This window comes from Mesocricetus auratus, unplaced genomic scaffold (genome assembly GCF_017639785.1).
Source record: "Mesocricetus auratus isolate SY011 unplaced genomic scaffold, BCM_Maur_2.0 Super-Scaffold_6723, whole genome shotgun sequence".
Lineage (NCBI taxonomy): Eukaryota > Metazoa > Chordata > Mammalia > Rodentia > Cricetidae > Mesocricetus > Mesocricetus auratus.
The window spans coordinates 12,941,054-13,012,048 of record NW_024429183.1 but is presented as its reverse complement, the minus strand read 5'-3'; the positions used below and the strand labels follow the sequence as shown (position 1 = coordinate 13,012,048).

At 47.5% G+C, this 70,995-nt stretch overlaps 1 protein-coding gene across 1 annotated transcript; it reads left to right on the top strand.

Annotated features, from left to right (window-relative positions):
* Positions 1 to 17,459: 17,459 nt before the first annotated feature.
* On the top strand, positions 17,460 to 70,737 carry St3gal2 (ST3 beta-galactoside alpha-2,3-sialyltransferase 2). The gene is made up of 7 exons (XM_040736875.1): positions 17,460 to 17,701; positions 56,150 to 57,507; positions 60,998 to 61,191; positions 65,895 to 66,074; positions 67,897 to 67,942; positions 68,198 to 68,317; positions 68,897 to 70,737. The coding sequence occupies exons 2-7, from the start codon at positions 57,169 to 57,171 to the stop codon at positions 69,068 to 69,070; spliced, it is 1,053 nt and encodes a 350-aa protein (XP_040592809.1). The 5' UTR covers positions 17,460 to 17,701; positions 56,150 to 57,168; the 3' UTR covers positions 69,071 to 70,737.
* The last annotated feature ends 258 nt before the right edge of the window (positions 70,738 to 70,995 follow it).

The window sequence follows — 70,995 nt, the reverse complement described above, 5'->3', positions numbered from 1 at the left end:
AGGCTGGCCTTGAACTCAGAGATCCACCTGCCTCTGCCTCCCAAGTACTGGGATTAAAGATGTGCACCACCACTGCCCAGCTGTTAGAAATATTTTTAAATACTGCTTTATGGGAGGTGGATGCAGAACCAGGAATTGAAGAGCAACCATGCTACATCCTGAATTTGAGAACCACCTCGGAAAGGGGGAAAACAATATGTTATGATTTTGATGGGGTAGCTCAGTGATAGAGCACTCGGTTAGCATGCAAGAGGCCCTGGGGTCCTAAACATCCCTAAAATACGTAAAGGAACAAGACTTGCAGCAAATCTATCTTGGGACAGAACATGCTATAGGGTATAGGTGAGGATAGGCAAGATGAGCTGTATCTGTATTTGAGTTTTTCTTACAAGAATGCACTTTGCAAATTTGGTGTCCTTTACAAAGGAGCCTGTTGCTGGAGTTTCTTGTCCATCCTGGTCCCACAGCTGCTTTAGCCCCAAATAAACATACAGGAGATATATTAATTATAAAACTGTAGGCAGATATCTAAGGCTTCTTATTGGCTAGCTCTGCTTTATTATTAACCCATTTCTATAAATCTATGTATTTCCACGTGGTCTTGACTTACCGGGGAATGACCGAACCTATTGCTCCTCAAGATGCCTCTCTGCCTATCTTTCTCAGAATTCTCCTCATCTCCTACTCCCACCTATCTTCCTGCCTCTATTGGCCAATAGAAGAAACATATGCACAGAAGGGCATCCCCCATCAGGAGCCTGAGAGGTCATGAGGTCAGTCTCATTTGAGATGGGGGACTGTTCTGTAATTTTGTATATTCTTAGTCAGTCACATAGCTGTGTCTGCCTGTTTCCATCTGTAAAATGAGTTAACGGTAGTTCCCAAGGCCTCTGGTGGTTGGGTGGGTTTCATTCCATAATAAACAATAGGGAAACAAACAAACAAAACCCAGCCATTATTATTATTGTTGTCCCACTCTTGTGGCTCTATTAAAGCGGGATTTTTGGTTTGTTCACTACTGCATCTTCAGGCTCTAGGACAGTGCCTCAGATACTGTTAAGTAGTTAGAAACACTTGAATGAAAGAATGAAAAGCATTTCCTGCCCTGCTCCCATTCGAGTCATCCCTTCTCTTCACTGGACCCCAGTCTCCCTCATCCTTCTCCAGCGCCTGTTTCTTCTATGAACACAGGAAACCTCTCTCAAGTGATGAGGTACCTGCCTCTTCTTGCTGCTGTTTCAGCAATGCAGATCCCAGCAGAAATGCCTGCTGCTGCAGTTTTGGCAGTAGCTCCTTAAAACAGAATGTGTCCCCAAAGAGCTTGGAAGCAAAGGGCTTCACTCAGACCCCAGAGCATGCACAGTTTGAGGACAGGGATGCCAGACTTGCTCTAGCACTTTCCAGACAGACAAGCGGAGCTACTCAAGGAAGGTTTCCTTAGGTGGAAGTCCAGCCCTGGCCAGATGTGGTGGCTCATACCTGGCCTATAATCTTAACATTCAGGAGGCAGAAGCAGAGGCAGGAGGATCACCCAAAGTTCAAGGCCAGTATGGTCTATATAAGTAAATCAGTAGATCCTGCTTAAAAACAAATGATTTTTGTGTGGGGAGGGCAGAGATCTGGGTGGTGGTGGCACACACCTTTAATCCCAGCACTTGGGAGCATAGGCAGGTGAATCTCTGTGAGTACAAGGCTAGCCTAGTCTACAGAGCAAGTTCCAGGACAGCAAGAACTGTTGCACAGAGAAACCCTGTCTTGAAAAACCAAAAAATGGAAGGAAGGAGAGAAAAAAGACATAATTTATACTGAAGAGATGCCTCACAGGTCCTGAGTTCAATTCCCAGCAACCATCTGTAATGAGATCTGGTGCCCTCTTCTGGCATGCAGGTATATATGTGCAGGCAGAACACTGTATATGTAATAAAGAAAAAAAGAAAGGAAGAATTCCTTGCTTTGGCACGGTTGTGGTTTAGGGCTGTAATCACAACACTTGAGAGACTGAGGAGGGAGGGTTGAGAATTCCAGTCCAGCCAGGGCTATATTCCAAGATCTTCCTTAAAAGGGGAAGAAGGAAGGACTGAAGAAAAGGCTAGTAGTTAAGAGCACCTCCTGTTCTTCTAAGGACCAAGTTCAGTTCCCAACCCCCACATCTGGCGTTCAGACCTGTAACATCAGCTCCAGGGGATCCAATGCCCTTTTCTGGGCTTTGCAGCTACCTACATGCATGCAGCTACCTGGACTACCAAAAAATATATATTTTTTTATTTTTATTTTTATTTATTTATTTATTTTTGGTTTTTCGAGACAGGGTTTCTCTGTGGCTTTAGAGGCTGTCCTGGAACTCGCTCTGTAGACCAGGCTGGCCTCGAACTCACAGAGATCCGCCTGCCTCTGCCTCCCGAGTGCTGGGATTAAAGGCGTGAGCCACCAACGCCCGGCTCAAAAAATATTTTAAAAAGAAAAAAAGCAGGGCTGGAGAGATGACTCAGAAGTTAAAAGCACTTGTTGCTCTTCCAGAGGATCTGAGTTCATCCCAGACCCATATCCGTTGGTCACAACAATTCCAACTCCAAGGGATAGTCACCCCAATTGGCCTCCTTAGACACCCAGATACTTGCAGCATACGCTTACACAGACATATACATATGTCTTAGTGTTCATAGCAGGGAGCATGGTAGAATGCAGTCAGGCATGGTGTTCCTCAGGCAGCAGGGAGGGAGAGAGAGGGAGAGAGAGGAGAGAGAGAGAGAGAGAGAGAGAGAGAGAGAGAGAGAGAGAGAGAGAGAGAGAGAGCTGCCCTATCACGAGCTATTGAAACCTCATAGCCCACTCCCAGTGACACACCTCCTCCAGCAAAGCCACACCACCTGGATTCTTCACAAACAGTCATCAACTGGGAACTAAACATACAAATATATGAGCCTTTGGGGGTCAATCTCTTTCAAACCACCACAACACATACAAATAAATAAAAATAAAATCCTGTTTAAAAAAGAAAGAAAGCACTTGGGTCTAGGGATTATCTCTGTGGCACAGACCTTGCCTAGCCTGTACAAGTCTTCAGGGTTTTCCCCCTGAAGAGGGGCGTGGAAAAAACAAGAAGTCCTGCCCCACACATTTCCTGTTGGCTGAAAACAAGAGCTTTCCTACAATTGACAAAATCAGGGAAGAATCCCTACAATGACTGGAATCCTTCAAGAGTGTTAAGAAAACGAATTGGGGGCTGAAGAGATGGCTCAGAGGTTAAGAGCACTGGCTACTCTTCCAAAGGTCTTGAGGTCAATTTCCAGCACCCTCATGGTTGCTCACAACCATCTGTAATGAGATCTGGTACCTTCTGGTCTGCAGACATACATGCAGACAGAACACATTAATAAATCTTGAAGCACTTGCTCTTCAGAGGACCTGAGTGTGACTCGAAGCACCCATGACAACTGTCTCAGAACCCCCTGGTAACCCCATGCCCATAGGGATCTTGGGGGCTCATGCTCTTAAGAATAATAAATAAACCGGGCATGATGGCACATGGCCTTTAATCCCAGCACTAGGGAGGCAGATCTCTGAGTTTAAAGACAGTGAGTTTCTATAGAGTGAGTTTCGGGACATCCAGGACTACACAGAGAAACCCTGTCTTGAAAAATGTAAATAAATAAATATAATTAAGAAAAAAGAAAACGAATTAGGGGCAGGCTGTAGAGACAGCTCAGTGGCTAAGAGTACGGGCTGCTCTTGAAAAGTACCTGGGTTTGATTCCCAGGACTCACTTGGTGGCTACAACCATCTGTAACTCTGGTTCCATGGGATCTGACCTTCACAGGCATCAGGAACACATTCAATACACAGATATATATGCGGGCAAACAACTCAGGCATCCAAATGAAAATGAATTAAAAAAATGAGCCATGATGGCTTAGAACCCAAATGCACGTGGTCTTTGACTTTACCCTTACCTGCCCTCCTCCCTAATCTGGAAACCTAAACAAGGCACATCATTAATCACTGTATTATTTTATTAACACAAGGAAGTTCTTGTAGGTTTATGTCACATGACTGTAATCACAGCGCTCGAGGTAGAGACAGAAGGCTCAGGAGTCCAAAGCCAATCTCAATTACACAGTGAATTTGGGGCTAGTTTGGGTTATATGAAATCCTGTCTCTTTTTTGGTCTGTTTTTTCAAGACAGGGTCTCACCATGTAGCCCTGGCCTTCCTGGAACTCCCTCTGTAAACCAGGCTGACCTTGAACTCTGTCTCAGACTCCTGAGTGCTGGGATTAAAAGCATGCACCCCCACTGCCTACTGAGAGCCTGTCTCCAAAAGGTTTGGGGCCAGAGAGAAGGCTCAGCTGGTAAAGTGGGACCTGAATGGGGGGTCTCTGGCAGCCATATAAGTGCATCTGTGGTCCTAGTGCTGGGAGAGCAGAGACAGGAGGTCCTCGGCCAGCCAGGTTAGCTAAATCAGTGAGTTGCTTCCAGATTCAGTGGTATACTGGCTGGGTTTGTGTCAACTTGACACAAACTAGAGTCATCAGAAAGGAAGGAGTCTCAGTTGAGGAAATGCCCCTATGAGATCCAGCTAGCTGTAAGGCATTTTCTCCTTTAGGGATCAGTGGGGGAGAGCCCAGTCCATAGTGGGTGGTGCCACCCCTGAGCTGGTGGTCCTGGGTTCTATAGGAAAAACCAACTGAGCAGACCATAGGAAGCGAGCCAGTAAGCAGCTCTCCTCCATGGCCTCTGTATCTGTTCCTGCCCCTGCAATCCTGCTCTGTTTGAGTTCCTGTTCTGACTTCCTTCAATGATGAACATCAGTGTTGAAGTGTAAGCTGAACTAAACCCTTTCCTACCCAACTTGCTTTTTAGTGTTGGTGTTTCATTGCAGCAATAGAAACCATAACTAAGACAAATGAAAAACCCTATCTTAAAAAAAAAAGCCAAGTGTGGTAGCCCATGCCTGTCATCCCAGCAATAGAGAGGCAGAGGCAGCTGAACCATCAATTCAAGCCCATTTGGTCTACATAGTCAATTCCAGATCAGCCTGGGGATGCACTGAGACCCTGTCTCAAAAAAACAAAAAACCAATAACAAAAACCCCACAATAATAAATTAAATGAGGAGACAGACTGAGAAAGATCCTGTAATTGACTTCTTACCTCTGTAAGCACACTTGTCTGCACACGTGCACATATCACATACACTACACACACAGCAGAAGGATAGGTAGACAGACAGACAGATTGGTTTACCTGAATCTATACACAGTGGAACAAGTCTCCAATAACATAACTGATAGGACAATAAAAAGAAAACTGGGCCTGATGGCACAAACTTGTAATCCTGAAGCTGGTGACTCACTGTGAATTCAAGGCCAGGTTACCTTACACAATGAGTACTAGGGCAACCAGGGCTTTGTAGCAGTAACCGTTCTTAAGTTGGGTATGGTAGTGCCAACCTGTAACCCCAGCACTTGGGAGGTGGAGGCAGGAGGATCAGTAATTCAAGGCCAGCTACGAGTACATGACACCTGAGAGGGGAAAGAACCCAGATTTCAGACAGTATTCTTTTTGAAGGGGGTACTGTCCTAATTTGCTTTTCTGCGGCTGTGATAAAACACTCTGGTCAAAAGCAACTTAGGGAAGAAAAGATTTCTTTGGCTTACACCTCAAGGTCACAATCCCTCTTTGAAGAAAGTCAGGGTAGGAGCTGAAGCAGAAAAACCATGAAGGAATGCTGCTGCTTCCTCTTGACTTGCTGGTTCTGGGCAATAATCAGCCAGATCAGTCAGAGTGGTTTTTTGGTTTTTGGTTTTTTTTCCCCCATAGGTTTTAAAGACAGGGTTTCTCTGTGTAACAGTCTGGCCATCCTGGAACTCACTCTGTAGACCAGGCTGACCTCGAACTCACAGAGATCTGCCTGCCTGTACCTCCCGAGTGCTGGGATTAACATATGTACCACCATGCCCAGCTTCAGCCAGAGTTCTTTTTTTTTTTTTAAAGATTTATTTATTATGTATACAGTGTCCTGTCTGCATGTATCCCTGCAGGCAGAAGAGGGCACCAGATCTCCTTACAGATGGTTGTGAGCCACCATGTGGTTGCTGGGAATTGAACTCAGGTCCTCTGGAAAGGCAGTCAGTGCTCTTAACCACTGAGCCATCTCTCCTGTCCCTGGAGATTTTATTAATAAAAATTTAATATAGGTTTAAGCACAAGTGTTAAGCAAAAGAGAGGCACTTAGAAGAAAATAAGAATATGAGTATAGGCTTCTCAAAGAGGAGTTATAGACAGCAAAATGCACCTAAATGTGAATATATAGGATTTGAGTATCAACTTGACACAGGCTAGAAGACATCAGAAGGAGCTTCAGCTGAGGAATCCAGCTGTAAGACACTTTCTCATTTAGTGATCAATGGGGGAGGACTCAGTTCATCGTGGGTGGTGCCATCCCTGGGTTGCTGGTCTTGGGTTCTATAAAAAGGTAGGTGGTCTGAGCAAGCCATGGGATGCAGGGAAGCAAACCAGTAAGCAGCTCCCCTTCATGATCTCTGCATCAGCTCCTGCCTCCCGGATCCTGCCCTGTTTGAGTTCCTGTCCTAACTTCCTTCAGTGAACAGCCATGTTGAAGTGTAAACCAAATAAACCCTTTCCTCCCCAACTTGCCTTTTGGTCATAGTGTTTCATGCCAGCAACAGAAATCTAAGACAGATTGGTACCAGCATAGTGGGGTATTGCTGTGACAGACCTGGCCATGCTTTAGGGAGGATTGTGAAAGGACTTTGGAACTTTGGGCTAGAAGAGCCCATTGAGTGTTGAGACCTTAGTGGAATGTTCTGTGGAACCTTGGAAGATAAGAATATTGAGAGCAGTGCAGATGATGGAGGCCTGGCTTGTGAAATTTCAGAGGGAAGGTTAAAGACTATACCAGGGCTGTTTTCTATTTTAAGATTCTATGGCTCGACAGGCAGTGGTGGCTCACGCCTTTATTCCCAGCACTCGGGAGGTAGAGGCAAGCGGATCTCTGTGAGTTTGAGACCAGCTTGGTCTACAAGAGCTAGTTCTAGGACAGCCTCCAAAGCCACAGTAAAACACTGTCTTGGGGGCGGGGGGAGAAAGAGAAAGAAAAAGATTCTATGACTCTGGTTAGCTGGGGCTGAAGAACCAGCTGTGATTAACAAGATACCAGAACTACTGACGTGAAATCTTTACATTACTGGGACAATTGATGCTGGTCAGCTGGAACTAAGAAATTATTGGTAAGATGGCTCAGAGGTTAAGAGCACTAGCTGCTCTTCCAGAGATACCTGAGTTCAATTCCCAGCAACCACATGATGACTCACAACTATCTATGAGATCTGGTGCTGTCTTCTGGTGTATGCATACATAATAAATAAATGTTTTGAGGAAGAAGGAGACCATGGAGGTGAAATCTTCTGGGAAGTGTTTGCTAAGAACACAGAGAAGCTGTATTCAGAGGCAGCCAAGGTTGTACTTTGTGCTGGCATTCAGATTTGGTAATGTGTAAGCCTGCCCCAGGTGGTATTGGCTTTGAAGGTATGAAGGGGTCAGGGAGAGCAGCTATGACTTGGCATTGTAAAGCACCAAGAAAGGCCATTGGTGAAAGTGCAGCCTCGGTGGCAGTTGAAGGCCAGGATTGAAGGGATCATGCAAAGAAGTTGAGGCTTGGCACCATAAAGAGAGCCTGTGAGAGGTTATTGGTGAAGGTGCATCCGAGTTGCAGCAAGGAACCCCAGAATTTCAGAGATGCCAGTACCATGGGATGACCACCGAGAACAGCAGCATCAGTGGAACAGAGCCAGCTGGACTCTAGAAAGATAAATTGTGTGTACTGAGAGGGCAGAGCTGGAGAAGTGACCCAAGCCCTTTGGAGGAGCTCAGAACATCGTGACTGAATCCCAGATAATTGGACATTGAGTTATGCTGTTGGAGTTGGTTTTACTTGTCTCACATTGTTCCCTTGTTCTTCCCTCTTGAAGAAAGGTGAGGACAAGCAGGCAAAGAACAAACCCTTCCTTCTTCCACTGTCCGTAAGCAGGCTTCCAGCAGAAGATGTGGCCCAAATTAAAGGTGTGCATTCCAGCCTCAAGGTCTGGATTAAAGGCATGTTGTCTCCTTGCTTCAAGATATGAATCACAAGTGTGCCTTCCATTTCTGGATTATGGTTCATTCCAGAGTAGTAAGTTGACAACCAAGAATAGCCATCACAGGGAGTAATTGACCAATTATTTTATTATTAGTCATATATACCATTTGGTACCTCTCAGTTATGTTTCAAAAGGTATCTAAGAATACCCACCCTTTTTCTCTTTTTCTTTCTTTCTTTTTTGGTTTTTGCGAGACAGGGTTTCTCTGTATTGTTTTGGAGGTTGTCCTGGAACTCACTCTGTAGACCAGGCTGGCCTCGAACTCACAGAGATCTGCCTGCCTCTACCTCCCGAGTGCTGGGATTAAAGGCATGCCCCACCAATACCACTTGTTCTTTTATTTCTTTCTTTTGATAAGTGAGATTAGGTACAGCAGGGTAAGAGCAGAGTAGATGTAGTCAAACTCAGACAGGCCACAGTTTGGACACAGTGCAGGTGTCCAGGGGCTACAGTGGCTCACAGCTGTAGCCCCAACACTTTGTGAGGGGTGAAGCAGAGGCCTTGCCCTACATTCAAGCCCTTCCTGAGTTACAAAGTCAAATCCTGCCTCAAATGTGAATTTCAAAAAGGGAGGTGGCCGAGCCATTAAGTGCTTGCCAAGAAAGCTTGCAAACCTAAGTTCCAGGCATGGTCAAGGTTGCAGCAGAGGGTTGCAGAATCTCTGAGGCTTGCTGCTGAATCAGAGTCCCGGATTGAACTAGAAGCTTTGTCTCAAGAAATAGGATAGAGTGTTAGGGAAATCCTTCACAGGGTAAAGGCAATTACTGTCAACCTGATGACCAGAGTTTGATTCCCAGGCTCTACATGGTAGAAAGAGACAACACATACATCATTCTCTGACTTCCACACAAATGCCATGTACAAGCATGTACATACATAGCACACACACACACAATGCAGATAAGACGGAGAGTGATTGAAAAAGATAAGATTCTCAGCATCCACTTCTACACACACTTGGCACACATATATGCCCATAATAACTAACCAAATAAATAAATGAATTGAAAGCAGGGACTCAAAGAGATGTTAGTATGCTCATGTTTGTAACAGTATTACAACAGCCAAGAGATGGAAGCAGTTCATCATTGATGAATGGATAAAGAAAATGTGGTATATGCCTACAACGGGATATTATTCAGCCTTAAAAAGGAAGGAAATTCTGACATATGCTTCAGCGTGGATGAGCCCTGAGGACATTACACTGAGTACAATAAGCCACTCACAGGAAGAACAACAGCAGAGCACTACGCAATTCTGCTGAAGTGGGGGAATCATACATTCGTTCTCTTCTGATGAAGCCTCCTATTTACACGTGTTGGGAAGTAATCCAATTCATAGAAACAGAGAGTATTGAGGACATAGCTGAGTTGGCAGAGTATGAGCCGAGATCAAGATCAAGATTGTGTGTTCGACCCTCAGTACTGGGCTGGGGAGAAGGTGGAATGGTGGCTGTCAGGCTAGGAAGGAGGCAGAGTGGGAACTAGTGTTTTGTAAGATTATGGTAAGAATTACAGAGATGGATGGCAGTGATAATTATAGAATATAAATAGACTTCATTCCATCACTGAAAAATGGCTACTTTGGTTATGTTGGTAAACTCTGTTGTGTAATTTATCACAATAAAAAAGGAAAGCCAGGTTACATGTGTGTGTAACGGTGGGTGTTAAGTGTCTTCTTCAATCACTTTCTGCTTTAAGATTTTTAATTATGGAGCCGGGCGTTGGTGGCGCACGCCTTTAATCCCAGCACTCGGGAGGCAGAGGCAGGCAGATCTCTGTAAATTCGAGACCAGCCTGGACTACCAAGCGAGTTCTAGGACAGCCTCCAAAGCCACAGAGAAACCCTGTCTCGAAAAACCAAAAAAAAAAAAAAGATTTTTAATTATGTGTATATGTTTGAGGGCAGGTGGGTATTTGCATATGTGAGTGCAGGTATCTGAGGAATCCAGAAGAGGGGGTTGGGTTCTCTGGAGTTAGAGTTACAGGAAGTTTTTGACAGTGGCTTATCCTCTTTTTTTGTTTGTTTTGTTTTTCAAGACAAGGTTTCTCTGTGTAGCTCTGGCTGTCCTGGAACTTGCTCTGTTGAACAGGCTGGCCTCAAACTTAGACATTCGCCTCTGCACCCTAAGTGCTTGGATTAAAGGTGTGTGAATCACACTTGTAATCTAGTACTTGAGAGGTGGAGGCAGGAGTATCAGGAATTTAAGGTCATCCTCAGCTACATAACAAGTTCCAGACCAGTCTAGGTTACATGAGAACCTTTCTCACAATATAAAGTCCACACAAAACTAGTGAGACAGCTCAACAGGTAAAGGAGCTTACCTTGCAAACCTGGAAACCTGCATTCACTCCACACACCCCACATGAAGCTGAAAGCAGAGACCCGGCTACAGAATTGTCCTCTGACCACACCCCCATTCACACACACACACTGCATACTATTTAAAACAAATACCACATTTATTTTTTGAGGCAGGGTCTCCTCATACAGTCCCGGTTGGCCTGGAACTTATTTTGTTGATCAGACTGGACTCAAACTCAGAGATCTGCCAGCCTTTGCCTCCTGAGTGCTGGGATTAAAGACATGCATCATCTCACCCAGCCGTATAGGCACATACTGAAAGAGGGAAAAAAGGTGTCATGCTTAGTTTCAGGTGTCACCTTGATACACCTGAGAAGGAGGAACCTCAGTTAAATAAGTGCCTCCTTTCCTTTGGTTTGGTATCTGGGCAAGTCTATAGGGACATTTTCTTAACTGTTTTTCACTTTTTTTTTCCTGGAGCTGAGGTCTGAACCCAGGGTCTTGTGTAGGAGGAAGTCTGATGCCGCCATTAAACATGTGACTTATTAGAGGCGCATACAGATGAGGTAATAAAAGGGCGGTTTACCACACCGCTAACCACACCCACTTTAGGCAGGACTAAAGACGTATACGGCTGGACGTAAAGACGTATACGTACGTAGGCGGTGAACTACGTCACTAGCCAGGCCCACTTTTGGGCATGGCTAGGGGGGCGTTACGGGGGAAGGTATAAAAGACAGCACACAGGAAGTCTCCCTCTTTTTTTTCCTGGAGTTCGGCTTCCGGTTCGGCAGCTGGAAACTGCTTGGCTCCTCTGGGTTTGGTATCTTGTGAGTAATTTCTACAATAAATACTTAGCTTTACTTTCAGTAATTGTGTGTCGCGTATCGTTACAGCGTCCATTGAAGCCTACAGTCTTGGGTTTGCTAGGCAAGCATTCTATCACTGAGCTGAATCCCCAACTCCCTAATATCTTAACGGTTAATTGATATGAGAGGGTTCACTTCCTATAGGCAGTGCAACTTCTGGGCAGGGGTCCTGGGATCTGTAAGAAAGCAGACTAGGCAAGCCAGTAAGCAGCGTTCCCTGAGGCTTCAGCTTCTACCCCTGCCTCCAGCTCCTGCCCTGGTTTCCCTTCATAATAGACTGTAAGCTGTAAAATGAATTGAGCTATTTCCTCTCAAGGTTGAAAGTTTTCATGGTGTTTATCACAGCAATAGAAAGCTAACTAAAATAGAAAGTTAAAACATTTTAATAAAAAATTTTCCTGGGCGTTTGTGACGCACACCTTTAACCCTAGCACTAGGGAGGCAGAGGCAGGTGGATCTCTGTGAGTTCAAGGCCAGCCTGATCTACAAAGCAAGTGTCAGGTGTCAGGATAGGCTCCAAAGCCACAGAGAAACCCTGTCTTGAAAAACCAATAAATAAACAAATAAATAAATAAATTTAAATAAAAAGAAGCCTAGCAAGCATAGTGGCTCTCATCTTTAATTCTAGCACTGGGGAGGCAGAGGCAGATGGCTCTCTGTGAGTTATAGGCCAGCCTGTCTACAGAGTTCCAGGACACCCAGAGCTAGATATTAAGATCCTACCTCAAAAATAAAATAAAATAATAAAGCTAGGTTAAGACTGCTATAAATAACTTTCGTAAGAAAAAACACCAGTCAGGCATGGTGGCATACGCCTTTAATCCCAGCACTGAGGGGCAGAGGCAGGCAGATTTCTGTGAGTTCGAGACCAGTCTGGTCTTCAGAGTGAGTTCCAGGATAGCCAGGACCACACAGAGAAACCCTCCTGGAAAAACCAAAACCAACCAACCAAAACTCCAAACTGACATCAGACACCTAAGGGAGAATTTTCTTGACACTAGTTGGGAAGTAGTCAGAGTGATGATGGAGCCAAGGAACAGAGAGATGTCCTGTTCAGGGAAAGGCACTGGATTCTTCCTGAACAACCTGCTAACAGAAAACCGAGGGTTGGGAGGGTTACTCAGTGGCAGAGCACAGGCTTAAATGCATAAGGCTCTGAGTCCTGTTGCCAGCATCATCTTTTGTTTTCTTTCTTTTCAAATTGGGAGATGGGTGAGAAAAGCATGAAGACAGTTTACATCTGCCTGTGAGATTTGTTGCCATTGCAAATTACTGCAATGGAGATGGAAACATCTTTGCAAAAGGTCTTGGTCACTCATTTTATGGGTAGAGACTTGGGCTGCCGAGGTATTACCTAGTCCCTTTCCATCCACCCATCCACCCTCTCTCAGAATAGACTGTGATGGCGACACAGATGTAAACAAAGCAGAAAAACATTCCTGAGTCAATTTTAGTCAGGGTTCAATGCTTCTGTTAGTCACTTGGCTGCTTGCCCACAGCAAAGTGAGCACTTACCCTTCACTCCTAGGTGAATGGAGTGGGGTAGGTTGGGATGGGGGAGGCTAGAGACTGACCTCTAGGACTCAAAGTAGGTATTTTCAGATTTTTAAAAAATGAAGTCAGTTAAAGTAGTAAGAATGGATTTTAATCAGTAACAAACTGCTGGAATAAGAATCTAAGATTTTGTTTTGTTTTGCTTTGTTTTGTTTTTTTGAGACAGTGTTTCTCTGTGTGGCTCTGGATGTCCTAGAACTTACTCTATAGACCAGGCTGGCCTCAAATTCACAGAGATCCACCTGTCTCTGCCTCCCAAGTACTGGAGCTAAAAGTGTGCACTACTACTGCCTGAATAAGAATTTAAGAAGAGGGCTGGAGAGATGGCTCAGAGGTTAAGAGCACTGACTGCTCTTCCAGAGTTCAATTCCCAGCAACCACATGGTGGCTCACAACCATCTGTAGTGAGATCTGGTGCCCTCTTCTGGCGGGTAGGCAGAACACTGTATATCTAATAAATAAATAAATAAATCTTAAAAAAAAAGAATTTAGGAAGAGAAGCCAGGCATTGGTGGCGCATGCTTTTAATCCCAGCACTCGGGAGGCAGAATTTAGGAAAAAAATAACTCAGTTTGGATTTGTACAGAGGTGCTTTAAAAGGGAGAGGGAGGGGTAGGAGTCAATGAAGTTGGGCTTCCTGTGTCTGTTGCTGACTACTAATGAAGTTAGAATTTAACCTCCCACAAAGAATGCCTATCCTTCCTGATGATTGCATTGTAAATATGTGGGGTTTTTTGTTTTGTTTTGTTTTTCGAGACAGGGTTTCTCTCTATTGTTTTGGAGGCTGTCCTGGAACCATCTGTAGACCAGGCTGGCCTCGATCTCACAGAGATCCACCTGCCTATACCTCCCAAGTGCTGGGATTAAAGGCGTGCACCACCAATGCCCGGAATATGTGGATTTTTGATCTCTGAGATTCTTCTGAGTTGTAGAAGATTTAAATATCATGTACATCCCAAAGGATAAGAGTCACAATTATAAAATCTTGGGTAAACTCTCCGAGAAAGAGAGATGCATGTAGGTATGTGCACATGTGAATGTAGGTGCCCCTGGAAGCCAGAAGAGGGCCTAGGATTCCTTAGAACTGGAGTTACAGGTAGTTGTGAGCTGGTATATGGGAGCTGGGAACCAAATCTTGTCCTCTCTGTAGGCGTTTCGGGATGGGTCGGGACAGGATGGAACAGGAGTGGGTCAGGTATTCTGGCACTCGGGAGCCAAGGACACTGAGTGTTACACAGCTCAGGTAGAAAGGTATCCTGGAGCTCGGGAGCCAAGGACCACCACAGGTTGCAGTAAGTTTGGCAGCTTACAGCCTTGTCTCAGAGAAAGGCTTTTCCGGTGTATCAGCTCCGCTCCGGCAGGACAGGGTCTTCCAGCTGGGGATGTTTGCCTAGTGTAGCAGTTTTGCTAGGCAGATTTCTCGAGCGAAGTTGCTACAGTTCAGCTCAGAGTGTAACAACTCCGCTCTGCCAAGGAAGGTTTCCCGGGCAAGTGTTACAGCGCTGCTTGCTCTGCTCTGCCCAGGGTCGCCTCTGCTCTGTCGCCGCCGAAAAGAAGATCTTCACCCAAAGGTCATCCAAAGGGGTTTATTGGAAGGCAGCTGGACCAGCCAAGCTGAACAGACACAGGGTTTATATAGGGATTCCTGGGGTTGGGGAAATTTTTCCAGAGTAGGGATTGGTCCGATTTCAGTGCTGAGCTCAGATTGGCTAGAGCTCTGCTCCGGGATTGGTTACTTTTTTACACAGGATTAGGGTCAGATTTGGCTCTGGTTTCAGGGCCAAAGTGTGTTTCTTTCTCTGGTCCTTTTTAGCCTTTTGGCTCCAATTTTAGGGCCAGGGTGCATTTCTTTCACTGACTCTGATTCCAGGGACAAAGTGTGTTCCTTTGGCTCTGTTCAGGGTGTGTTTCTTTGACTGGTCCCTTTTCCCTACACTCTCCAAGAGTAGCAAATGCTCTTAACCAGTGAGGGGACCTTTGTAAAAACAACAAGTGCTCTTAACCACTGAGGCAACTCTCCAGCCCCATGAAGGATGATCTTAATGGTGAAACAAAACAAAACAGACATCTTTAATGCTAGCACTTGGGAGCCAGAGGCAGGCAAATCTCTGTGAGCTCAAGGCCAGCCTGCTCTACAGAGCTAGTTGCAGGACAGCCATGACTGTTGCACAGAGAAATTCTGTCTCAAAAACAAATAACAGGGCTGGAGAGATGACTCAGAGGTTAAGAGTACTGACTGCTCTTCCTGAGGTCCTGAGTTCAATTCCCAGCAACCACATGGTGGCTCGCAACCATATGCAATGAGATCTGGTGCCCTCTTCTGGTCTGCAGGCACACATGCAGACAGAACACTGTATACATAATAATTACATCTTAAACAAAAAGCATAACAAAGGAAACAATCAGAGGTCAAGAGTACTTGCTGCTCTTTCAGAGAACCCAGGTTTGACTCCCAGCACGGAGGCTTACATTTGTCTGTAACCCCAGTTTTAGAGAATCCAATGTCACTTCTGGCACTTAGCTACATAGTTACATAGTTACATAGAAGCAACTGTCTCTCTTGTTTTTTCCCCTCTGTGTAGCAGCCTTAGCTGTCCTGAAACTAGTTTTGTAGAACAGGCTTACCTCCAACTCACAGAGATCCACCTGCCTCTGCCTCCTGAGTGCTGGGCTTAAAGGCGTGCGCCACCACTGCCTGGCCAAAGCACCTGTCTCAGTTTGGGTTTTATTGCTGTGAAGAGACACCATGACCATGGCAACTCTTTTTTTTAAAAAGATTTTATTTATTTATTATGAATACAACATCCTGCCTCCATGTATGTCTGCACACCAGAAGAGGGCACCAGATCTCATTATGGATGGTTGTGAGCCGCCATGTGGTTGCTGGGAATTGAACTCAGGACCTCTGGAAGAGCAGTCAGTGCTCTTAACCTCTGAGCCATCTCTCCAGCCCCCCATGGCAACTCTTATAAAGTTATTTAATTGGGGGTGACTTGCATACTGTTTGAGAGGTTCAATCCATTCTTGTAATGGAAGGAAACACAGTAGCGTGCAGACAGACACGGTGCTGTAAAAGGAGCTGAGAGTTCTACATCTTGATCAGCAGGCAGCAGGGAGAGATTGTCACTGTGGGTATCCATCCCCAGTGACACACTTCCTCTAGCCAGGCAACACCTCCTAATAATGCCATTTCCTATGAATCAAGCATTCAATCTCATGAGTCTATGGGGGCCATTCCTATTCAAACCTCCACAGCATCGTACACATAAATGAATTGTTTCCAAAGTGCATTGCAGGGTGTGGTGGCTCATATCCACAATCCCAACCCACAGGAGGATGAGGCAGGATCCAACATAGATTCCAGGCAGGCCTGGCTTATAAAGTGAATTCGAGGCCACATTGGGTTACATAATAAGAGAAAGAAAGCACAGACAGGAAAATTCTAGGGGCCCAAAGCTAATGAACCAAAAACTTATGGTTAGGACCAGAAGTCTGCTTGATCAGGCTACTTAGGGAGATTCCAACACACACCAGTGTGAGAACTATTGGCCAGTCAGAGACGTTTGAAGGGTAGATGTGCCATCAATTAAGAACTTCATAATGGGGGCTGGAGAGATGGCTCAGAGGTTAAGAGCACTGGCTGGTCTTCCAGAGGTCCTGAGTTCAATTCCCAGCAACCACATGGTGGCTCACAACCATCTGCAATTCAATCTGGTGCCCTCTTCTGGCGTGTAGACAGAACACTGTATATGTAATAAATACATATTAAAAAATACATCTTAAAAAAATAAAAGAGAACAGTAAAAAAAAAGAACATAATGGTTTGAAGCTAGGTTTGAAAGTTAAAGAAAGAACTGGTTTTCTGATGTGGATGAATATTTAAAATGTGTGCACTTTACCCTAGGGAATAGGTAGCTAAGGGCATCTAAGAGACAGAAGTCTGGAGTGAGGCGATGCCCTAGTGGATGAGGGCCCGTAGGTCGCCTACAAGACACCTCGCAGGTGGGGTACACAGTCTAAGTGAGGACAAACCCCATTCCCACATCGCTGCTGGGGCGCCCCTATTTCGAAGAGCCTGTATCTAGCGGCCTCACTGCAGCTGCAGCTTGCAGGGCCAGGGCATGAACCCAGCTGGCTCAGGTCGTGGCTCTTGGCAAGAGCAAGTACAAACAGTCCCCTTCAGCTGGGCTCGGCCGCAGTTGATCACAGCCATATGGGAGAGGCATCCTCAGCTTATTCGCATCCTTTGATGAACCAGGTACCAAAGCCCGACTTGGGCGCCACAGACTGCATCGTCCAGGTTTCAGGTGCCCGGAGACGCGTGTCTGGGAAACACATGAAGATGCCCCTTAATACTGCGCCTTAACCCCCCAAATCCGGGCAGAACTACAAAGACCATGATCCCAGATATGGGAGTGCATTGCTTTCTGGGAGTGATAGTCCCTAATGCGGAGCACTGCTGGCAGGTCCTGCACCGCAGGACTACATATCCCAGCGTGCCTGGACAAGTTAGGGGATAGGAGGGAGGGGAGAGCCCTGGAGGATGTGAATGGGGAGGGGGCACCCGCCCCCTTCCCCCACCCTTCCTTTTGCTGGGCAGGCGTGGGGGGAGGGGCCGGGCTGAAGCTGCAGTCGAGGCGCTCCGGGAGGGCAGGGCCAAGCAAGGGAGGGACTGGCCCAAGGCAGGCGAACTGGAGAGCCTGGAAGCTAACGGGTCCGGGCGCGGGAGGCGGCGGCGGCGGCGGCAGCTTTCTGCACGGGCGGAGGCGGCGGCAGGAGCGGCAGGCATGGCCCGCGCGGCGCCCAGCGCAGACTGAGGTGCGCGGGCGGGATGAGAGAGGGAGGGATGCGGGACTCCCCGGGCCCCGTACTGCCCCAACCCTCCTCCATGCGGGCGGAGGGCTTGGCTCAGAGGCCCAGACCCTTCGGGTCCAGCCCATCAACTTCCCCCGGGTCTGGGCGCCGTGTGGGCGGGGGTCTGGCAGCCTTGGCCTCGATCTGGATCCCCGCCTTCAGCTCCTGCATATCTAGCTACTCCCAGTCTCCCAGGCGCTCCTGTGGCACTCCTTGCTGGCAGCCCCCAGCCCCAGCCCTTGAGTTCCCTGTCCTAGCCCACACTTCCACACCCCAGGTGTTGGTACCTCCAGCCTCCGGGGCTTGAGAACCTGCTCCATCCGGAAACCCCTGCCCCACTTCTGGCCAGAACCTGTCCGCATCACCCGCACTTCTTTCCTCTACCCCTCGGCCTTCCCCCACCTAGCGCTGACCCCTAGCCACGCTCTGTGGCCTAGTTCTTTCTAATAAGACCTGACAGCTTGACCTCCTTCCTACTTTGGAGAAACTGAGGCATGAACCAACCAGAAACTTAGTCAGTGTGCCTGCCCCCTGGACTCTGGCCTGAGCCCTTGTCCCTCCTGTTCCTTCCACCCCTTGTCATGTAGGACACGTTACTTCCTCCAGTCAAGCCCCTGTGGCTGGATCAGACTTCCCAGCCCCTTCCTTCCCTGGGCCGAGCTCACACCAGTACCTCCTTGTTTAGTTCTTCTGTTACTTCTGTCGCCCCCTCCCTTGCATAGCCCTCCTAGAGAGGGGTCTCTGTCCCTTTGCTGCTTGCTCAAGTTAGCCTTCCTGTTTCACTCCCGCCAACTGCATCCTTCTCCCATATTGCCTCCATACACTGAGAATGATTCAGGGCACCCTGGGGCCCCTGGGAAGTAGATCCTAGCCACTAACCCATACTCCTACTTGTGTACAAATGTCTAGAAGCTGGTTGGCCTTCTCTTCCTCGTGCTTGGTGGGCTCCGAAGTCTGGGTTGGAAGGGACCATTTACCTTCATGGAGATGGTGGCATTGGAGAGCTCTGGTCGCTATGTCTCTTAGCTAATCTGGCATCTGCTGCTAACTTTGGAGGGGGGCGCCCCTTCTGGGAGGGATGCCTGATATGAGCTCTGAGTGCTCTGTGGAGGAGGGCACTGTGCCTGTAGGCGGTGAACTCCAGTTTAGTCCTGGTGCATCTGATTTGAAGGGAAGAGGGAGGGAGGACACAGACGTGGTGTAATTCCGTTTTTTGTTTGTTTGGGTTTTGCCATCTTCCTCCGCTGATTTTTTTTTGGGTGACACTTTTCTTCCCCTTTCTCCAGTCTCCCGGTAGAAAGTGGGGAAGGGGGGGATAATTCTGAAGTTTGTGGGGGTCCCGAGTGAGCAGTCTTGATCTGAACCAGATGGTTCTCTGCTTCAACATGGCCCCTCCCATGACCCCTCCCCCTTGGCTGTGAATAGGATGCTTTTAACCTTGTAACTTGAGAATGGAGAAGCGAGGCCAGGGGACCAACTGTCTGTGTGAACGTTTATGTCTACATCGGCACACTCTGCAAGCTTGCCAGGGGCCAGTGGGAGTGTCCGTGCTCCCAGAGACTAGAGTTCTGTGGGATGCTGATAGGCCATAGGCACCTTTAGAGACCAAAAGATAGAACTGGTTTTGAAGCCCATAAGAGTCACTGGAGTAAGGCAGGGTGGCACATACCTGTTATGCCAGCATTCAGGATAGCATGAAGATTGCCATTTAAAGGCACCCTAGGCTATGCAGTGGGATCTTGTCTCAGAAACCTCCAGAAAGGGGTCTGTGAGATGGCTTCCAGGTAAAGGTACTTGCCAAACAAGACTGGCAACTTGGGTTTAATCCCTGGAGCCCAAATAAGTTGGAAGAAGAGAACTGACTCCATAAACTTGTCCTCTGATCTCCACACACAAACCATGGCACTCACATATCATGTGCATACCCCCACATAGAGTTTTAAAAAGAAACAAAACCACTAGAGTTTTGTTTTCCCTATTTGAGTTTTGCTCTTAAACCAGGCCTCGGGGTGAGGGTTATCTTTCTTTGGAAGACTGTTTTGGACTGAGGACTGTCTGTAACAGCAAGGTGTGGAGGGAAATAAGGCATCTTGGTTCCTTCCTTGGCTTGAGTTCTTGGCTTTAAAGATTCCGATTGTCTCACTGTATGTGTCCGTGTGTGTGTATGAGTGTGTGCATGTGGGTGCCCTCAGAGGCCAGAAGAGGGCACCAGATGCCCTGGAACTGGAGTTTCAGGTGGTTGTAAGACACCTGATGTGAGTTCTGGGAACCGCTGCAAAAACAGCAAGTGCTCTTCACCACTGAGCCATTTTTTTTTCTCAGAAGATAGTATAGGGAATATGGCTTGAGGAAAGGGGTGGGAAATGTATTCCTTTGTTATAATGTAGTGTATTTTGTTTGCCTTGTAGTGATTTTGTGTATTTGCATTTTGTTTTGTTTTTTGAAACAAGGTCTTGCATGAGTCTAGACTGTTTTCAGATTTGATGTGTGACTGAAGATGGCCTTGAACTCCTGATTCTCTTGCCACTGCCTTGGAGCTCTGGAATTACCGGTGTGCGCCCTGATGCTGAGCTGTGAACTTGATTTTGTGGAAGTTCTTTAAAAGCATCTTTATTTCTGAAATACTTTGGTAGGTGCTCAATTGAAGCAGAGGTTTTGTCCTTGTTGCTGTTTTGCTTTCATTTTTTTAAGTAATTAATTTGGTGTTCGTGTGTTCCTATGTGTCGTGACCCACGTGTGGAGGTCAGAGTAGAGTTTGCAGGAGTTGGTTCACTCTCCCACCATGTGGGTTCTGGGAATCAAACTCAGGCGGTCAGGCTTGGTGGCATGCACCTTTACCCACTGAGCCATTCTGCCTACCTTTGTTTTCACTTTTGAAGTGGCCTCTTACTGTATAGCCCTGGTTGACCTGGAACCTACTGGTGTAGTCCAGGCTGGCTTGGAGCTTTTAGTGACCGTCCTGTCTCTAACTCCTGACTGCTGGGCTTACAGATTTCTACCACAGTGCCTGGCAAAGCAGGAAGGCTTATGATTAAAAGTTTGTGGCTGGATTCTTTGTACTTTGCAGGTCTTGAAATCATCAGGAGAAATGGTTAAGGTACAGATACCTGTGTCATGTTGCCAGAGTTTTTTGATTCAGTTGGTCTGAATTCGAATCTCTCTCAGCTCCTTGAGTCTAATGTTTTGAAAGACAGGGAAGTGAGCCATTACAGCTGCACGGTAAACTAATCCCTGAAGAAAGACTTTCGTCCACCTTAGTTCCCCATCATGGCTTGTTCTGGCAGCTGTGCTATGTTAGCCTTGTTCTTTCATTCTGATGCTGCCCGGGTTTGGCTGGGTTAGTGAGAGGCCTGACTTGTGGGGAGCCTGAGCTAGCAGTCCTGCTATAACCACGGCCCCATTGTTCTTGGAGAGAAGGCCTCATGACCAAACAGGATGTTTAGGAACCAGGAGTGCCTGGACACAATAAAGCAGCAACTGAGACAGACTCTTGTCTGTTCCATGTAGATTTTCCAGACTGAGAGGACTGGGGTACCTGCCAGGTGAAGTCCTGTTATGGCTGCACACTGGACAGGATACCCAGAATCTGGAGTTTAGATAAACCAGAGGAATCATGTAGTGTTTTGCAAATATTTCCTGTCAGTTTACAGGCCAATGAGAAGTAGATACACGTATATAGGAAAAAATATATCCAGGCAGACATAGTGAGGGACAGAAAGGCAAGGCATGGGTCTCATAGTAGCCCCAGGGCTCCTGACTCCAGCCCATCTGTTAAAACAGTCCTTCTAACAGCTCCAGTAATGGGTTCATTGAGTGCACACTGCTAGCCCAGCACTGCAGTAGATGTCCTCATGCAGTAGGGAATCTTCATGGCACCATTGCAAGGTTGGCATTATTGAGATTATTTCGTATGTAAAATTTAAAGTGAAACATCCGGGGCTGGGGAGATAATCTTGGTTCATAAAGAGCTTGCCTTACAAATACGGGGACCTGAGTTAAATTCCTAGCACCCAAATAAAAAATGTCAGGCATGGTGGTGCACACTTGTAATCCCAGTGCAGGAAACGCAGAGGCAGGAAGATTCCTGGAGCTTGCTGGTCAGCCAGTCCAGTCTAATTGGTGAGGTCCAGGCCAATAAGAGACGTGCCTCAGAGGAAGGGAATGCTCTGCACACAAACAAATATGTGCACACAAGAACAAAACAACAAAAACAACAGAAAGCAGGTGTGGTAGTGCATATTTGTAATCCTAGGACTTGGGAACCTGAAATAGCAGGGTTATGAGTTCAAGGTTAGTCTGGGCTATATAGCAAGACCCTATCTGAAGAAATCAAAACAACAAAAGTTGACAGGAGAAAAGTATAACTTTTTAAAATTAATTAATTATAGTTTGACATGCTGTAAGACTTTCAGATTGAAGACCCCGGCAAACTATCCTTTTTTTTTTTTTTTTTTTTGGTTTTTCGAGACAGGGTTTCTCTGTGGCTTTGGAGGCTGTCCTGGAACTCGCTCAGTAGACCAGGCTGGTCTCCAACTCACAGTGATCCACCTGCCTCTGTCTCCCGAGTGCTGGGATTAAAGGCGTGCGCCGCCAACGCCTGGCTGTGAACTATCCATTTTTAATGCTTGGGTTGAGGAAGCTTAGAGAACTGTGCAGAAATAAGATGGGACAAAAAAAAAAAAAAAAAAAAAAAAGGCTACCCTAATGCCTGCTAGCTGCTTCATAGCTTGTGGTAGAATCACTTCTTTTTGGATGTAGAACAGAATGCTGTCTATTATGGATATGTTGCTGTCAGACAAGGGAGGCAAGGGGGGCGATAAGAGTGGCATTTTAGGTCTTACAGCTTGTTCTGGCAAAGAGGTTCTAATTTGTTGTTCGTTTTTTAGAGGTCTCTACAGTATTCCTTGGGGGTGGGGAACAGCCTCTTTGAAGGGAGAAAAGAGGGTTGAGAGATGTGAAGAGAGTGTTTCTTTGATAAGAAAGGGATCTCCTGGAAGGCTGTGAGGTGACAATCAGAGGGATGACTTGGGACTCACACCCCTTCAGGGTCTCAGGGCGCACATAGCAGGAACCAGATGCTAGCCTCATGAGAGTGTCATGGTCTTGGTCTCCAAGATAAATCTGGGCTGTGCCCAGATTCCCGTCGAAGCCTGGGCCTTTTGCCACCCAGTGGTGAGGGCAGGACTGGTGGCGGCGTGACAGGAAGTCCCTCCCGACTCTGTTTAGAGAATGTGAAAATAGTCACTGTGCATACTATGAGAGACTTAGGCAAGGACTTGAGTTGGCAGGTGGTAAAGGGGTTAATGTGACAGGTTTCTGAGTCAGCCAAGAGCAGACTGATAGGCAACCTGGTATGGCAGTGTCATCAGGGAGCAAGGGGAGGAGGGATGATACCCAAACCAAGATGGGGCCCGAGTAAGATGTAATGAGAGCTGGGGCTTGGCAGTAGGAACGGAAAAGAGAAGACTGAAAGAGGTTGTGGAAGGTCAGTATCACATGGAAAATACTTGATTTGCGGGAGTTTGGCATTTTGATGCCTAAGTGATGAGGCTTGGTTCCTTGAGCTGAAAGGGGCCACCCAAGAGGAGGGTTTTCGGGAGATAATCTGGCCTACTTTGCAGAAGCTGTCGGTGGCTGCCAACAACATACCTAGCATCTCCATCAGTATTTTTACTCCTGTCCCCAAGCTGTCTGAGGCTGGGTGTCTCAAGCCCCAGAGGCCCTCCCTCCATCGTAACTAAGAGCAGCTGGGGCTTTGTGGCCGGCACTGCCACATCTCTTTCCTCCACTCCTTAGCCTAGGATGGGCTTCTCTGTTTCTTATACCGGAACTGTGTGCCTCCCTTTCCATCAGTCCCCCTGGCGACCCCACGTTCCTGCATATCCAAGTCCTTAGCAGTCAGAGGGCCTGGCGCTTTTCTCTGGGGACTTGTGTCTTCTTTCTCTTTGCTCAGAATGCTTGTGAATAAGTCTTTCTTAACTATTAGGGTTGGAATCTCCAAGTAGTGCTTCCCAAGGAGAGAATCTCAACTTTGCCTGCACCTACAGGGTGCAGATTTTTCCTTTAGCTATGCAGGACTCACCAGGGACAGCTGCTTGTGTCCCCGACCAGCCGCTCTCAAGTTCTTCTTGTTGCTTATTTATAAATCATTATTGCAATTACAACATATTGTCAATTGAGCGTTCGTGTAGCCATCACAGATCTCATCTAGGGCTCGGGCACAGCTGGGCTTTGAGCCACCCCAGACTTCTGGCTAAGCCCTGGGGGAATTCCTCCCGTGGAGTGGACAGGAAGGCAAGAGCAGGGTCCACTAAAGGGGCACACAGAAGAATACTCTATTCTCGGAGGTCCCCAGAGCAAAGTGGTGTTTCTGTCCATTAAGATCTCTGTGATGCTTTCCTGACTTTTAACACAGAACGGAGAGAGGTGGTGGCAAAAGGGAGGAGGGGAGGAAATGTAGAAGGGGGAAATGTGATTTGTGCTTATTTTGGTTTGGTTGCTAAAATTGTTTAAAGATTATGTGTCTGCTTGTGTGTCAGTCTGTGGGTGTGAGCACGCAAGTGGCGGTGCCCACAGAGGCGTCAGACCTTCCAGGCACTGGCACCACAGGCAGGTCTAAGCTGCCTAATGTAGATTCTGGGACCTGAAACTTTTATCCTCTGTAGACTGAGTTGTATCTCCAGTCCATGGGTACTAAAATTTTTATTTGTAAAATATCGATATTAGCCAAGCGTTGGTGGCGCACGCCTTTAATCCCAGAACTCGGGAGGTAGAGGCAGGCGGATCTCTGTGAGTTTGAGGCCAGCCTGGTCTACAGAGCGAGTTCTAAGACAGGCTCCAAAATAATGTAGAGAAACCCTGTCTCAAAAAACAAACAAACAAAAATATCAACATTAAACGTAGTTCCAGGATGAGATGTTGAAGAGCGGCTGGACGGCGGTGGCGCACACCTTTAATCCCAGCAGTCCGGAGGCAGAGTGAGTTCCAGAAACAGCCAGGGTTACACAGAGAAATCCTGTCTCAAAAAAGCGAACAAACAAAAAAGTCGTTGGAACACTTAAGAGGGTGCTCAGCCTAGCCTCTTCCTTCAGGTGCACTGGCACGAGAAGGCCTGGAATCCCGAGTTATTCCTGCTGAGCTGTTGGGGAAGGGGCAGTAGGACCCAGAAGACCCTGAATTCTCCTGTAGCCTGGTACATGAGCTGAGCCCGTTGTCATCCTTTTGTTTGTTTGTTTGTTTTCTTGGAGACTGGGGTCTCATCTGGTCCAGGCTAACCTGGAACATGTTATGTAATCCAGACTGGCTTCAAATTCATGGTCCCCCTATGTCTACCTCTTATGCCACCATGTCCAGTGGAATTTTTTTCTTTTTTGTTTCCTTCTCTTCTGATTGGGATCAGAATGAGGCTAGTCCGCAGAGTCACTGAAAGCTACCATTTACTGTGTGGTTAGGGCTGAGGCTGTCTGTGGGCGGAGGCTTCTTGGCTTGTGAAAGGGCAGCACTGTGGGGTTGAAGGGACCTCAACCTGGGGACCCCAAGAAGCAGCCCTCACTGCTCTCTGCCTCTTCTGCCTTGAATCTCTCAAGGGCTGGAGTCCTAGCCCTGTGCAAAGACCGCAGCCTCTCATCCTTAGCAGGTCATCTGCCTTCAGAGGAAGAAAAGCAGCAACAAATGCAAATAGCTAATTGGTCTAGAGGGAACTGCTGGGCAGAAAAATCAACAAGTTTTTTGTTTCTGTGGTTAAAGGGGACATGGAGGGGATGGGGCTGGTAGAGGAGAGGGGAGAAAAGAGGTGGATTGTGGGTATGATCCATGTAAGAGAATTGAAGGAGTAATTCTTCAATTACTCCTTCCCCTGCCACCTGCCCCTGCCACCCCCTCTCCCACGATGACTCCCACTCTAACTCCTCCTGCCCTTCCCCATAGGGTCCCTTTGCTTTCAGAAGGAAACTTATAAAAGTAGAATGCCAAGTCTTTTGTCTCTGACCCCCCTTCCCACCCATGACCAGTTACAGACAAAGTTCTTGTCATTTGAAGTACATGGTGGCTTGGAGCTAAAATGCCAGGAGGAAATTAAAGTTTCTATGAGCCTGTACTGAATCCTTGGGCTGTGCAGAGAATAGATAGAAACCCAAGGAGATGTGGTGGGAAAGACCTGGGAGGGGCTTTTGCATTCAGCTTTCATTCTCTTGGAAGCAAGGAAGGCCCACTGGGCTTTGGCTATCCTAGGGTTTCCTGTGGTTGGCCTTCTCTCTTCTTCTCTGTCCCAGAGGGTTTGGTGGACCTGTACCTGTTTAGCTTCTGGCTGGTTCCTCAACGTCACTTGGGAATACCCTAGGTGCCAAGGGCAGGGGAGATGATTCTAAAGATTTAGTGTGTGTGTGTGTGTGTGTGTGTGTGTGTGTGTGTGTGTATGTGCATGCGTGCATGTGTGTGCATGTGCACATGTGTCATATGTGTGGCTACCTGTAGAAGCCAAAAGAGACTATTAGATCCCTAGGAGCTGAAGTTACAGGTATTTGTGAGCTGCCCAGTGTGGGTGCTGGGAACCAAATTCCAGTCCTCTGTAAGAGCAGCAATGATACTTCATTGCTGAGCTAATTCTCCAGCCCCAGAGATAAATCTAGACTCAGAAAACTGAAGAGGATAAAAAATGGTGGACCCTGTTCTAGGGCAAGGAGTTATTTTCTCATCCCTGCTGTGAAATGGGGAACAGATAAATAGATTCCATCAAGGTTCAGAGTGGTAGGTGTTTGATGAAGCAGTATCATCGGGTCCTGAAAGGCAAGACATTCTTGACCATGAAGTCATAGTGGGAAAACTTCTAGAATGAATGTGAGTTTCAATCTCAAATGGGATACCTCATAGTTTACATAGGGGATACCCAGCTGTCGACATTCTTCCACCAACACTGGTAGTCTTGGCAACTCCTTTTTTCGTGGGGGTGGTTTTTCAAGACAGGGTTTCTCTGTAATTCTGGCTGTCCTAGAACTCACTTTGTAGATCAGACTGGTCTCGAACTCAGAGATCTGCCTGCCTATCCTTTCCTCTTATCTACCCCTGATCTGTGGGTCCCTGCCATTCATTTTATGCAGGACAGGGAGAAGAGCCAGCTGCAATTCCTTTGTTGGCAGTCTCCAAGCATTCTCTAGAGATTTGGGATAGGGATGTTTGGTTCTCGAAAAGAGGAAGCTACTCATTTTCAGGGCAGCCGAACTTAACTTTCGCAGTGCAGGACTGAGTGTGGCAGGGTGCACGTACAATATAAACACACTTGACTATCTGCAGTGCTGTGTGGTCCAAGGCAAGCCACAGTTCCTCTCTGGGATTCACATCCACATGTGGATAAAGAACTCAGAGGGCTGCGGAGGGGTTCACTCTCAAACCATCTGGTCAACCCAACAGAGGAGTACTGCATTCTGAGTAGGAGAGTAGAGTGGGAGCCCAGAATGCACTGTGCGGTCCAGACGTCTGGAAGTTGGTTTGACCTTTCTCCTGATCTTTGTGGATGCATTAAGCAGCAAACAGGCAGTTCTGGTTTCTCTGGGGAACTTAGGTTCCTGCAGCCAGGGGAACTGTTTCGCTGTTGTCAGTTCCTCACTCCCCCCGCCTGCCAATCCTTATTGTAACTCTGCTGGGGTTCAGGTAGAAAGGTTCCTGAGGCCTCGCTTTACACCCTATCTTCTTATTTTTCAAAAGTAATTTATTTTTATGTGCATTGGTGTTTTGCCTGCATGTATATCTGTGAGAAGGTGTCAGATCTTGGAGTCACAGACAGTTGTGAGCTGCCATGTGGGTGCTGGGAATTGAACCCAGGTCCTCTGGAAGAGCAGGCAGTGCTCTAAACCACTGAGCCAACTCTCCATTATGCTATCTTGTTAGGCTGGCCATCCATAAGCCCTGAAAGCTGATTCATATGGTTCTTATTTTTCACCCCAAGTTCTCTGTTCCTCTTTCCCTCCCCCCCACCCCCCCAAGACAGGGTTTTTCTGTGTAGCCTTGACTGTCCTGAAACTCAGATCCACCTGCCTCTGCCTGCAGGGATTAAAGGCATGTGCCACCACCTCTTTAGACTCAGCTCTGCTCGTTCCTTAAGCCCAGGTGGGAGGTGGGATCACAGATGGGTCACACCAGGTAGAATGTCTGCCTGGCTTGAGAACCTGCCTGGCATGGGCACTGGTAGGGTCTCAGTGGAGGAGGAAGACGTGAGAGGGAGGCTACACACACAGAGATGCGAAGCCCGGACACAAAAAGTTAGGGAAGCAAGGCACAAAGTTTCTTGGCTCATTATCCGAGGCTTTGGGACAGACAGGGCCTCCGTGCCCCACCCTGCCCAGGAGGAGGAGGCATGCTCTCTGGCTGAGGCAGGGCTGGGCTGGGCTGCTCACAGAAGATTGTGCCTGCCTGAAAGTGTGGGAGGGCTTGTTTTCTGCAGCTTGGCAGCTTTGTGAGGGTTCAGTGTGATAAGAAGGAAGATGGATTCCTTGGTTGGTTTTTGCACACAGACAGCTGCCTCCTTCTGGGCAGCACAATGGCCCCTGCCAGTCTATTGTGCGGCTCCATTGGCTCTTGTGAAACACCGAGTCTTGGCTTCAGCCCAGCCGGGTTTCCCCTGCCTGGCTGCTAGCTTCCCCTCCCATCTGGGGTCAGATGAGGTCCACATTGTGGAGTGGTCATGTTGAGACCCAGCCAACTCTAAGCTTGACCTAGAAGTCTGAATCCTCCCTAGGAGAGGGGTCAAGGCCTCCAGCCTAAGCAGCAACTTCCACACCTCCCTGTCCCATTTTACCTTGTTTGGGACTTGTTTTGTTTTAACTTGACTTGTTATTGTTGTGGTGGTGTAGATACAATGAGGATGGGCACTGGCACTTGTACCACACCAGCTAGAGGACAGTTTTGTGGATTCAGGTCTCTCCTTCCATCTTTGCATTGCTTCAGGGATGGAATTCAGAGTTGTCAGATTGAGCAGTAAGTTAGCCATCTCACCAGTCCTGTTTTGGTTTTGTTTTGGGGTAGAAGGCCTCATTCCATGGCTTTCCAATGGACAAGATTGGCTTTAAACTTTTGGTGAGTTTCTGTCTTCTGCCTCTCCAGTTCTGGGGTTACAGGTTTTAAGATTCTGGTTTTAAGGTGTCTGCTGCTCAGACCTGATGATATGCAGAAATTTGGGGAGCCCTACCATGCTCAAGAGCATTAGGAGGTGTGGCTGTTTCTGGGGGAGGGTTCACATTTGTGGAGATTCCTTGAGCTTTCCCTGTGGAGATGGAGTCTGAGGGGATCTCTTTAGTAGAGCTGGGGTTCAGAAGGCATCTGTGGTGGAGAATGACAGTTCTTTGGCTCGCACAGACAGCTGTAGATGTGGAGTGAACTTGAAAGATTAGGGAGAGATTTAGATAGTAAAATCAATTGGATTTTAGACTGACTCAGAAAGGGAAGGAATGTCACAGGTGACTCAACATTTCAGGGTGAGATGGATGATAGAGTCCCCTTCCAGAAACTGGTGATACAGAAAAGAAAGGAGGCTGGACGTGAGGGACCTCGATCACCTGTGAGTTTGTTTGATGCAACCGGAGACTAAGGAAGGTACTTTGGGGATACTATAAAATACATGATTTAAGAGGCAATAAATACCATCTATGGTGGTAGATGTATTTAATCCCAGCACTCAGGAAGTGAGGCAGGAGTCTGAGTTCGAGGCTAGCCTGGTCTACATAGTGAATTTCAGGCCAGCGAGTTACACATTGAAACCCTGTCTCAAAAAACAAGAAAAACAAAGCAGGGCGTTGGTGGCACACGCCTTTAATCCCAGCACTCGGGAGGCAGAGGCAGGCGGATCTCTGTGAGTTCAAGGCCAGCCTGGTCTACAAAGTGAGTTCCAGGACAGCCTTCAAAGCTACAGAGAAACCCTGTCTCAAAAAACAAAAACAAAAACAAAACAAAAAAAAAAAACAAGAAAAACAAACAACAACAAAAAAGAGAGACAATATCCAGGAGTTAATGGATGGACGGTCCAGGCATTCAGTGCACTGTGTAGCATTATTTGAAAAGCCAGCGATGATGTTTACTGGTTAAGATGTAGTTTTGGAAAGGACATCACCCTGCATTATAGGCTTTATCTAGAATCATATTCTTTTTCCCCCCTTTTGGTGCTGGAGCTTGAACCCAGGGCCTTATGCATGGTAGACAAACATTCTACCAGGGAGCCGCCTTCCCAGCCAGGCAGAATCGTATTCCATTACCCTTGACAGTAACATCTGGTTGGGGTATGGTGACTAGATGTCAAAAGGCAAGGGTCCTGGGGTGTGGCCCGGTGATAAAGCCCCTACCTGAGATGCTCGGGGCCCTGGGTTCAACTTCTAGAAGACATGGGGAAAGCATGGTAAAAGTCCCCAGGAGGGGGTGGGAACACAGCCAAACACATCTTTCCTTGTTGAGTTTTCCCTGTGGCTGGGGAATTCTGGCCATGGCATTGCTGATCCCAGGCCTCCCTATATAGTCCCAAACACCAGACAGAGCCTCCTTTAAGGAGTGCAGGTTTGAGTAGTGACCCTGGCTAGAAAAGGACTTTGGTCCTAGCCAGAAGCAAGCTGCTACCAGGAATCCCAGAATGTCAGCTCCAGACCACTGCTATTCTCATGGGTCTCTGAGCTGGGCTGACCTATCAAGGCTGTGGTATTTAAGTGCAGGTTCCAGACATTCTTTTTAGGTAACATAGCAAGTGATACAGTGCTAAAATTGTTTAAGAAATGGAAAATGATTGTACATGTGTCTGAGACTGTCTTAGTTGGACTTCTTTTATTATAAAAAAATCTACCTTGCTAGGAGTGGTGACACATGCCTTTAATCCCAACAGAGACAGACTGACTGATCCCTGTAAATTCCATGCCAGCCTGGTCTACAGAGAGAGTTCCAGGACAGCCAGAGATACATAATTACCTAACAGAGAGGCCTTGTCTTAATAAACAACAACAAAAATCCACCTCACTTACCCCCCATGTGATGGCATATAAGTGTAATCCCAGCACTTGGGGAGTGGAGGCAGGAGGGTCAGGAGTTCAAGGTCATCTTTAGCCACATAATCAGTTTGAGACCAACCTGGGGTACCTGAGACTGTCCCAAGGAGAAGAGAAAAGAAAACCCATGTCAAAGTGCACTTTGACTAAAGGGAAGCTATTGTTTCACGTACCTTACGTTTGGCTCCATCCTCCTAGCACCCTTCCTGGGATTACTATAGAGAATCCTAAACTGGGACTAAAGCTCAGTCCTGGCTTAGCCAACTCCTCAGCTGAATGCATTTGGTGCTCTCATTTGCTGGGCCTGGGTTGCATGACATAGAGATAGTAATTTGAAGAGAGATGAGTCTTTAAAGGAAAATTGTGTATTGTTCATTATGAAGACATTGCATATTGAAGAGGTGTCTGATGCTTTTGGGTCCCTGGAGACCTGATGATAGCTCGGTGGCCTAATTTTTATATCAGTAACCACTATAGGTAAACCCATAGTGCTTATTACTACTTATTAATTTACCTTGTTAAGGATTGAATGCTAGCAAGGACACATGTCTAATAATCCCAGAAATCAGAAGGTGAAGGCTAGAAGATCATTCATTGAAGACCAGCCTAGGTTACATAGGCGCTCAGGTCAATCTCAGCTATATAGCAAGATCCTGTCTCACAATAACCAAATGTTAGCAGGGCATGATAATCTGAGCTCTTGGGAGTGGAGGCAGGAGGATCAGGAGTTTAAGGCCACCCAAGATGGGATTTTGTCGAAAACAACAGACAGCAGCAAAGCCCCATGTGGGTGAGGAACTGAGACAGGCTCCAATACAGCCCTGGTGGCTCCAATACAGCCCTGGTGGCTCCAGTACAGCCCTGGTGGCTCCAGTATAGTCCTGGTGGCTCCAGTATGCAGTGGCAGTTTTTAGGGAGGAGTCACTTCCCTGCCCCTAATGCTCATTCACAACTCATTCTTCCCATGGACTACAGGGTAAAAAGCTAGTGTAGACAGGTGACAGACAGCAAATGGCAACCTCCATGGTGTCTGGTGTTACACAGGGATGTATCTGAAATGGGGACACTTGCTGATGGTGGTTTCATCCAGGTCCCAGTAAACAGGATTTGCCCCAGTTCTGCTTGCATTCTATTCTGAAGTTATCTCCCCTGCCATCTCTCTTGCCTCTGTGGTGATTATTGCAGGGCCTATCAGGATGTGGCTTGAGGTGTTAAGAGAAGCTTTTTCCTTGCTAGCCGCTTTGGTTTATCCCCCGCCAGTCGCCTGGGCTCTGCCGCGCCAGCCTGGTTCTAGATCCGCATGAGTCCCAAATAAACACACAGGAGGCTATATTAATTATGAAGCTGTTGGCCTTGCTTGTTTCTAACTGGCTAGCTCTGACTTAAGTAATTACCCCATAATTGTTAATCTAAGTATGTTTCTTACCAGAGAAGGTTCCAGGCTTCCTACCCCAATGGCGGTTACATCTCGAACTCTCTCCTTTCTCCTTCCCAGAATCCTCCTGGACTCCTAGCCCCACCTATCTAGATTCCTATTGGCCAGACAGTACTTTATTAACATAAGACTTCCCCAACATCTCCTCTTTTCTGTTTAAACAAAAAGAAAGGTCTTAATTTTAACATAGTCAAATTGTATATGACAGAACAGTTATCAAGTAAGAACATAGTTACAATATTTTAGCAAGATCTAAAGAAAATATCATCCTTGTGAGTCCAAAGTCCTATATGTAGCTTATCTTTTATCATAACTAAGGAAAACTATAATTATAACTATCTGTCTTCAACTCCATCAAAGACCACAGAAGGATAATATATAAACACTAGGATTGACAGAGACATCTTACTGCCTGGACAGTCACCCGAAGTTCCTCTGTAACGTTGGGGCATCCATCTTCAGCCCATAGGCCACAATGTGTCTGGAACACTTCTCAGCAAAGCAGGAAATTTCAAACTGTCCATCTGCGTTGGCAGTCTGTCAGTCATTTTTCTTTGTCCTGCAGAAAGTCTCGTAGACTCTTCATCAAGCAGGAACCCTGTAAGACTGAGTTCAGTAGTCACTTTCCTGTGGGTCCTGCATGTCCAGATGATACAACAACAGTCAAACAATCTAGGCAAGAGCAGTTTCTTGCCCAAATGGCTAATCTTGCCATGTTGAAAGCAAATTCCATAACAAGTTTCTTCGATGCCCATCTTCCTCTCAGACGTAATTGGTGCTGCCAGGAGCAGACATTTCTCATTGTCAAGACAAACCCTAAACCATTTTAAATGCCATGTTCTGAAGGTCTTTGAGAGGTTTGAAGACTGTCTATCTATCTCAAATATATTTCTGTATATCTAGAACACCTAACTTACCTAACTATAAATTCTATTATAAGTAACTATCTATAGTCTGTATTCAATTATGCATTCCGTTGTAAAAGATCAGTATAAGCACAATACTTAATCAAGAGGAGAAATATAAGCATCACAAAATTGACCTTGAATTTGTATCAATAAATTAAAAATAATACCCATACCATAATTCCCCTTTTTACCATTAAAAGGAGATTGGCTGTGATCATTAGCCAATTATAAACAATCCCATTTAAATGAAAACAAAGAGTTATAAACAAGATGGGAATTGGGACGTCGCTCATTCCAAACTGCTTCCTGCTGGAAGGGGGCGCCGTTCATACCATGGGAATCATGACAAAACTCAGAAACCTGTATAAGTCCATATTTTCAGGGTCTGTAAAGCTGCATCATCTTAGCTGTCTCAATAGTTGGAACACCTGGTCCACTGCTTCCGGGGGTCTTGGTTTGTCGAACCACAGAAACATGGAAGGAATCCTTAGCTTTTCATTTTCTGTAGAAACATAAATAAAAACTCCTTTTCCAAGTAACATATCCTTATACTTAAATTTTGAAGTCAAGGCATTTTCAAAAGATAGAAGTTGGATTAATTCAGCAGCATTTATAATCAAGTGTACTTTAGCAGCTGTTCCTTCCTTAGCAATCAAAAAACTGAAAAACATAATAGCGTACAGTATCCAGACTCTCTGTGTATTTTCCATCTTTACGTGGCTTATTTATTTATCTATTATTACTTTATTTATTTTACTTTTATTTATTTTTCTTTGAGACAGGATTTCTCTTTGGAAATCTGCCTGCCTCTGCCTCTGCCTCTGGAGTAAATCCTACCAGCATGCGCCACCACAACGCCGGCTTTTGTATTTATTTACCACTTTGTCGTTTCATTTTCTCTCTCAATCTCACGTATATTTTTAAACACACTGTAAACCTTTAGAAGTTTTTCTTTATCCAAGTCTGACTTTACTGTAAATCTTTATGTTTTTCTGGCCACGTGTCTTATCTGTAAAACCGTGGCTGTTTTAAACTGCCGTTTCAAGATGGCGGGCATAAGCGTGATTTCAGCTTACCGCCTCAGTCCATGTTGACATCCAGCAAAAGCTGCCACTTCCAGCTGTACGTACACACTTTTCAATCGTTAGCAGAGTCTCTTAAAACAACCTTGCTGGGTTTTTTTTTTCTTTTTATGCCGAGTCAGGAAGACTCCGGTAAGCAAGCCGCGTGAATCTCGGCTTGTCGCTAGCAAAACAGAGCACACCTGAGAAAAATGCTGCTACCAAAAATCTGTGCTTCTCTCCGTTCTTCTGTTTCTAAAATTCCTTTAAAGCTTTTGTTATTTTGCGTGGAAATTCATGATCCCACTCCTGATCAACCATTATGTTAAGAGAAGCTTTTTCTTTTGCTAGCCGCTTTGGTTTATCCCCGCCAGTCGCCTGGGCTCTGCCGCGCCAGCCTGGTTCTAGATCCGCACGAGTCCCAAATAAACACACAGGAGGCTATATTAATTATGAAGCTGTTGGCCTTGCTTGTTTCTAACTGGCTAGCTCTGACTTAAGTAATTACCCCATAATTGTTAATCTAAGTATGTTTCTTACCAGGAGAATAGTTCCAGGCTTCCTACCCCAATGGCGGTTACATCTCGAACTCTCTCCTTTCTCCTTCCCAGAATCCTCCTGGACTCCTAGCCCCACCTATCTAGATTCCTATTGGCCAGACAGTACTTTATTAACATAAGACTTCCCCAACATTGAGGGATGTTGTACTTTATAGATTTTTCTGGGGATTTCCTAGTGGGGACTCTCGTGCCCCTGTGACTTCTTTGAGATAGAGCACCCATCCAGGACAGTGGGATAGATTTGAGCTGAAAGACAAAATTAGCCCTCTGTGAGCCTCTGTTCTCTGCCCCTTCCAGCTTGTGAGAGTAAAGGTTTTTGAGCTGGTTTGCCTGAGCCAGGGGATTCTGAGATTCCCCACAGTGTTCCCTATTGGCAAGAGGAGACGAGAGTTCAATCTTGGATGGTCTCCTTGCCGTAGCTGGGCTACTGGGCCTGGGCCTCTGGTTGGGGAAGGGAAGAATGTACCTGTGAGGGACTTTGGCCTAGTTGAGGATATGACATTTTATACTGACCAAGTGCTGGAGGACCTGGAGCTCTGGGCAGGCCTCAGCAGCTCGATTCTCGGGCAGTGCAGTAGGCTTTTCTGAGTGTTAGTCTGAATTCCTCCTTCGTTATACCCATCTCCCGGTCTTGACTATTTCCTCCTCTTCAGGTGTTTGCTGGCAGCCAGTTTGTTCCTCCTGCACTGTTTGCCAGCCCAGAATGGCAGGAGTATGCAATCTGCCCCTTTAGTTTTGTGCCCAGTGCCTGGCCTGGCTCAGTCCCCATCTCCTTAGGCTTACACGCAGGGTCTCTTGCTGTCTGTGCGTCCTTCTTCTCTGTGGGGTTGAAGGTCACAACTATTACCTGTTAAATTTTGCCAGGAGTTTGTGAGACTAGCAAAAGGCAGGCATGCATTGTCAAGCTTACCACACACATGGAGGACTGAGGCCAAATCAGAAAGGTGTGACTTGCATAAAGATACATAGCTGTGTAGCAAAGGCTACAGATTATGTAGCTGAGGGTGACCCGACCTTTCTGTGTGACAAGAGCAGGAATTGCAGATGTGTGCTAGCACTCTGTGCTGGGTTGTTTTGTTTCTCTCTCATGTTGGCTACAAAATGTCAGTTCTGGGTTAGGTTGGTGACTCAGTTGGTGAAGGGTCTGCAATGTAAACCTGAGGACTTGAGGTTGGATCCCAGCATCCATGTTTTTGTTTTTGTTTTTAAAGCCAGGAGTAGTTGCACCACCTATAACTTTAGTGTGTGTATTGTGTGTGTGTGTGCAGGGGGGGGGTCTTCAATTCTTTTTTGTTTTTTGTTTTTTTGTTTTGTTTTGTTTTTGAGACAGGATTTCTCTGTATTGTTTTGGAGCCTGTCCTGGAACTCGCTCTGTAGACCAGGCTGGCCTCGAACTCACAGAGATCCGCCTGCCTCTGCCTCCCGAGTGCTGGGATTAAAGGCGTGTGCCACCAATGCCTGGCATGGTTCTTCAATTCTAAGGCACCTACTAGGATGATGATACTACAGCCTTAATAAGGGAAGGCAAGGGGGCTCAAAAGCATGCCTGGACCCCACTCTGAACAACTCTGAGGTCACCTGTACCTAGGCTCTCTGATGTATTTGTTGGAAATCCCTGTCATAATCTAGATGATAAAGTCTGTTTGCTGAGAGCCATCATAAATGGATTGAGGCCCTATGTCCTCACTCTGAGACAGCTGAGAGCATCAATGTCAGCCACTATGAGTGTCATTTTTTTCAAGGAGCTTAGAGCTTAGGACAGATCCAGGAACAGGAGTCATCCTTGAGGCTGGGCATGGAGACATGGAAGGCCCCTTTCTCCCCCAAACCTGGACTTTCTCACCTGGAGCTGAGGCTCAGAAGCAGTGCAAGGAGAAGGTCCCTGTGCGCCTACTCATAGCAGCCAGTGTTGGCGATTTCCAGCAGTGGGAAGGTGACAACTTAGCAACCAGACGCCTTCCCCAGTAGGTCTCAGCATATCATCAGCTCCTCCGTGAAGAGCTGAAGTCGGCGAGAGCTGAAAGCTGTGTGAACCGGGCCTCTGCCCTGCCCCATCTCCTGGGGATGGACTAATATGGAAAAGCGGGGCACAGGGTTGGTACTAGAGGTACCAGATGGCACCGGCTGCCCTTGGACTCAGAAGGAAAAGTCTATGCTTGCTTACTCACTCAGTCTCCACCGTCTCTGGCTGTCTCTTTCTAAGCAGGATCTTGCTCTGTAGCCCCTGCTGGTCTAGAACTCGCTGTGTACACCACACTGGCCTTGGGTTTTCAGTGATCTCTCTATGACAGTGGTTCTCAACCTGTGGGGCTTAGCCCCTTTGAGTGTTGAATGACCCTTTCACGGGGTTGCATCAGATATCCTGCATATCAGACATTTACATTATAATTTATAATGGTAGCAAAATTACAGCTATGAAGTAGCATCAGAAATAACTTTATGGTTGGGGGTCACCACAACATGAGCAACTGTATTAAAGGGTCGCAGCATTAGGAAGGTTTCGAAGCCATGCTCCAAGGCATTAAGGTTGCAGGTATATGCTACCACACCTTGTGTAACCAAAACTTTGATGATCTCTGCAGGAAAGATGACACAGTGACCGAGCAAGGGCCCCAACTCTAGCCTCCTCCATTCCTTCACTGTGCTGCTTTCTGTCTCTACTTCCTAGGGACATGGGTGTGGAGGGAGGGATGGCATTGCTTGTCTTAAGTCTTCTGGTCCTAGCATGGATGCAGACATCTTCAGATTTCTATTAGCATAGTTACCATGGGCTGACCTTCTCAAAAGTCATTACTAAATATAAAAGGAGAACAAAAGAAAGCTAAAGATCGGGTGTTCACAGAATATGGCAGCCTGTCCCACAGAGTGCAAGTTTCCAGTTTGTGCCAAGAATTTGGATCCTGTTCTGATTTACACTGCCTGGAGACAGCCACCTATAGGGCCAGAATGCCCCGGCATGGCTGTTGGCTTCACCCTCTGGTCTAGGGCCAGTCTGTTTCCCTGTCTAGACACCCTCAGTCACCCATGCCACCAGTAACCCTGCCTCTGCCCTGCCTCCTCCTGTCTACCCCAGGGCTCATTTGCTTTGTGTGTGTGTGTGTGTGTGTGTGTGTGCGCGCGTGTGTGTGCATGTGTGTGTGCGCGCATGTGTGTGTGTGTGCGTGTGTGTGTGCGTGTGTGTGTGTGTGTGTGTATGTATGTGTGTGTGCGTGCGTGTGTGTGTGTGTGTGTGTGTGTGTGTGTGTGTGGTGTGTGTGTGTGCGTGTGTGTGGTGTGTGTGCGTGCGTGCGTGTGTGTGTGCGTGTGTGTGCGTGCGTGCGTGCGTGTGTGTGTGTGCGTGTGTGTGTGCGTGCGTGCGTGCGTGTGTGTGTGTGTGTGGTGTGTGCGTGCGTGCGTGTGTGTGTGTGGTGTGTGTGTGTGCGTGCGTGCGTGTGTGTGTGTGTGTGTGTGTGTGTGTGCGTGCGTGCGTGCGTGCGTGTGTGTGTGTGTGTGTGCGTGCGTGCGTGCGTGCGTGCGTGTGTGTGTGTGTGTGTGTGTGTGTGTGCTCCCCTTCCTTGGTCGGCTAGGGGATTAGCACTTACATGGCTGTGTCTTATTCTGAGTAAGCCTTCACTAAACCGACTCTTGACACAGTGCTCAAGGCCTGAGTAAACCCACAAGCTGCCAAACTAAAGGGCTGGTGGTTCTTCAGCATCTGATCTTGGCAGGAACTGTAGAAGTCTCCCCACCTGGTTCCTTCCTCCCACTGGGCCACAAGAATAGAAACTGATAAGACGCTGGCTTGGTTGATGAAAGTATATTGGGTGGGTTAGCAGAAGGAATTTTTTTTTTAGATTTGGTGGGGAAAAGTACTTTGAAGTCATATGTTCTTGATGAAGGAAGTAGATAATAGGCTGACCACAAAGCTAGGTTTCCAGGCTGCAGCACTGTTCCCTGCTTTCGCTTGGCTGAGGCCCAAGAGCTGGACAGGTTTCCAGAGCCCAGACTGCTACCCAAAAGCATGCAGTACCTACTACAAGCCAGATGTCCAGATGGGGTCTCAAGAAATCCGGAGAAACTCTGCCTCCAGGAAATGTGAAAACAGGAATGATTTTTTTAAGGTTAAGTTTTATAGATGTTTACATTTGTAATCCAACAGTTGGAGGTCTGAGGCAGGAGGATCATAAGTTTGAGGACACCCAGACTATATAGCAAGATCCTGTGCCAAAAAGAGGAGTGTGGTGTAGGGAAGATGTTACATTGTCAGGAGCAGGCTGCTGTCCTCATCCTGATGCTCACGTTAGAGCCCTTCAAAGTGGGGTCCTCCCCTTTCCCTTCCTTCCCCCCATCCTCTCCCCCACTTTGAGACAGGGTCTTATTCTGGCTGGCCTGGAATATGTTATATAGATCAGGATGGTTTCAAACTGGTAGAGATCTGCTTACCTCTGTGCTGGAATTAAAGGCATGAACCACCACACATGGTTAGGCTGCTGCTCCTGCTGCTGCTGCTTGAGGATTTTATGTATTTTATGTATATGAATGTTTTGTCTGCATGTATGCACCATGTGAGTGCAGTACTCAAGGAGGCCACAAGAGGAGAGTGGCTGCCTTGGAACTGGTGGTACAGAAGGTTGTGAACAGCGTGTGGGTGCTGGGAGCTGATCTTGGGCCCTCTGCAAGAGCAGCAAGTGCTGTTAACCCCAGAACCATCTCTCTCATGATCCTGTTTGATGTGATACATTTTTGTGAATATATATATAGGCATATAAAATAGGCATACAAATCAAACATTTACTGATGATAAATCATAAAGAATATTTGACATTTTTATTGGTTTAAAAGAAAAATTTAAATTTAGAGAGAGAGAGAGAGAGAGAGAGAGAGAGAGAGAGAGAGAGAGAGAAAAGGAACTTTGTGGAGTTAGTTCTCTCCTCCCACCTTTCTGTCCGTTCCAAAGTGTGAGCTCAAGTTGTCACTGCGGCGTTCATGGCAGACTTTCACTACAAGCACTTTTACCCACGGAGTCATCTTGCTGGTCCTTTTTGGCTTTTGGAGACAGAGTCTCATGTATCCTCAAACTAGCTATATAGCTGAGGACAACTGCGAACTCCTGATCTCCTTCCTCTGGCTTCTAAGCACTGGGATTGCATGCTGAACTTGGACTATCATCTGATGCTGCCTGGTCTCAGATGCAAAGCATCCTACCTAGGACATTTCACCTGAATGGCATGGCTGAGCCGTGGATATGGAAGATGCCATATAGAAGCCATTGGGGGTGTGGTACGTTACTGGGACTGATGACAGAGAACCCAGTTCTCACCTTTTTTTTTGTTTTGTTTTGTTTTGTTATCTGTCTTTGTAGCCCTTGCTGGCCTGGCATTTGCTCTGTAGTCCAGTTTAGCTTTGAACTCTTGGCAAGCCTCCCGTGATACAGAGTGCTGGGATTAGAAGTGTCTTGCTTTCATCTCAAAAGTGTGACCCTGGAACTAGCTAGACTGCTCCTGCCTGACCTTTGGCCACTGGGCTGAGGCTACTGCACACTGAGCCTTTTGGGAACTTGTGTCCCAAGAGGGCTTTTAGTAGTCTCAAGGGCTGTAGTTGGTCCAGTGTGTCCCAACTTTAGACGAAGCCTATCCCAAAGAGGCCTGGGATCCTGTTTAGTCAAACGTCCATGGAAACTCCTCAGACTCTGGCTTGTATCTTTCTTTTCCAGGGAAGCAGTCCATGTGACTTCTTGGGCCTGATAGGTTGGTCTTTGGGTTGATTTTCTGGTTTGTAGTCTATAGAGAATGTAGGGGTAGGTGTTGACTTTCTATGTTGTGTACTTCAGCTTCAGGCCTGGGCTGAAGCCTGGCTGGATTTTTGAGCTGTAGAAAGCATCCTGGAGGACTTCAGGAACATAGATTCTGCTGCCTAGATATGTACTGGCTAGAGTTATATGTGCCTGAGTCCAGAACTTTGCCATCAGCCATGGCTGGGGTCAAGCAGGCCCTAGCCTTTCCCAATACTCACGGGTACCACACTCCTGTAATACTAGCACTTGCGAGATGGAGGCAGGAGGAGCAAGAGTTTAAGATTATCTTCAGCTGCATAGTGAGTTAGAGACCGCCTGGGCAACATAAGACCCAGTTTCCAAAACATAACAAAACCAGGAACTGGAGAGAGAGTTTAGCTGTTAAGATGTCAACTTAACAACCACTCATAACTCCAGTTCCAAGGGATATGATGCCCTCCTCTGGCCTCCTCAGACACTGTATAGACACTTCTCTCTCTCTCTCTCTCTCTCTCTCTCTCTCTCTCTCTCTCTCTCTCTCTCTCTCTCTCTCTCTCTCTCTCTCTCTCTCTCACACACACACATAATTTTTTTGAAAACTGACCCAAGCCAGGCAGTGGTGGCACATACCTTTAATCCCAGCACTCAAGAGGCAGAAGCTGGTGAATCTCTGTGAGTTTGAGGCCAGCCTGGTCTACAAATTGAGTTCCAGGGCAGCCAGAACTGTTATACAGAGAAACCCTGTCTCAAAAAAAAATTCCTAAATCAAAACCAAACCAAACAAGCAAGAACCCCACCCAACAAAAACGATATAGGAATGCTTGGTTTTTTTTCGGGACTGGGTTTCTCTGTGTATCTCTGGCTGTCTTTGAACCCTGGAACTCTATATAGACCAGGTTGGTCTTGAACTCACAGAGATCTACCTGCTTCTGCCTCTTCATTCACCAATACACCTGGTGATTTAGGAATCCTTTGGTGTTGGTAGGGTTGAAAACCAGGAAGATATCTTCCTGCCTCATCTACCATTTTTTTCTGAATCATCCTGGCTGGATTGGGCTATTTTAGGAGAGCAATTGCCTTTAGGAGAACAAAGGCCCTAACTACTGGCTCTTCCTTCCTTGACTGCATGTTCTTTCTGAGAATTGTGGTGTGGGAACCCTGTAACCATGTGGTTCCTGACCTGTGGGTGCACGGGCTGGAGAACAGCCAGTTAAATAGGCAAGAAACAGCCTGCCCGGCTGGTGGTGACCTCTTCTCTCCCATCATGGGTGTTAGAATGTGGTCAGATTGATTCTCTCTGTGTCTATCTGGACCTAACCCATGATGGCCAACAATCCTCTTACCTCTGCCTCCTAAGCACTAGGATTTGGGGGCTTAAATCCACACCTAACTCATTCTTCGACCCTTCTTTTAATCTTCCAAAACCAGGAGACAGAGTCTGTGTGTGTTTGGGAAGGGAGGAGTTAGGGAGGATTGGCCCGACTAGTTGTTAAACAGAGCCAGGATGGGGATAGAGCATTGCCTTTACCCCCAAGGAGTACCCTCTCTTCCTCCTGAAGCCGTGGCTCTGTCCCCAGCACCAGGGTTCCACAGGGGTTTATTTCTTTGAGATAAGCCATGGGAACACATCACCAGCTCCGTGAAGAGAGTGAGACCCCGAGTGCCAGTCTTGAAGATGGCTTGTCCCTTGGTCAGCCTGTGGCAGGGCTGCCCTCCTGGAGGAAGCCTGACTAGTAAGAGCTAAGGAGTTCTTAAAACAGAGCAAACCCACTGCTCTGCTCCTGGGTAGAAGAGGCTGGCCTCATTGCAGTCAGAGAGCAGCCACTTAGCTTTGTGGAGGGAGTAGTGATGTGGCTTAGCAGAGAGGGACATGCTAGGGCAGGCTGGCTGTCAGTCCCTTCCTGAATGATCGCACCTTCTTTTTTCCCCTGTGAGTCAGAGCATTCTCTAGGTGGTCGGGAAGCAGAGGGAAGAGTTTTTCTACGGCTCTTCACTAGGCATCCATAGTGTGGCTAAGATCAGTCATGAAGTGACCAACAGCCATCAAACCCTGTCTAAAAGGAAGACAGAAAGCACCCTAGTCTCGTCTTGAAGAGGCTAAGTCAGGGGTATTGTCCCTTGAAGGTAGGAAGAGAGATAGCTCAATTGGGCGGTGAAAGCCACAAGTCTGGGCCATGCAAGCTCCTGTCTGACTTCCCTTCACACAGCATTTCTCCACCCTAATCTCCACTTCTCCACTTCCTCCAAAGCCTTGGCTTCTCTCCCTCGGTCTAAACCCTACCCTGAATATGTCCTGCCTCATTTGAGCTGGCTCTCTCTCTCTCTCTCTCTCTCTCTCTCTCTCTCTCTCTCTCTCTCTCTCTCTCTCTCTCTCTCTCTCTCTCTCTCTCTGTGTGTCTCTCTCTCTCTCTCGCTCTGTGTGTGTGTGTGTCTCTCTCTCTCTCTCTCGCTCTCTGTGTGTGTGTGTCTCTGTCTCTCTCTATGTGTCTCTCTCTGTTTCTCTCTGTCTCTGTGTCTCTCTCTGTCTTTCTTTCTCTCCCTCCCTCCCTCCCTCCCTCCCTCCTCTCTCTCCCTCTCTCTCTCTCTCTCTCTCTCTCTCTCTCTCTCTCTCTGTGTGTGTCTCTCTCTCTGTTTCTCTCTGTCTCTGTGTCTCTCTCTCTCTGTTTCTGTCTCTCTCTCTGTCTTTCTTTCTCTCCCTCCCTCCCTCTCTCTCTGTGTGTCTCTTTCTGTCTGTCTCTCTGTGTGTCTCTGTGTCTCTCTTTCTCTCTCTCCCCCCCCCCTCCTGCATTCAGGGCTTCTATGCATCTCTGCTTCTCATGTCTGAGCCTCAAGGAGAACCCTCCTGTCTTTCCTAGAATCCAACTGTTGACTTATGACAGGAGAGCCACAGGTGTGGGATGGGTCCTAGGGAGATGTTTAGAGACTGTTCTGTGTGGTTGGACGAAGTAGCAGCTGGATAAGAGGTGCACACAACACTTTTGTTTCATGTAGGAGTAAGGACCATCCAAGGCATGTCTGGCTCTGAGACCTCTGTGTACCTGGCACTGTGTGAGGTAGCAGTGACTGTGATTGGAGAGAGGGTGCTGGACCAGGACTGCTGCCCCTGGGGGAGACTGGTCTCAGTGTGGGAGTGCTGATGGGGTGGGGCGGTGGGGGGCACTACTTATATGCAAGGCTTATGCCTCAGCATGCTGTCAAGAGTTATGAGGCCAAGAATTACCCAAATGGAATGGGGGCCAGGTGAACTGTGGTCCTCAGCTTGCACACCCGGGAGGAAGGTTGGTGTGCTGGGATCCTTTTGCTTCTAATCTTTTCTGGATGCCATGAAAAGGTTGCCAGTCTCACCTTATAGATGAGGACATACATCAGAGAGGTCTGATGGTTAACAGGTGACCAGTGGCAATGCCAGAATGTGAATCCACATTTGGCTAGGTACTTAGTTATTTTCGGAGGCTATGTGTTTATGTTAGTAGAGGAGCGATCTTTTTTACTTCTAGCTACTCAAGAGACTGAGGCAGAAGGATCATAAGTTTGAGGTATTCCTAGGCAACTTAGTGAAACCTGTCATAATTTTTTCATAAGCATACAAAAAAAAAAGCTGGTAAGCCGGGCGTTGGTGGCGCTCGCCTTTAATCCCAGCACTCAGGAGGAGGTAGAGGCAAGCAGATCTCTGTGAGTTTGAGGCCAGCCTGGTCTACAGAGAGAGTTCCAGGACAGCCTCCAAAACAATACAGAGAAACCCTGTCTCGAAAAACAACAACAACAAAAAGCTGGTAATTATAGCTAAGTGGTAAAGTACTTGGCTAGCATTTGTTACTCTCTAGTACTGAATGATTAAAAAAATTAGAGAAAACTCTTCTATATTCTGGGGACAGATGAGTATGGGGCAGAATATAATTAACATCTCTATCTGCATACTTAAAAAATATTTCAGCTGGACATGCTGGTCTGTGCCTGTGATCCTAGGATTTCAAGATTCTCCTTGGCTACATAGTGAGTTCTAGGCCAACATGAGACTTTGTTTCAACAACAAAAAAGGGATGAGTATAGTTAGAGGACTTATCCATCTCTTGGAGGACTTAACCCATCTTGAAGTCCTAGCACTTTTGGAAGTAGAGGCAGGAGGCTCAGAAGTTCAAGAGCTAGTTCAAGGTGAACCTGGGGCCCAAAATAAAGTTTCAAAACAATTTTCATAACCAGTGTTCTTTCTGAGTTGTATAGCTTAAGGTTACTTATACAGAGATGATGGTTAGGCAAACATTTATTGATTCTAATATTTCTATGTGTGTGGGTGTTTTGCTTGTGTGTCTGTCTGTGTACCACATGTGTGTTGTGCTGAGACTGAAAGAGGATTTCAGATCTCCTGGAACTGGATTTACAGAGTGTGTGAGAAGCCATCTGGGTGCTGGGAACCGAACCCAAGTCCTCTGAAAGAGCAGCCAGTGCTCTTAACCAGGTAGCTATCTTTCCAGCCCCCTTAATGCCAATTTTATATAGGACTATACTAGACCATAGAGTAGAGCAGAGATGATGCTTTAAATAATACAATCTCTATGCCTTGAAATTAATTAATATATTTAATTTTGAGACCATCTCACTGTAGCCCAAGCTGGTCTGGATCTGACTACAGTTCAGGTTGTAGATTTTATACTAAGTGAGAGAAGTAGACACATTTATGTTTTTATTTAGTTCCAGTGTAGACTCTTTTTTAATAAATGTGGGCCAGATACTGCTTGTGATTCAAATGAGTTCATATCCCAAGAGGGTAGGGTATGATTGGAAATGAGCCTGTTTTTTGGATCTCTGGATGCTGTTTATGATCATGAGTCTGACCTTGGCCTCATGTAGAAGATAATGAGTAAAGTCTGAAGTGTCACGTGGGCATACCACAGGGCTGGAAAAGACATGGTTTGCAGAAACAAAAAGGACTGAGGGCAGACCCTCCGGAATACACAGAGAGAAACAGGTTAAAAACAGAAGGAAAGCCGGGCGTTGGTGGCACACGCCTTTAATCCCAGCACTCGGGAGGCAGAGGCAGGCGGATCTCTGTGAGTTCGAGGCCAGCCTGGTCTACAAGAGCTAGTTCCAGGGCAGCCTCCAAAGCCACAGAGAAACCCTGTCTTGAAAAACCAAAAACCAAAAAAAAAAAAAAAAAAAAAAACAGAAGGAAATAGAGAGGTCCAGAGAGACTGGGAAGATGGAAGAGTCCAGATAGTGGTCAGCAGCATCTAACCGAAGTCATCTGAAAGAGTGAAGGGTGAAGGCAGTGTCACCGGAGCTGGTGTCAGCACCTAGCAGCCCGGCTCAGCTCTGCATCCTCATTAGCCAGTTCAAACAGAAAAAGGAGGGTCATTCAGTGTGACCACATCGGACAAGAGGTCCACTGATCTTTCCACCAGGTCTGTCCTGCGTTCCTGTTGTGAGGTTTATGGAAAGCTATGAAATTCAGTCAAGTTGTCCTGTCCATCATTGTCTGAGCTTCTTTCTCCAGAGGTAGTCTGACAAGTTGTCAGCATTGTAGGAAATGTCTTTCTGGGAGACAAGTTTCCACCCTGGCTAGCGTCAGACTTCTTGAAGCCTTTTTCCTTCTCCCTGTAGGAGATTCCCAAGGGTAATTCCAACCTCTTGGGGTGACTTGTTTCAAAAATCTGATTACCAAAGTAAGGAACACAAGTGTTTTCCCCTTTTAAAAAAGACTTATTTTACTTTAAAAACTCTCTCTCTGTGTGTGTGTGTGTGTGTGTGTACATACATGCGCATACAGGTGCCTGCATAATCCAGAAGAGAAGGTCAGATGCCCTGAAGCATGTGAAAAGCAAGCTTCCTTTTCTCTCTGGACAGTTTTCTACTTGAAGTGGTACAATGTCTGGAGCGTAGCAGCCATTCACAGCTATAGAGTAAAACACCCTACACTCCAAAGATGGATACACACCCTGACTGTAGGCTTAGTTTCCATACTTCTCATTATTACCTAACTCAATTCTATTTGCAGGCTTGGGATGGAAACCAGGATGCCAGACACACCAAGTAGGCTTCCTACCACTGAACCACAGCCCCAGCCACAACTATGAGTACATAATCATTCTCAAAATCATACTCTCTGTGTCTCCGCCCCCTTCCTTCCTGTATCTCCCAAAACTGACTCAAATACCTAGGTGCAAGAAGTTATCCCACTTCAGTCTCCAGAAGAGCTGGGACTATGCATAGGCCATAATACATGGCATGGCATCTGAAAAAATATTTTTTACATTTATCTATTGGAGGGAGAGGGCAGCCATGCCACAGTAGATGTATAGAGCTCAGAGGCCAACTTGTGGACTTTTGGGAGTTGAGTCTCTCCTTCCATCTTGCTGGGTCTGGGGTTGACCTCAGGTTGTCAGATCTGGCAAGAACCACCTTTACCTGCAGAACCATCTCATTAACCTGGGTAGTATCGATTTCTGTACTAACTGTTGGTATCAGCAACCTGTTCTTCCTCTACAGGTCTGCCTGCCTTCCCTCCCTCCCTCCCTCCCTCCCTCCCTCCCTCCCTCCCTCCCTCCCTCCCTCCCTCCCTCCCTCCCTCCCTCTCTCCCTCCCTCTCTCTCTCTCTCTCTCTCTCTCTCTCTCTCTCTCTCCCTCTCTCTCTCTCTCTGTCTCTCTCTCTCTCTTTCTCTGTCTGTCTCTCTCATCCTTTTTTCTTTTTATTTTTTTCAGCTTGAGATAGAATCTCACTGTGTAGCCCCAGGCTGGGCTTGAATTTACAGCAGTCTTCCTGTCTCAGCCTAAGTGCTGGGATTACAGATGTGAGCAGTCATGTGTGGCTTGGAGGCTGTCTTCTTGGAGCAGCTCAGCTCTGTCTCCTAAGTAAGCCCCCGAAAGCCAGCCACTCACAAACAGTAGTCAGCAGCTTGCTTTTCCAGACTCAGGCCAGCAGGCCTGGGGCTTTAACCCTGCTTCTTCTCTGTGTTCCTGACCGGTTCTTACCTGGCCAATGCTTAGCCACTGTGCTTGTGGTGAGGGGAAGGGGAGTTACTGATTTTAGAATTTTATCTTTTTATGACTGCTGTGCTTACAGTATAAGTTTACAGTGCCATCTTGATGGGATGCGTTGGATTGAGCTATTCATATCAGGGAACTGGGGATCACTGCCAATGCCTGTCTCTTGGGAAGGAATATCAAGCCATCGCTAATAAGACTGATAGAACTGCAGCCAGCACTGAGGGAAACAGACTGACAGGCCTGGAGCAAGCTGATGGCAAGCACTAGGCAATGCTGCTATCCTATTCCCACCCTCGCCTTTAGTTCAGGTCACAGCAGATAGGGACAGGGTGTGCTGCTGCGACAACCGGGATCTTTCAGATAAGAACCGAACAAGATAATACACTGCCAAGAGCAACTTCATAGCACCTGACGATTTCAGACTCTCACCTGGTCAGAGATAACTATCGGCCATGTGGATGCTCTTGAAGAAAGGCACATTTAGCTGTCTGCCAAGGCCAAGTCTAACTTTTTTTTTTTTTCCTGAGACAGGGTTTCTCTGTGGCTTTGGAGGCTGTCCTGGAACTTGCTCTGTAGACCAGTTTGGCCTTGAACTCACAGAAATCCACCTGCTTCTGCCTCCTGAGTGCTGGGATAAAAGGTGTGTGCCACCACTGCCTGGCCCAAATAAATACATAAAGGCAAGAAGGCAATCCTACTGCAACTGACATGCCTGGAAGGAATGAGGACATTCTAATAGATGCTTGTGGGGGGCTGAAAAGGTGGCTCGCTGAGGCAGAGGGTGTACTTTTCTTGCAGAGGACCCGAGTTCCATTCACAGACAGCCCTGGGAGTCATCGCCTTCATTCTTTAACTTAAATTGGTCTGTCTTTACACTAGTATCTGATTTAAAGAAAGAAGAGGCTGGCTACGGTTGGCTTTAATTAGTCTGGCTTCATGTGTTGGGCCTTAGCTTCCTAAACCGGATCAGGATACTGTTGGCAGGAAAGGAAAAAAAGCCACTGCCAGTGGGTAACTGGCACCATCTGCCACAGATGGCAAAACATGCAAGCAAAAGTCCAGAGACAGACAGACAGACACCGAGAGAGAATGAGAGTGTGTGGAGGCTAGAGGAAAACCCCAGGCGCCATCTCCTTTGTTTTTTGAGGTAGCATCTCTCATACATCAAGAGGCTCAGGAATTGTCTTCCCCAGCACCGGGATTACAAGTATTTGCCATTGCACCAGCGTTTTCATTAATATGGTTTCTGGAACTCAAGCTCAGGTCCCCATCCTTGCACCCGAAGCACTTTACTGACTGGGTAACCTTCTCAGCTTCCAAAATGGATTTTTAATTGGAAAAAAAGGGGGGAATTCTAACTTGTTAAGTGCATTTGTCAAAGAGGAATGGAGTGGAGTAAGGCAGGGAATTGAATTGACGGGTCACACCAAGTTTCCATCATTTTCTAGAAAATAACTCCAGTGAAGAGCTGCGTTTCATCAGAAAAATGTAGGTGTGCTGACAATTTAAAAAGAAGAATCCAACTTTTAAACCAGAAGAGGAAAAAGTGGTGTGGGTGGGAGGGACAATATATCAGCCCACTGAAAATTAAGAAAACAAAGAAACTAAACAAAAGATAGTAGAGAAAACACAAAGTAAGAAAAAAGAGTATGAATAAATATGTAAGCACAGTGGACGGCGGGAGGGAGAAACAAGGAGACCTGCGCTTGGTTCCCAGAAACCACATCTGGTAGCTTACAACCATCTGTAACCCCAGGTCCAGAGGTCTGACACCTTCTCCTGGCCTCCTTGGGCACCTGCTTACATGTGTACACACACATACACATAAATAATACAAAGCCTTTTAAAAATGAAAACAAAACCAGTGGGATATGGTGGCAAGAAGGTTAAGGGAAGCCAGACAGTGGTGGCCTTTAATCCTGGGCAGAGGCAGGCGGATCTCTGAGTTTGAGGCCAGCCTGGTCTACAGAGCAAGTTCTAGGATAGCCAGGGCTACACAGAAAAACCTGGTCTCAGAACACCCCCCCCCAAAAAAAGCAAAAACTGTAATAAGGGACTAGAGAGATGATGGCTCAGTAATTAAGAACACTTGTTGCTCTTGCAGATCTGGGTTCAGTTCCCATTACCTACATGGCAACTCATAACTGTCTGTAACTCCTGTTTCAGGGGATCTGATGCTGTCTCCTGGCCTCCACAGGCACCAGCCAATACACGCAGGCAAAATAGTCATAGAGGTAAACTAAATAAACAACCAACAATAGGTCTTGGCTAGATGAATCAGCAGGTAAAAGTGTTTTCACCCACACAGTGGAAGAAGAAATCCAACTCTTTGCAAGTTTCTCTCTGACCTTCACACTTGTACTGTGGCACATAGAAGTAAACGTAATTTAGGACAAAAACGAAGCATGGGTCAGCCAGAAGAGGGCGTCAGATCATCTAGAACTGGAGTTACAGATAGCTGTGAGCCACCATGTACATGCTGGGTATAGGACTCAGGTTTTTTTGAAGAGCAGCCAAGTGCTCTTAATTGCTGAGTCATCTCTCCAGCCCCAAGACAAAGCTTTTTAAGAACAACTTTGTAGAGTCGATTCTTTCTGTCTTTTCAGTGGGTTATAGTGATCACTTTTACCATAGAGCTTGCTTCACCCAGAAGGTGGGAGTTGGCTGCTGTAGTGTGTTGGCAGGAACCAATAGAAAAAGAGAATTTTCAATGGTATACCCAGTTGGTAGGAAAGTTTGGAAGGTTTATGGAGGAGGCAATGGTCTTGGGATTCACTTCTGTCTGGCTGACCTGGTTAGCTAGTCCTGGGATTTTTGATCAGGAATAGTAAAATGAGAAGCCACCCCCAGAAGTGCCTGGAGTTCTTAGTGCACCCTGATGTTTGAGTAGTAGGCTGATTTGCTGTCCTCAGGAGGAGGCTTTAGGAGATGATACCCTCAGGCATGCTGGGAGTGGATGTATAGAGCTCTGCCCCTCCCCGACCCCCAGTGCCTTACTTTGACATTTCTTGTCTGTGCCAACCAAGGAAGTTGCAAATTGTGTTCAGCTGAGCCGATCTGAGGCTGTGCTGTGCTGTGTTCCACTGCTCTATTTCCGTAGCTGGTCTCCTTGGAGCTGACCGAGACGGACTCTGTAAGGACACTGTAGCCTACTGAGTGGCCCCTGCTGGCCCTCTTCCCAGTGCCCTTTGCACTGTTTACCACAGTGCTGGCGAGGGCCTCCTGTGGGCCTTCAGTTTCGCTTTGTTTTGTGGGGGCCTCCTCTGACCATGCGTTCCCTGGCTATCAAAAGGGAGGCAGGCCGGTGGATCTACTCTTTCAGGCCTGACGTGCCTCAGCTTCCTGGGTGCTACTTTCTTAGCAGTCTGAGATTGGTTAGGTCTCATGGAAACGATTATTATATGGTCTCCCCAAATTTACAAAATTTGTGTCCTCAAACCTCTCTCTTTTTTTTTCTTTTTTTTTTTTTTTTGAGACAGGGTTTCTATGTGTAGCTTTGGAGCCTGTCCTGGAACTCACTCTTTAAATCAGGCTGGCCTCAAACTCACAGAGATCTGCATGCGTCTTCCTCCTGAGTGCTGGGATTAAAGGCGTGCACCACCACCACCCTGCTGGCCTCAAACCTCTTATAAAGTCATAGCAATGTAAAAGTTGGGCATGGACATACGTGCCTACACTCCCAGCATTTGAGGAGCTGAGGCAAGAGGGTTGCTACAAGTTCTGGACAGCCAGAGCTACGTAGTAAAACACTGGCTTTGGTTGGGGTGGGTGGGTACACCCCTCAACACACACGATATGTAGCTCATGCATTTCAAGTGAACATTTAAAACTCTTTCTCGCAATGTGTTTATTTGTGTGTGGGATGGGGTGCACACACTGGTGGAGGTCAAGAACAACTTCAGGGAGTTGGTTCTCAGAGTCTACCATGTGTCCCTGGACACCCGTGGTCAGGCTTGGTGTAAGCACCTTTACCTGCTGAGCCGGTTACTGGCCCAGTGTGGTAACATCTTATAGCCCAGTCTGGCTTTGAACTCTTTCAGTGTTGGGGTCACAGGTATGAACCACCACATACACTAGTACTTTCTAAAACCCAGAAATCTGCCTCAAATAGAACACTAACTGTATCAGTCTTTGCTGTTAAGTGGGGAAGAAGAAAACTTCGTCCAAATCCATGCGATTCTCCCTGCACTTCTAAAGCTCTTTTCCTGAGAAGGCGGGTTATCCCAGACAGCCCGTTTTGTGCCCAGAAACAATGAGCCATTCTCGAAACACTTAGTTAGACCAGCTATGAAGAGGTACAGCTGGGTCTGTACTCACGGTTCAGCAAGCATCATGGGCAACGCATTCTCCTGGATCTTGGATGGTCGATTGAAGCCCATGGCATAGACTCCCTGGAGAAGCTGGGGTTTCCTAGGAGGAAAGACAGAGATGAGATGGGTTTTAGATAAGATTTCGGTATGTAGCCCTGGCAGGTCTGGACTTGCTATTGTAGATCATAGTGACCTCGAACTCACAGAGATCCACTTGTCTCAGCTTCCTCTGTGCTGGGATTAAAAGTATATGCCATCCATACGAATGGATTTTGAGAGTCTATTCCACATGGAGGGATGCTCTCAGCCTGGACACATGTGGGAGGGCCTAGACCCTGCCTCAGATATGACAAACTTTGGATATCCCCCATGAAGAACCTCACCCTCCCTGGGGAGTGGAGTAGGGATTGGGTGGGGGAACTGGTGGGGCGCGGGGGGAGGAAGAGAGGGAGAGGGAGCTTGAATTGATATGTGAAGCAAGCTTGTTTCTAATTTAAATAAATAAATAAATATGCCATCATACCTAGCTTTGTTTTTAAGACTCCCCTCTCTTTTTTTTTTTTGGTTTTTCGAGACAGGGTTTCTCTGTGGCTTTGGAGGCTATCCTGGAACTCGCTTGGTAGTCCAGGCTGGTCTCGAACTTACAGAGATCCGCCTGCCTCTGCCTCCCGAGTGCTGGGATTAAAGGCGTGCGCCACCAACGCCCGGCTCAAGACTCCCCCTCTCTTTATGGAGTCCAGGCTAACCTGAAACTGTCCATGTAGCCCATGGTAGCCTTGAACTCATGATTCTCCTGCCTTTGCCTTTCAAGTGCTGAGACTACAGGCACATGCCACCACACCCATTTCTTCCATTTTATGTGAGGATATGCATGGACTTTCTGTGAGGAGAAAGTGTGGAGGAGAGGGATTTCAGTCAGGACATGAGGGGTTCACAAGTGGAAAGAAGACACGTAAGAGCCAGTGTCGGATGACCACTGGGGCTACAGTATGCGTCTAGAGGCTCTGCTGCCTCCACTGCTTCCTCCGCTTCCGTCCGTCTACCGCGTAAGCTTCAGCTGCCTGTAACAGGGTGGACGTGGGCTTCCAAAGCAGGAATTGCCTTGCTCATACCTAAACATATTGTTGAACTAGGGTCTTAGTTTTTGTTTTCTCTGTCCCTATCAAGGCAGTCCAATTACCTGATACTGATTATACTGATTTAAATCCCAAGGAGTCGGTGACATCTCTGGCAGAGACGTTTCCTCTGGAAGCTTCCTAGGCCATTTTGTCCAGCCCCACTCTTATGGCCATCCTCCCCCCTGAAGATCCTCATTCCCTCAGCCATCCATCCTACAAAGTCACTGCTTCCTAGGGCTACCTGCCCCGTGAATGGCTCCCTTCAGATCATAGAAGCTGGAAACAGGACTCTACAAAACTAAATTATTTTCCTTAGGTGTTGGGCATGGATATGGGCAAAGGGAGACCTAGAAGATACAATAGGTTGGTTTCTTATTTTCGACCTGTTTAGCCAAAGTTTGCTTTAAGGTGTAATTGTCATGACCCAGTGAACAGTTGAAGAAGCTCATTTAAGTCAGTGTTTGGGGTCTCCCTGAAGTCAATTCAGGGGCCTTGGATGAAGCATGTGAGCGAAGCTTTGGGTGTTTTGTTGTTGTTTAAGGCATGGGCTCATGTATCCCAGGCTGGACTCAACCTTGCTATCTAGTCAACAATGACCATGAACTTCTAGTCCTTCTGGTCTACCTCATGAGTGCTGGGACTATAGGTGTGTACCACCATGCCTCGTGCAGTCCTGCACATTGAACCCAGAGTTTCATGCACTCTAGTCAGAACCCTACCACCTGAGCCATATCTCCAGCCTGGTGGTGTTTCCCTTTCAGTTTTTTTGAGATGTTCTTATTTTGCCCAGGCTGTCTTCAAACTTGCTATGCAGGGGAGGCTGGTTGTCTTAGTCACTGCTCTGTTGCTGTAAACAGATATGACCAAGGCGACTCTTACACAAGAAAGGATTTAATTGGGGGCTCACTTAGTGTTTCAGAGGTTTAGCCATCCATTATCATCTACAGCAGGGAGCCTGACTGGGAGCATGACAGCATGCTCTGGAGTAGAAGCTAAGTGCTACATCCTGATCCACAGGCCAAGTGAGAGACACTGGGCTTGACATGGGCTTTTGAAACCTCAAAGCCTGCCCCCATTGACAGGCTTCCTCCAATAAGATCACACCTCCTAATCCTTCAAGTCCTTTCAAATAGTACCATTCCCTAGTGACTAAGCATCTGAATATAAGAGCCTATGTCAGCCATTATTTAAGGTACCACAATGGTATTAAACTCAAAAAATTCTCCTGCATTTATGTCCCAAGAGCTGGGGTTACAGGAATGTACCTTCGTGCCTGGCTTGAAGCTTCAAAAATATTTATTTATTTGTGTGTGTGTGTGTGTGTGTGTGTGTGTGTGTGTGTACATCAGAGGACAACTTTAGGCAGTCGGCTCTTTCCCTTCTACTATGTGGGTCCCAGGGATTGAATTCAGGTCAGCAGGCATGGAAGAAAGTGCTTTTACCTTCTGAGCTATCTCAGCACCTCTGCCCTTCCCTTTCTCCCATGAGCCTTTGCAGCTGCAGTGGCTTACAGGCTTCTTTCAGCACTCTGGCTCTTCTCAGGCTTTGGAGTCAGATCAGGTCTCAGAGCTCACTGCCATTCATAGGGTCACAGCCATCAGCAAGTACTTTCACATCTGTAAGCATCATTTTCCCAATCTAGAATAACATCTTCCCTGTTGTATTGTGCTAATATCCAGTCCTTGGTGGCTCTGGGGTTTAGTTTCACTGAAGCAATTTGAGCCATTACAAAATGAGGGACCTGGGGACTTTTTTTTAAAGACTTATTTATTTTTATTTTCTGAGTATGGGTGTTTTGTCCACATGTATGTCTGTGCATCTAGTGCATACCTGGTGCCCAAGGAGGCCAGAAGAGGGCAATGGATCCTCTAGAAATGGAGTTACAGATGATTGTGAGCTGCTGTCCTGTGACTGGTGGGAGCTGGACCGGGTTTCTGGAAAAGCAGACGGTACTATTGACCACTGAGCCGTCTCTCTAGACCACCCTTCTTAACTTGTTCCTCGTGTGTGCAATGGGGGTGGAAGATCAGAAGAAGACAACTTTGTAGAGAGTTCCAGGGATTGAATGAAGGCTGTCAGCTCGTGTGAGCTCTTTGCCGCTGAACCATCTTGCTCCTTCCTCAGATTCACTACTAAACAGCCCTCAGCCAGCTCCTTATCTTCCTGCTCCTTCCTTCTGAGGCTGCGGGCTGCTGTTCCAGCTGGCATCTTTTTTTAAACATAGATCCTCAGACAGCCTGCAGCTGTCAGCAGCAGCCAGAGAACCCTAGAATGTCTGACTGGAGCTTTCAACAAGGAAGAGTGAATGTGAGACCCAGGATCATGTCAGAACTTACTCTAGCTGGCAATTTGAAGAGAAGGTTTAAGGGATTCCCTTAGCATGGATTCAAGCTCCTTTTCCTCACGCCAGTACTCAAACAGCTCAGCAAATGGCCTCTTCTCCCTGTTGTCTGCCAGTACAGTGTGGAGCCTTGGGCTGTTGGACTCTTTTGTCCATACTACACAGATGAAGAAAATTGCCCATGGGCTTAGTTGGTGGTGGTTCCGAACCAGAAACCCGACTCCTGACGTGCTTTCCCTGAGCAGCAGAGCAGGAAGGATTGGTCATGGTTCACTGGACCAATCAGAAATGCTGCCTGTACAATTCACACCTGAAAGATCACGGACAAGTTCCTGCCAGCTTCCCATAGGCACTAGAAGTTCTCTGAGGGCATTATGTGGGGAGGCCATTATTCTCAGACCTTGCCTTCTTCTCTGGGCCGATTTCTCCTCAGTTTTGCCTGAGAGTAACTACACAAAGCTGGACAAGGCGTGTCAGCCCTTGCCATCAGACTCTGGGAAATTAGCTTACTCCTTGTTTATTTTCAGGCTAATTAGTGAAGATGCTGCACTAACTCAATCCTGCCGGACTGGGGGTTAGGCAAAGTAATGCTATCTCTGGACAGTTCCAGGAGAGAACCCTTTCTTTTTTCTACCCTTTTGTTAAGGAGTATGTATCTCCTTTACTGCTGGCCTTGTCTCCTCTGAGACCATGGGTGGGGCCTCTGTGTGTGTGTGTGTGTGTGTGTGTGTGTGTGTGTGTGTGTGTGTGTATGAATGAGAGAGAGACAGGCAGAGACAGAGACAGACAGAGAGGGTGAGTCTGTGTGTGCGGGGGTGGGGGGGTGGGGGGTGAGTACATGTGTATGTGTGAGAGACAGAGAGAGACTCTGTGTGTGTGTATGTGTGTGTTCCTGCTGTCTATATGCAATTCTTTTTCCTCTCTGAATTTCAGGGTCATGCTGTGGCAACCTGGCACCTAGCAGGTGAGGAAGAGCCTGACGGGATTACGGCTAGCAGGAGCCAAGGGCAGGACCACCTCACCCCAGAGGCAGGGGTGGGCAGGACAGCTGCCCTGCCGAGGCCGGCAGTCCCAGGGAAGTTGTCGGGAGCCTGGTGAGGAGCTCTTCAAGCTCTGCTGAACCACATGGCTTAGACACAGCACCTTCCTGAGCAGCAGCCGTTCCCAGCCCCAGAGGACCCCACAGGAGGAGTAGGTGCTTTGTGATCGGCTGTGCAGCTGCAGCTGGGGCTGCACTCACCAGGAGAGAGGACCAGCCCCGCTGATTGGAAGCATCAGAACAGAAGCTACAGAGAGGAAGGCCTTGGTTTTTGCAGCGGTTTCCTGATGCCCAGAAAGATTATTGGTTTTCTTTTTTGGCCTTGGGTGTGGCTCCTTTCCCCTGGCCAAATAGTCGGGCCAGGAGAGCCTGTGAGTGTGAAGAGGACTCTTGCATGGAATGCAGGCCCCCTGAAGCCAGTGTGCTCTCTGCCGTGATCAGGGTTCCAGGACTTCCCCACTGCAGGGGAGGAGGGGCTGCCTCAGTGTCTGCTCATGAGCCACAAGGACCCCGACTGTTCCAGACTGGACCTTTTCAAGCCACCAAAGAGGGGGATCCCTGGAGCTGGCAGCCAGCAGTCACAAGGGACTAGAGGGCTGGGATGGACTGACCTCTGCCTTGACAGGGTGGCAGAAGAAGCAGAGCCTTTGTGGCCCAGCTAGTGACTGAGAGATCTGATGAAGCCTTAAGCAGAGGCTCCCGTGGCTCAGGGACGGGGGGAGGGAGGGGGGCTACTCCTGTAGACGTGCTTTCTCCTTGTTTGAGGGAGGGTGTGGCAAGAGTCCCCTGCCACACCTCGTGCCCCTATGCCCTTTACACGTGCTGCCAAAACAAGCAGGCTGCACCGTGGCTGGCCCCACAGTGGGCTGGGAAAGGATTGGCCACGGTGACAGCCGCCCCCGTGGCCAGCACGATGAAGTGCTCCCTGCGGGTGTGGTTCCTCTCTGTGGCCTTCCTGCTGGTGTTCATCATGTCCCTGCTCTTTACCTACTCACACCACAGCATGGCCACCTTGCCCTACCTGGACTCGGGGGCCCTAGGTGGAACACACCGGGTGAAGCTGGTGCCAGGGTATACGGGACTACAGCGCCTTGGCAAGGAGGGGCTTCCGGGGAAAAGTTGTGCCTGCAGCCGCTGCATGGGTGATGCTGGTACCTCTGACTGGTTTGACAGCCACTTTGACAGCAACATCTCACCTGTCTGGACCAGAGATAACATGAATCTCCCCCCAGATGTCCAGAGGTGGTGGATGGTAAGAACTGTGGCCCCTTCTGCTGCCTTCTTTCCAGAATCGGTTCGTTTTGGAGCCGCTCTGACAGCCCCCTTTTGGGCTTCGGCTGTCTGTGTCATGACTCCCAGCACCCTAACAGAGTGGGAAGCCCATCTGGTCTGAGCCGTATACCTGGGTCACAGCTTGCTGACAGGCAGAGTGAGCTTTGACCTGGAAGGAGAGAGAACTACTATTTGTGGTGCTTGTAGGAGCCTAGCCTGACGCCTAAAAATGCTGTTGGCCTACGGCAACAGCAGTCCGAGTGAGAAAGTGAGTGAGGACCTGAAGGCCATGCCATAGATAGAGGCTTTCTGCTAGCCAGCACCCCACAGTTGCAGCAGCTGCTACCCTGCCAGCAAGAGACTCGTGCTGCTCCCTCCTCCAACTTCTTTTTTGAAAATTATTGTTATTTACGGTGCGTGCATGCCTGCGTGTGTGTGTGTGCATACACATGTGATGTAGTGGTTGGTGTATGGGTGGCAGAGTGCACATCTGGAGGTCAGAGGACAACTTTGTGGAGTTGGTGCTTTCTTCTACCTTTCCATGGGTCCCAGGGATTGAACTCAGATTGCCGGGCTGTGCAGTGAGCTCCATTCCTCACTCACTCATCTTGCCTGCCTTCCTCCAGCCTCTCATTAGACTCCAGAAGCCTGGTTTCGTGTGCACAGTGTATATGCCTGCTTTTGACAATTAAAAAAAATTGGTATGTGAATAGATGTTCTCTGTGCATGTATTTCTATGTACCACTTGTGTACCTGGTGCCCTCAGAGGCCAGAAGAGGGCTTTGGATTCTCTGAAACTGGAGCTACAGATATTTGTGAGCCACCATGTGGGTGCTGGAAATTGAACCTGGGTCCTTTGGAAGAGCAGCCAGTGCTCTTAACTACAGAGCCATCTCTGTAGCCCTTTAGATGTGCTGTGCATGTTTTATGTGTTTGTGAGGACATGTAGGGTTATGTTTGTGGAAGCCAGAGGTTGTGACTACCTTATTTTTGTTGTTGTTGTTGTTCATTTTTGAGGCAGGTCTCCCTGTGTAGCTCTGGCTGTTCTGGAATTCACTATGTAGACCAGACTGGCCTTGAACTTACAGAGCTCTGATTGCCTCTGTCTCCCAAGTGCTGGGATTAAAGCACACGAGCCCATCTGGCTTTTACATAGGTGCTGGGAATCTGACCTCAGGCTTTCATTGCTTGCACAACAGGCACTTTTTCCTAAGCTATCTCCCTAGCCTAGAAGTATGAATTTTGTTTTGTTTTTATTTTTTGAGGCAGAGTTTCTCTGTGTAACTCTGGCTGTCTTGGAACTCGGAACTGTAGACCAGGCTGGCCTCAAACTCACAGAAATCCACCTGCCTCTGCCTCCCTAGTGCGGGGATTAAAAGTATGCATCACCACAGCCCAGCCAGAAATATGGATTTTAAGACTGAATATTCTATTGCTAAATGTTGGCTCAGAGTAATTATAAACATTCAAGAGTCACTTTTGGTTCTTACAGTTGCTGGGAGAAGATTGCTTGGGGCTGGGAGAGAGCACTGTAAACCTCAGGTACTAAGGGAGATGGAAGCAGAGGAGCCTCAGAAGGGTCTATAACATTCCTATTTTCCTAGGTTCCTCAGACCTTTTCATATCCTCCACCCTGCCCCCATCATCTCCAGAGCCTCTCTTCCCAGGCTCTACAGGGCCATCTGGTTGCCTCCTGGGCCAAGAATGGGGCCTGTAGGCTGCCTGCTTTCCCTGGCATGGACAGTGAGTTCCTGGTCCCTGTTCCTCCAGCCAGCATGGAAGCAAGATGACTCTCCTCCTTTTTCAGGGACATGAGGATATTTGGCCATTATCCTGGACAGCTGCCCAGAAACCTGTTTATTGGCCCAAACTGTTAGCTTCCTCCAAGACTACCATCAGCCCTTTTGTTGTTATAGCACTCAGGAGGCAGAGCCAGGCGGATCTCTGTGAGTTGGAGACCAGCCTGGTCTACAAGAGCTAGTTCCAGGACAGCCTCCCAAGCCACAGAGAAACCCTGTCTCAGAAAAACCAAAAAAAAAAAAAAAAAAAAAAAAAGGGTCCAGTGTCTTGTAGTCCACCATCGTAGTCTCGGGGGTAACCTTGTAGAGCCAGACCAGGACTCTGAGCAGGGGTGAATTTCCAGAGGATGAGACAGGTCTCCAATCACAGGGATGGAACTCAGAGGCTGTTTAGACACTCTGTTCCTCAACCCACACTTCTTCCTGTTGCCCACTGTTGTCCTCTCTGGCCATAAAGCTGGGAATTCTTGTCTCAGAGCCAGGCTTCTGCTCCAGAAAAGCCTTTGGCCCCCTGAGCAGCTCCTGTTTGCCCACAAACCCCCTGGACTATGCCTCAGTCTACAGCAATGTAGACCAGGCTCTCAGAGATCCCCCTGCCTCTGCCTCCTGAGTACTGGGGCTAAAGGTGTGCACCACTGCCTGGCTGGTTGACTGGATCTTTAAAAACTTATTTCCCTCCCTCCCTCTGTCTGTCCGTCCCCTCCCTCTCTCACTCTGTGTGTGTGTGTGTGTGTGTGTGTGTGTGTGTGTGTGTGTGTGTGTGTGTGTGTATGTATGTGTGAGTCCATTTTCTCCAACTGTGTGGGTCCTATGTCTTGAGTATTGGTCATCAGGCATGACAGCAAGTGCCTTCACCTCCTGAGACATCTCAGTGGCCCATGGATTTCCTTTTTTATTTGGGGTAGGTATATGATCTTTTGTTTGCTGTATGCCCCATCTCCTTTGCTCCTATGTATCATCTGCCTGGCCCCATTGAGCATTGGACTGTGGCAGGGTGTGGTGGTATATATCTGTAATCCCAGCACTCAGGAGGTTGAGGCAAGAGGATCACTGTGTGGTCAGAGTCAGCCCGTGTTACATAGCAAGCTCAAAACCAGCCTGGACTATGTACTAAAACCCTGTCTCTAACAAAACACAATGCTTAGGAGGTAGAGACAGAAGGATCAGGAGTGTGAAGCACACCTCAGCTACTTGGAGTCTTTGTTGATCATTAGCAGTTTGGGTTCCAGCCCTTGCTAAGGGGCCAAGGGAGCCAGTTTATTTCAACCACCTGGCTTTGGAGAAACTTACCTACTTTTTTTTTTTTTTGAACCCCAGAGGGTTCAGAGTGGCTACAGACAAGTCCCACTGGTGCCCCCAGGACACAGATTGGAACAGATTCCCCCAAAGACATTACTCTGCTTTATGGCCCAGGCCTAGAAGCCCTCCAAAATGCCTCAAATAGCACTTTGACACTGCAACCCCCACCCCAAGTCTCTCGAGAGCATTGGAGGAGCAGCCTGTGACTGACAGGGTGCTGAGTATTGGTCTCAATAGTGGGAGTCAAGGCCTTGCTGCCATTGAGAGAGGTGTTGCTCAGTGCCTGGGGGGGGAAGGCCTGTGTGGCTCTGACTGCAGGGGAGGTTTGAAGGGGTGAATCTCTCTAGCCTCACAGCCATCTCCCTTGCCCAGATGCTGCAACCCCAGTTCAAGTCACACAACACCAATGAGGTGCTGGAGAAGCTGTTTCAGATCGTGCCTGGCGAGAACCCCTACCGCTTCCGGGATCCCCACCAGTGCCGGCGCTGTGCTGTGGTGGGAAACTCAGGCAACCTCCGGGGCTCTGGCTATGGACAAGATGTGGATGGCCATAACTTTATCATGAGGTGAGCTCTCAGGAAACCAGGCAGGGATGGGGAAGACAGCCCATGAAGCGTCCTTGGGGTACCAGAGGACAGCTTGCAAGAGTCCCTCCACCTCCTGGTCCCATGAATTAAACTCAGATTTTCAGCCTTGGTGGCAAGCTCTTTTACCCACTGAGTCATCTTGTCAGCTTTCTTTGGCCTTTTCTGATAGGGCACAAGTACAGGTGCCCAGTGTGCTAAGGGACACCAGCTCCCAGAGGCTTCAGTTTGTAGGCTTGGTCTCTCCCCTAGTTTTTCCCAGGCTGGGTGTATACGAAGTGTTCAAAATATAAATTTTGGGGGCTGTAGAGGTGGCTCAGTAAGACACTTGTTGTCCTTGCAGAGGACCAGAGTCTGGGTCCCAGCACCTCTGTGGCAGCTCCAAGTCATCTGTGACTCTATTTTCAGGGGATCCAATACTCCACGGGCATGACACTTAATTATTATGTATTCTTACATGCAGTTGAAACACTTAAAATAAAAATTAATATTTTTTAAAGCCCACAAAATATAAATTTGGGAGGATAGGCATGTATATCTCAGTTGCCTGGCACACACAGAAACTGTGGGGTTAGTCCTGAGCACTGCACACACCAGGCTCAGTGGCGTTCTACTTCTCTTTGGTGTTAGAAGAACCTTGTTAAAGTTACTGGGACTGGAGAGACGACTCAGCGGTTGAGAGTACATACTGCTCTCTCAAAGGACCCAGGTTCAGTTCCTGGTATCCATGTCACATGACTCACAACTGGCAGTGACTCAACACCAGAGCATCTGACCCCTCTGGCTTCCATGGGCACCTATACTCACATGCATACATGTGTACACACACATACACACACATATATACACATACATATGCATATATATGTATATATTACATTATATATGTAACACATCATATATATTATTTAAAATGATAATAAATATTTTTAAAAGAACAATATTACTGGCAGGAGGTATTCTTGTTACTGCCCCTTTTACTGTCTTTGCAGTGCACTAAATCAGCTTATCCAAACACTTGGATGGCAGAAACAGATGGATCTCTGAGTGTGAGACAGCCATGGCTACATAGTGAGACCCTGTCTCAGAAAAAACCCCAAACCTCATGCTGGGGATATTGTCCAGTTGGTAGAGCGCTTGTCTAGGATGTACAAAGGCTCTGGGCTTGAGGCTCAGCACTGTGTAAGCGAGGCATGGCGGCACACGCCTAGATAGAGGCAGGAAGATAAAGAAGTTCAAGCTCATCTTTGGCTACCTAGTAAGTTCAAAGCCAACCTGAGATATGTGGACACCTCTGACTGTGTTTCAAAAACAAGTAAGCAGGGTTAGGGAGACAGTTCAGGTTGTAAAGTACTTGTTATGCAAGCCCCAGAACCAGAGTTCAGGTACAAATGCACCCATATAAAAGCTGGGATTGTAGCATGCTCCTATACTCCAGTGCTGGTGCATTGGGACTGATGGACCCCGGGGGCTTGCTGGTCAGTCTAGCTAAAATAGCAAGCTCAAGTTTCAAGGAGAAACCCTGTCTAAAAAACTGAGGTGGGCATTGGGGAGTCAGCTCAGTAGATACAGGCGCTTGTTGGGCAGCCCTGACAACCTGATTTTGGATTCTCAGAGCCCGTATAAAACCAGATGCTATAGCTTAGGCTTCTTTAATCCCAGTGCTTCCCTAAGGGAGCTGAGAGGCAGAGACACTCTCCAGATGCCTGAGCCTCCACTGTCCCAGCTGGCACAGTGGCAAGGAGACCCTGTCTCAAGGAGGAAAGGTGAGAACTGACACCCAGACTCTGTTCTCTGACCTCTGCACGTGGATGATGACATGTGTGCAGGCACACACAAATAAATCGAGCAGACAGCCAGAGAGGAAGACTCCCTTTGTCGCTAATAGCCTCTACGTGCACAGGTGACTGCACACACACGTGAATGAATGAATAAATAAAATGCTGAAATGCCAGGTTTCTCCTAAGCATCTCCTAGGATGAGCATTGCAGAAAGACCAGATTTCCCAGGAGGTAGAAGGCCTTTGTCTTAGAAACTGTTACTGTCTCCATAGCAACACCAACATAGCACTATGTCTCTGAGGCTTTCCATAACGCCAGAGCCACTTGGGTTATCGTCACTCTCCACTTGCTGACACTTTACAGGGAGGGAAGCTGGGAGCTGGTAGAACTCTCTTCTGAGAGAAGGTGGCTGATATTTGGGAATGAGGCTTCTATCACCTTCCTTCTTCAAGGCCGCTCCAGATGCCTGAGCACCTGCTTCTCTGGGCAACTCTTTCATTAGGTTCCTGGGTGATGATTGGGAACCCCCCCCAGGGTGGGGGGGTCAAAGCCTGCAGATCCAAAATCTATGACTACTTCTGATGTGGGTGTCCTGGCTGCAGATACATTCACAGAGTCTCCTTCACATGAGGCAAGGTCAGATGTGGTATCTGGAGTGGGCCCTAGAACTGCTTTGTAGAAAGGGTGATCCCGATAGTAGTTGGCCGGCCGTCTGTGGTCTATATAAAGAGCCAGATGGCAGCAGAGGCTGCTGCTTACAGGCTTCTCTTGATTTGGAACCAGCAAGGGAAGCCTTCCACCCCAGAATCAAGGAGAGCATTACAGTGAAATATAGCTCTAACTGCTTCTCTGTCCCCTCACCTCCAGCTGTCACGTGTAAATTCTTTTTTGTTTGTTTGTTTGTGTGTTTTTGTTTTGAGACAGGGTTTCTCTGTACTGCTTTGGAGCCTGTCCTGGAACTTGCCCTCCTGTAAATTCTTTAATCTCATTGATGACCCCAACTGGAATTGAACTTATCTGCTGCCTCTAACCACTCTCTGGTGACAGAGGCATCTATAAGATGAGACAGCCAGACACTGTGTGCTCTAAGTAAAGTGTAATCCACCCTGCCCAGTGTTTCTTTGGCTGCTGAAGGCAGCTTGGGACAGAGAGGTTTCTGGAATGCATGACTCCACGTCCCAGAGATCCATGTCATCCTTTGGCCCTTTTCCAGGGCATGACTTTATCTAGAATGAATCAGCCTCCAAAAGAATGCCCCGCTTCTTCTCATTCCTGTAGGGGCTATGAAACATCATCTTGGACTTCATTTTGCAACTTCATTCCCAGTCCCTTGCTGTCTGGGGCCCGGAGTGGTTGGAAGACAAGTGAAGGAAACGCAGGGGTGAGAAGTAGGTGATGTCACTGCTAGGTCTAAGCCTTCTTGAGACCTCTGGCTACGGTGAAGAAAGCATGCAGTGGGCCTTTAGAAGCCAGCCTGAGGCAACCATAGTCTCCTATCACACAAAATAATAATGAGCTTCATTATGATATTTTCTCATGTATATAATTTATTTTGATCATAGTCACCTACCATTGCTTTCCATTGTTCCTCTGTCCGCCCAGTGCCTCCTCCCAAATAGTCCTTCTTTCACAGCCTTTTTCCTAAAATTGGATAGTCACAGCCTTTTGATCTTCAGAGCTTTGGTCTTTGAGTCTCTGGTAAGATGAAGTTTGCACCTTAGGTCCTCACAAGTGTAAATCTGGGTCCCAGCATCAGCCCAGCCCGGCATCACCAGCCAAATTCCTCTACATTCTTCCTGCCTTTTCCAGCCGTAGGCGACTGGGAGGCTTCCATACCTTCTCTGGCATTTCTGCTACTGGGAGAGGAGCAGGAGGAAAACAGTAGAGGTGCCTTGTAGCAAAGGAAGCCTACACCCAGCCAAGCCCATGGTGTCAGCCACTCTGACAGGGACATTTGTAGTGGTTTCATATAGCTGGCATGAAGGATAAGGAGGCACCTGGAGATTGTTCCTCCCTTCTGGGTCCCCGGGCCATCATGAAGGAGCAGAGCATGTGGTCACCCTACTGTGGTGGTCATGATGCTACAAGGTACTCCATCCTCAGGAGACAGAAATGCTTGCATAAAAGTTGGCAGAAAACAGCACCAGCAGGCTCATGCTTAGAGCTGTTTCAGCTGTGATGTAAGATATTTATCAAAATGGGAGCCTTTCAGGCGGATCTCTGTGAGTTCGAGACCAGCCTGGATTACCAAGTGAGTTCCAGGACAGCCTCCAAAGCCATAGAGAAACCCTGTCTCGAAAAACCAAAAAAAAAAAAAAAAATGGGAGCCTTTCTTGGACTTAGTGGTACACATCTATAATACCAGCACTCGAGGGTAGAAGCTGGAGGGTCAGGAGTTCAAGGCCAGTGTTAGGTCCATAGCAAATTTAAGTTTAGTCTGGGCTATATGAGATCCTGTCTCAAAAAAGAAAAAAGGAATTGGGGTACTTTCCACCACTTTATGCTTCACTGAATAGTGTTGGGTTTGTTGCCAGCAGGTAAAATCTACTCCACTATGATACCTAAATGGTATTCAGTTGATGAATAATGTACAAAATGTACACACCAGTCCTTTGATAATGGAATGGTCTTATTTTTACTCAAGCAACCATTGCTGAGTCAAAGTGTACATCATTTTACATTTTTTTAGAAAATATTTTTGAGGCAGGTGTCACTCTGTAGCCCAGGGTGGCCTCAAATGTATGGCAACCCTTCTGCCTCAGCTTCTTGAATGCTGGGACTATAGGCATAGCCATCATGTCCAGCTTCCATTTTCATTTTTGGTGAGTGCTAAATTATCATCTAAAACACACGTACCACTTTCCATGGTAGCTGCTTTTCATATCACCCTCTTTTCTTCTCCAGGATGAATCAGGCACCAACTGTGGGCTTTGAGAAGGATGTTGGCAGCCGAACAACCCACCATTTCATGTACCCCGAGAGTGCCAAGAACCTGCCTGCCAATGTCAGCTTCGTGCTGGTACCCTTCAAGGCCCTGGACCTAATGTGGATTGCCAGCGCCCTCTCTACAGGACAGATCCGATTGTGAGCATCTTTGCTGGCTGGGTTCAAAATATTCTATAACTGAATTAGTGAGAAGAGAGGGCTCAACACGGTGGGTGAGAGGAGGACACAGCTCTTCTGTGTCTCTTCCTACGTGGTGTACTGGTGGCAAAAAATTTGAACATCCAGTTTGTGTTGGTTTCTCCAGGAGGCAGCTCTGGACTGTGGATCTCTTCTTTCTGGTAACTGTCCCTGTTATCTTAATTCTGTCACAGCTGGAAACCCTGGGCAATCCATTTCACTGAGGGGTTTGTTATTGCTATTCTTATGATTTTATTTGACCTTTGAGACGAGGTCTTGATAGGTCGGTAAAACTGGCCTTAAGCTTGCTCTGAACTGAAGCAGAACTTGAATTTGTGATCCTTCTGCTTCAGCGTCCCAGGTAGCTGGGATTACAGGTCTGTGTCACAAGGCCTGTTTACCAAAGGTTTGGTGGTTTTTTTTTAAAATATGTATTTATTTGTTTTATGTGTATGTATGTGTACCACAAGAATGCAGGAGCCCAGGGAGGTTGAAAGAGGACATCAGATTTCCCTGGAACTGGAGTTACAGTTGGTTTGGGACTGCCATGTGCATCTAAGAACTAAAAGTGACTCCTCTGCAAGAGGAACAAACATTTTTAACCACTGAGCCATCTCTCCAGCCCCTTGCTTTTTCTGTGTGTGTGTGTGTGTGTGTGTGTGTGTGTGTGTGTTTCTTGAGGCAGAGTCTCATGTAGCCAAGGCTGCTGGCTTTGAACTAATTTTCCTGCCTCCACCCCCACAATTCTTGGGTACAGGGATATGCCACTACTGATTCTTACAAACAAAACAAAAAAATTAGATGTATTTATTTTAGAAGTATGAATGTTTGCCTGCACATGTATATATGTTGTTACCACGTGTGTGTCTGGTACCTGCGTAGGTCAGAACTGGTGTGAACATGACACCCGAGTTCGGTCCCCAAGACCCACATGGTAGATGGAGAGAACCCATTCTTGCAAGTTGTCCTCTGACATGTATGCTGTGGTGCTCGTGTATCCCAACACACAAATAAATGAATGTGATTAAAAGTTAGTAACGTTTTGATGAATTCAGAATGCTGTAAACATGACAATTTAAGAATGTCTTTATTCTCTAAAGGTCTTTGTTCTAGTAATACCCCAATAACCCAATCATCTTATCGCAGTCCTGAATAACCATTTCCTCTACTCTGCCTCACTTTTACTTTTTTGTTTGTTTTTTGAGTCAGGGTTTCTCTGTAACTTTTGGAGGCTGTCCTGGAACTCACTCAGGAGACCAGGCTGGCCTCGAACTCACAGAGATCCGCCTGCCTCTACCTCCTGAGTGCTGGGATTTCTTAGAAAACTTAGGACCACCAGCCAAGGGATGGCATCACCCACAATGGGTGGGGCCCTCTTACATCAGTCACTAATTGACAGAATTCCCTGCAGCCCAATCTTATGGAGACATTTTCACAATTTAGATCCTCCTCTCAGATGCTTCTAGCTTGTGTCAGCTGACATAAAAATTAGCCAGGACACTTGATGAGTTTGAGATGACAGCTAATCCAAGTGTAGAGTTCCCCAGCAGTTTGGGGGAAGAAAGCTTGAGATTAGAGGTCCACAGGCTTGACTTAACGATCTCAACTTTATCCTGAAAGCCATGGAAGGTTTCTAATCAAGGTCCTGCAGTGATGAACATGCAATAGAAATAGATTATTCTAGAAATTTCGAGGCTGTCACCATTTGGGCATAAGGATCAGGAGATATCTTGGGTCCTGAAGAGCCATCTGAAAGGTTTTTTTTTCCTTTTCTGTCTTGCAGCACCTATGCTCCAGTGAAGTCCTTCCTTCGAGTGGACAAAGAAAAGGTAAACTCCCTGCCTCCTGCTCTTTTGATGATGGCTTACTCAAGGTGTGTCTAGTCCTATGGCTCAGGAGTTGCACAGTGAGTTTCCAAGACCGTCAAACTCTGCATCTGCTATTATTCCTGCCTCCAGCCCTGACCACAGGAACCTAGGAAAAACCATGTGTAGCACTACTGAGGAATTGCTAGAAGCTGCTCAAGGCCTGCCCCGAATCTCTAGGCTTCCAAACCCTTCATGTGCCTCTTATTCTCCTCACAGGTCCAGATTTACAACCCAGCCTTCTTCAAGTACATCCATGACAGGTGGACGGAGCACCATGGACGGTACCCTTCCACAGGGATGCTGGTGCTCTTCTTTGCACTGCATGTGTGTGATGAGGTAGGCAGTTTGTGCCAGTCTAGAGGGGAAGTAACAGAGCCCCAAAACAGAGGGAAACAGCCCCTTTCCTATCTTAGCAGCGACTCTAGTGGTGTGGCTTAGGTACTCTCATATATGTACTATAAACAAAACAGTATATTCCAGTATATTCGCATTTCCAAATCTTTATTACCTTTTTGGCTTCACTAAAAAAAGTTACTTAGTCGGGCCTGGTGTCACACGCCTTTAATTTCAGCACTCAGGAAGCAGAGGCAGGTGATCTCTGAGTTCCAGGACAGCCAGGCTAACACAAGGAAACCCTGTCTCGAAAAACCTAAGTAAATAATAAAGTAAAAGTACCTCGTTGAAAAGTTAAATTTAGAGCTGCGTCATGGTGGCGCCTGTAATGTCAGCCCTGGAGAGGCTGAGCCAGGAGCCGTCCACCTGGGCCACATAGCACCCTTCTATAGAAAAGCAAAAAACGTATGTGAAAGACAGAGGACGCAGCAGTCCCCCTGAGTCAGAGTCCTTGGATCTGGCTTAGGTTTACCACACCCAGGTCCCTGACTCGCAGTGACCCCTGTGCCACCCTCTCCCCAGGTGAACGTGTATGGGTTCGGGGCTGACAGCCGAGGCAATTGGCACCACTACTGGGAGAACAACCGGTATGCGGGCGAGTTCCGGAAGACAGGCGTACATGACGCCGACTTCGAAGCCCACATCATTGACATGCTGGCCAAGGCCAGCAAGATCGAGGTCTACCGAGGGAACTGAGCTGCCCAGGGCACATCAGGACCAGTGAAGCTTCGGTCCGGCGAGCACAGGATATCGCTCACCAATCAGACTCTGCTGTTTCCAGCAACCAATCAGTGCTGCCGTCAGGCGGGAGCTTCTCTTTCTCAGCCAATCATGCGACTCAAGGAGAACTTCCGGCGCCGCTGTCTCCACCAATCATGGCCTTGGGAGGCGGCGGGGCCTCGACCCCTCTCCCCCTCCTCACCTTGCTTTGGATAAGTTTTCTTTTCCACCTTTTAAGAGGCCAGTTCTAGTCCCGGCAGGAGCGCCTTGGACTGCTCATTTCTCAGTTAGGCCTGGATGGGTGAGTGAAGCCCACCAAAGAAATGTGGCCGCAGTGAGACCTCCTCCAGGGCGTTCCGTGGCTCACCAGGTGGTAGGGGATTAGTCTCACCCCCAGCTGGGTGAACCTCCCTAGGGCCTCACTCCACTTGTCAGCAAGGGGTAGGAGCTCCACCCGGTCACTTGCAAGGTGCTTCTCTCTCGTGTGCCCTCACTTCTACTGTCCCCCACCACGTTCTTAGCGTCTGACCTTCGGCCCTGGGCTTTCAGCTCTCCTGTTGATCTTGAGACAAAATGACACCACAGGGAGGGAAGCTGCTGCTCACGCACTCAGTCATTCGCGCGCGTGCACACGCGCCACACACACACACACACACACACACACACACACACACACACACACACAGCAGCAGCAGCAGCAGCACAGTGGACAACAGGCTAGGGAGGAGAGCCCAGCTGCCTGTGCATGTACTTTTTTCTTTCATTGTCACCCCAAAGAGGAGCAGGCAGCCCTTTGCTTGGGGTAGGATTTGCTTTGGGCTCATACTTTAGTTCCCCTGAAGCTGCCAGGGATGGCTGCCCAAGATTGCTTGACAATTCTTTGCAGGCCTTGCAGATGTCCTGGAGCTTTGCTGGGGAGGAGTGGATTGGTGGCTGCCAGGCACGCCTCCTCCTGTCCACCCTGCTTACTCGCCTGTCCTAACGCACTTTCTGGCTCCTAGAGAGCTGCTGAGTAAAGAATTAGGGGTTACAACTGGAAGCTACATGCATGACTCGACCCGAGTCAAGGTTGAGATGCAGTGGGTGAAAGGGCTTCAGTGACTTAATCGGGCCACAGAAAGTACTCCCCCTTCCCTGCAGTGTGCACATAAATTATTTCCCATTCTTAACTCGACATTATCCAGCCTCCTGGCTGGGGGAAAGTCACCCAAAGGGAGAGTATTAGAGGGTTGGGGTGAGGTAGCAGGTACCCCTAAAAACTAATACATTAGGAACCTTTTTTGAATCTGTCCCCATTCCAAAAGCAGGGGTGGAGGAAAGGGGGATACGCTGAGTGGGGCTACAGGGGAACCTCTCAGGGCTCTGGCCATCTGCAGTCAAGGCACCAGCGTTCTGCTCTTGCCTGTCTCATCTCTGCTCTCAAGACGCTGCTGTGATGAGAAGTTGAAAAACAATGCAATTATGCCAAACAGTATTGAGAAGAATAATTTATTTTTCTCCCCTTCCTCCCCTTGTATTGTTTAAACCATTAATCCCCATTCTGGAAGAGATAGGTCCCAGCACCCAGATCTTTTCTTCTAGTTATTTAAACATTTGAATTTTTCCTTCCCTTTCTTTTTCTGAATTAAAAAGAACAAACCCCATGGAGTCACTCATCTGTTCTGAGCTGTACTGTGGATCTAAGGAGACACTATAATGGTAAGGATGTTTGGGAGAACAAAGCAATTCTGATAGCCTCTTACATGAGCCTAGTTCATCGACTCTGCTCTCTGAAGCCCCCCCCAGGAATATAATTATTGCGATTTAAAAATTTATTGCACCAGGTAGGATGGCATGTACCTTTAATCCCAGGAGTTGGAGGCTGAGGCAGGAAAATAAATTAAAGGCTAACCTTAGCTGTC

Bases quoted from the DNA above. Each gene is read 5' to 3' on its own strand.
- St3gal2 (XM_040736875.1), top strand. From the start codon at position 57,169: ATGAAGTGCTCCCTGCGGGTGTGGTTCCTCTCTGTGGCCTTCCTGCTG. The intron at 61,192-65,894 runs GTGAGCTCTCAG...TTTCTTCTCCAG, and splicing joins GGCCATAACTTTATCATGAG to GATGAATCAGGCACCAACTG. The intron at 66,075-67,896 runs GTGAGCATCTTT...TCTGTCTTGCAG, and splicing joins TCTACAGGACAGATCCGATT to CACCTATGCTCCAGTGAAGT.